The sequence below is a fragment of the Phalaenopsis equestris genome, unplaced genomic scaffold (assembly GCF_001263595.1).
Source record: "Phalaenopsis equestris unplaced genomic scaffold, ASM126359v1 Scaffold000814, whole genome shotgun sequence".
Classification (NCBI taxonomy): domain Eukaryota; kingdom Viridiplantae; phylum Streptophyta; class Magnoliopsida; order Asparagales; family Orchidaceae; genus Phalaenopsis; species Phalaenopsis equestris.
In genome coordinates, this window is record NW_018165254.1 from 314975 (window position 1) to 378017 (window position 63043).

At 34.6% G+C, this 63043-nt stretch overlaps 1 protein-coding gene across 3 annotated transcripts; it reads left to right on the top strand.

Annotated features, from left to right (window-relative positions):
• The first annotated feature begins 15965 nt into the window (after positions 1 to 15965).
• LOC110031430 (phosphatidylinositol/phosphatidylcholine transfer protein SFH9-like) lies at positions 15966 to 54323 on the top strand. Of its 3 annotated transcripts, none has more exons than XM_020734614.1 (13): positions 15966 to 16323; positions 16803 to 16902; positions 22962 to 23228; positions 23330 to 23416; positions 23497 to 23598; positions 23686 to 23735; positions 23843 to 23939; positions 24048 to 24137; positions 24226 to 24330; positions 37072 to 37132; positions 53172 to 53557; positions 53768 to 53842; positions 54017 to 54323. In XM_020734614.1, the coding sequence occupies exons 1-13, from the start codon at positions 16136 to 16138 to the stop codon at positions 54080 to 54082; spliced, it is 1674 nt and encodes a 557-aa protein (XP_020590273.1). In that variant the 5' UTR covers positions 15966 to 16135; the 3' UTR covers positions 54083 to 54323. The 3 variants fall into 3 exon arrangements, with proteins under 3 accessions (XP_020590273.1, XP_020590274.1, XP_020590275.1); XM_020734615.1 differs by having other exon boundaries at positions 24253 to 24330; positions 54017 to 54322; XM_020734616.1 differs by having other exon boundaries at positions 53768 to 53873; positions 54017 to 54089.
• The last annotated feature ends 8720 nt before the right edge of the window (positions 54324 to 63043 follow it).

Genomic DNA, 63043 nt, shown 5'->3' on the forward strand with positions numbered 1-63043 from the left:
TAATTTTGGAAATTTAGCCTTAATTAACACTTAGGCTTAATTCAATGAGGGAAATGGGTAACCTCTGATCCTAATTTGGATGTTTTAAACATAAGTAGTTAATTGATAGAAACCAACCTCACTTTCCTAATTGAAAAGACAGGTTAATAAATTTCTAATTTATTAAAATTTGGAAATTTATTAAAATAAAATGAACCCAAGACTTAGGGGTATGACTTTTAAAGTTAATAATTAATCAACTTAATAATTTAATACCCCTATTTTACCCCTATTTTGATATTCAAATAAAATTTAAATCATGAATCATGATCACCTAAAGCTTAACCCTTTCAAATCTAACTAAGACACTCACCTAGGACTTAAGGGCTTAGTAATGACCTAGGCTAAATCAAGTTTCATTTAAATGAGGATTAAAAAAGTAAACATCATTTAAAATTAAAACATCTTTCAAACACTTAAAGCCCAATTAGGACCAAAATTTGGCCAAGTGTCCCAATAACACTAACTTGCCTCTTTAAGGATCTTCACTCACATAATTTTCAAAAGTAAGTCAAGTGATAATTACTCTACACTCGTAGGGTGAGACATCAATGTTCATTGAGCATTAGGGTGTTTTATAGGATGAATTATTAAGCAACATAATAAGTTTAAAAGAACTCAAGATTTTCCACCAGGCAGCGAGAAAGTAGCATGGACCTGCTTCTTTCTCTAGATCTGTTGGATACCTCGGAGATCTACTAAACTTAATATATTTTTCTTGGCAACATCATCCTTAATTAAACTCCTAGGGACCCACCAAGATATGACCTAAGGTTAGTAGGTCATTAAAATTTTACTTCCCTGTCTCATATAAACTGCATTAACATACCTTTTGAGTTTCAGGTGGTGGAATGAGAAGACTCACCAGGTACGCTTTTACAGTTTTCAACATCGTCTTTCTTTTACCTTCATATTGTACTTTTATACCTGCAAATTTGCATGCTAAAAAATGACGTTACCCTGCATGAAAACTAAAACTAACAGGATAGCCATAAAACCAAAACCTAAATTAAAATTAAAATCAACCAAGATAAAATTCACCATCACAACATTCAAAATATAGAATAACTCTAAATTTAATCACAAACATCACACAAAACTACAATTGCAACTAAATTAAGACGTCACTATCGGATGATCGGGAATTCCTTGGAGAAGGTAACCTACGGTTTCTAACAAGGCTTCCCATGGTCTAAAAGAAATTATGGAACTCATTAAGTTGAGTTTAGTAAATTTATTTGGACTAGGTGAATTCAATAGAAAATAGTGGTGCCGGAACAAGGGAACCGTAGGATTCTAATTGGTGTTGCTCTAATCAACTTTAACATGCCCCCATAAATCTTAAAGAACTTCAACCATAGTGTCAGTTGATTTGACATCATAACTTAACACACTAGAAAACTCAAACTCATCGCGACAAGAAGCTTGGAGCTAGCATGGTGGGCAGCACGACCATCTTCAACAACAAAGCCTGTCTTCCCCAACTAAACCAATCTTCCTTCCTTAGACTTAACAACAAAGTCATAGAACTTTGAGGTTGCTTGCTTATGCAACGTAAATCCTCATCTTATCTTTAGGCCTTTGTATAGCCCTGTTATACAATATAAGCCCTAACTCGTCTTAGGATTCTGAGGTTATCGTCCGTTACGACCTAAATCCTCACATCTCCTAAGCTATTTGTGTGATCGTTTCACACAAATGTAAGCCCTAACTAATAAAATATGCAGGATAAAACACCTAAATATTTCTCCTCAAAACTGAAGCCAAATTTTAGGATAGCTTGAGAAGTCACCGAGCTTCCCCTCTAGATTCATGACATCCCCTAGTTCTTCCTCCTCTGAACTCTATAACAAAATGTTCTAAATTTGAACCAATCCCCTTTCACACCTCTACGTCTGATCTCATTGAAAAGTCCTATCCTTTGAAACTCATTTAAACTATGAAACATATGGGGTCAGTTTGATTTTATATTTTCCTAAAACTAAATATATATATGTTAATTAAAATGTCCTTTCAAAGCGGGCAACGGAATTTCGATTTCGGTGACCGGCAGCTTCTTACGGGCAACGCTCCAACCAAAAATAGCGTTGACAATCCCCTAAATAATAGGGTTTTAATATATGACCATTCACTTTTAATATTTTCTCAGTTTTAGGATTTTTGATATCTACAGCTCCATAGGGATAAACTTTTATCACAACAAATGGGCCCATCCCCTTGAACTTAAGTTTTCCTGGAAATGATCTTAATCTTGCATTATATAGCAAATTGTTGCCCTAGCTCAAAGTTTTAAGTAAGAATCCATAGGGATAAACTTTTATCACAACAAATGGGCCCATCCCCTTGAACTTAAGTTTTCCTGGAAATGATCTTAATCTTGCATTATATAGCAAATTGTTGCCCTAGCTCAAAGTTTTAAGTAAGAATCCATAGGGATAAACTTTTATCACAACAAATGGGCCCATCCACTTGAACTTAAGTTTTCCTGGAAATGATCTTAATCTTGCATTATATAGCAAATTGTTGCCCTAGCTCAAAGTTTTTAGTAAGAATCCTCCAGTCTTGCCACATCTTGATCTTTTCTTTATAAATCTTAGCACTCTCACAAGATTCATTCCTTATCTCTTCAAGCTCATTTAATTGTGATAGTTTTTCTCAACAACATCCTTTAAATTGTAATTAAATTCCTTAATAGCTGAATATGTTTTATGCTCAATTTCAACTAGAAAATGACAAGCTTTCCCAAATATTAGCCTATATGGGGACATTTTTATAGAAGTTTTATATGCTGTCCTATAAGCCCACAAAGCATAATTAAGTTTGACTGACCAATCCATTTTTATTGGATTCATAAATTTTTTCAATATTCTTTTAATTTCACGATTCGATAATTTAGCCAAATCACTTATCTGAGGATGATAAACAGTAGCAATTTGATGGTTGATATGATATTTCTTGAATAATTTATCCATTATTGCATTTTTGAAATGACATCCTCTGTCAGTTATGATCACTCGGCATCCCAAATCTACAAAATATATTTTTTCTTAAAAACTTTGCAACACTTTGAGCATCACATCAAGATAAAGAAACAGCTTTTATCCATTTGGAGACATAGTCTACTGCTATCAATATATATATATATAAATTTCTGAAAGATGGTCTAAATGGTCTCTTGAAATCTAATCCTAAAACATCAAAGATCTCAACTTCAAACACATAATTGAGGGGAATCTCATTTCTCCTAGAAATGTTGCCTACTAGTTGACATCGATCACAAGTTTTGATACAAGCATTAAGATTTTTAAAGATTGTAGGCCAATAAAATCCTGATTGCAAAATTTTGTATGTTGTTTTATCAACACCAATAAGTACCCCAAAATCAGAATCATAACATTTTTAATATTTTCATAAGTTTCTTCTAAAGGCACACATCTTCAAATAATTAAATAATTAATCTTCTAAAGGCACACATCTTCAAATAATTAAATCCTTTCCTTATTTATATAAAAATAGGTCATCCTAAATATAAGTCTTAGCTCTTGGTATGTCAGACCATATCTCTTGGTATGTCAGACCATATGGTATAATATCACAAATAATAAAGTTCACAATGTCGGCATACCATGGAACACACCGCTCATTAATACTGAACAATTCTTCTTCTAGAAAATGATCATTAATTTCTTTTTCAAAATAGAGTGATTTTTCTAATTCAAGTCAGAATAGATGATTAACAATTTGATTCTCAACTCCCTTCCTATCTACTATTTCAAAGTAAAATTCTTGCATAAGAAGAATTCATCTTATCAATCTTGGTTTTGCATCCTTCTTTTTCATTAAATATGTAATAACATAATGATTAGAATGCATAATACATATTGTTCAAATTGAATATGATCTGAATTTATCAAAAGCATATACTATTGCTAATAACTCTTTCTTAGTTATGGATAATTAATTTGAGCTTCATTAAGAGTTATACTAGCATAGTAAATTACTTTGAAAATCTTATCATGTTTTTATCCTAAAACAGCTCTAATAATATAATCACTTGTATCACAAATTAATTCAAAAGGTTTTTCCCAATCTTGTGAAACAATAATTGGAGTAGTGACTATTTTTTTTAATAGCTCAAAAGCTTTTAGGCACTCCTTATCAAAATTAAAAATTACATCTTTTTGAAGTAAATGGCATAGATGCTTAGGACAAGCAAATGGCATAGAGGCTTACCAATTTTTGAAAAGTCTTTAATATTTAGCTTGTATGTCCTAAAAAAACTCTTAATTTCCCTCACATTTATTAGGTGAGGTAAATTAGTGATCACTTGAATTTTTGCAGGATCTACTTCCATACCATTTTATGATATATGATGTCCTAAAATAATTCTTTCTGCTACTATAAATTGGCATTTTTCTCAATTAAAGACTAAATTTGTTTCTTCAGTGCTTAAAAACTCTTGATAAATGTTCTAAACATGATTCAAATGAAGTTCTAAACACTGAAAAATCATCCATAGAAACTTCAAATCCTTTTTCAATTAAATTCTAGAAAATAGCCATCATACATCTTTGAAATATAGCAGGGGCATTACATAAATCAAAGGACATTCTTCTAAAACCAAATATACCATAAGAACAACTAAAAGTTTTTTCCTCTTGATCCTCAGGAGCTATTTGTATTTGGTGATAACCAGTATATCCATCCAAAAAATAAAAGTATTTATGCTCAGCTAGTCTATCCAACATTTGATCTAAAAATGGTATTAGAAAATGATCTTTCATAGCTGCTAGATTTAATTTTCTATAATTAATGCATATTCACCACATTGTGACTTGTCATGTTGGTATTAACTCAATATGCTCATTCATAGTCACAGTCACTCATCCTTTCTTAGGAACACAGTGAATTGGACTGAACCATGCACAATCTAAAATAGAGTAGATAATTCCAACATCTAACCACTTTAAAATTTCTTTCTTTACAACTTCTTTCATAACAGGATTCAATCTCCTTTAACGATCAGCTATGAGTTTGCAGTTCTCTTCCATATGAATTCTATGCATACAAATTGGAGGATTGATTTCTTTAATATCAGCAATTGTCCATCCAAATGCTTTCTGATAATTCTTCAAGGTTTTCATTAAATTCTCTTCTTCTTCTAAAGTTAAATTTCAAGAAATTATAACCGGCAATGTTGAGAAATCACCCAAAAATATATATTTTAAATGTTCAGGAAGTACTTCAACTCAAGTTCAGGAGGTTTTTCAATCGATGGACAAAAAAGATTTATCTTTACTATCGTGTTTAAAACTTTAAAACTTTCTCGAACATAATTTGAATCTTCCTTATAAAAATCTTTAAATTGCTCTATTTTCTCTTCTTGCTCAAGTTCTAACTCTTTCATTTCAGATTTCTCTTCATAAGTTGTTTTGAAATGACACTCATTCAGATATCTTATTACATTTATTCTGTAAGATTCATCATCTTTACTTTTTACAGGATACTTCATTTATTTTGAAATATTAAAAGTAATTATTTTATCATTGATGCACATTGTTAATTCCAATTTCTACACATCTATCATTGCTCTTCCTATAGCTAGGAAAGTTCTTCCTAAAATGATAGGTATCTCCTTATCTTCCTCCAAATCTTGCAAAATGAAATCAACAGAAAAGATAAATCGATCCACTTTCACCGATCCACTTTCACGATCCACTTTCACTAAAACATCTTCTATAACTCCATTAGGATATGTTATTGAATGATCTGCTAACTACAAAGTTATAGTAGCAGGGGATATTTCTTCTAATCCCAACCTTTTAAATAATGGTAATGACATAAGGTTAATGCTTGCACCTAAATCACATAAAGAATTCCTATAAAATATGTCTCCTATTGCACATGGAATTTTGAATCTACTTGTATCTTTAAGCTTTTTAGGAAGTTTTTTCGGAATTACAGTACTTCAGTCATCACTAAGTGCAACAGTCTCATTATCTTCGAACTTCCTTTTTCTGTTAAGAATATCCTTCACGAACTTCACATAGCTTAGCAATTGTTCTATAGCTTTAGCAAATAGAATATTAATCGTAAACTTTTTAACGATTTCTAGAAATTTTTTTAAATTTTCAATAAGACTTTGTTGATGAAGACTTTGAGAAAATAGAGGTGGTGGTTTTTCTAAGTTAATTTTAAATGGAGAAATAGGTCTCTCTAAACCTTTCGGAGCGTTCTCTTTAGGCTCTTCAATTTCTTTTCTCTCTACTTCAATCTCTTTTTTAACTCTACCTTCCAACTCTCTTCCACTTCTAAGTTGAAAGATTTTTACTTACTCTTTATTCTGGTCTTTGGGATTTACTTCTATATTACTAGGAAATGTTCCTTGGGATCTATTACTTAATGAATTGGCTATTTATCCCCGTTGATTCTCAATATTTCTAATTGTAGCTCCTTTACTTTGTAACTAATTTCCCATTTGTAACACTACTTCTTCTATAAACAATCTTTTCTCCTTAAATTTTGGATTACTATTAAAATCTGGAGGATAAGTAGGTCTATAATTATTTTTACTTTGGTTGTTCCAGTTCCCCCATTGGGTTTACATGGTTGTTCCCCCATTGTTAGTTATTACCACCCAAAGTATTATTCCAATCAAAGTTAGGATGGTTCTTCTAACATATGTTATAATTGTTTGAATATGGGTTATTTTGCTTATTATTTATGGCATTCAAAGTTTCTAGCTTGAGAATCTACCATTTGGCCTAATGAATTCTCTTCAATCATTGAAATTGGTTAAGAAATTCATTCCAAATTTCTTTAACTTCCTTTAAATTGTAGCAACTTGATTTGCTAACATTACAAAAACATCAGATTCATGAATATTGGCTACTTTCTTAGGATTCTCCCTCTCAGAAGGCCATTAAAAATTATTAGTAATCATCTCTTCAATTAAAGCATAAGCATCATAAAATGGTTTTGACATCAATGAACCATCAACAACGACATCGATAATAGTTCTAAGAGATCCACCTAATCCATTATAAAATGTTGGAATTATTAACCAATATAGTATAGCATGGTGTAGACACTTTCTCAGTAGTTCTTTAAATCATTCCCACGCTTCATAAATAAATTCCCCTTTAATCTGACAAAAAGATGTAATATCATTTCTAAACTTTACAATTTTTTATGGTGAAAAATATTTAGCAAGGAATTTCTACACTAAATCACTTCAAGTTCGTATAGATCCAGGTGCTAACCAATTTAACCATAACTTAGCCTTATCCCTTGATGAGAATGGAAAAAGTCTAAGTCTTATAGCATCATCCAAAACACCATCACATTTAAATGTAGCACACAATTCTAGAAAATTGGCAAGATGTAAATTTGGTCCTTTAGTTGGTGCTCCCCCAAACTGACTATTTGATACAATTTATATAATAGTAGTTTTAAGTTCAAATGAATTAGCTTTTACAACAGGGTTTTGAATACTACAATGAAGTTCATCTACTATAGGGTTTGCATATTCTCTTAAAGGTCTAAATTCATAATTAATTTTAGCATTTTGATTATTTTGATTTGCAGTTTCTTGAAATTTTTTTCTTTATATATATATATATATATATATATATATATATTTCTCTAATAATTCTTTCTAATTCAGAATCATAGGGCACTAGTTCTTTAGAACCTGAACTACTAATATATTACTACAAAACAACATAAAATAAAATCACACAAACAAGAACTTATATAAAACAATAATATAATATTCATATAATAAATCTAAAAGCTTAAATAATACTTTCTAAAAATAGAAATTTGTTTTTTTAAATAATTCCTTTAAATTTTTTTTATTCTCCCCGACTACAGTAGCAAAAAAACTTGATCCCCAACAATGACACAAAACACTTGGTCACGATCTTTTATGACAGTACTACGAAGTATGTGGTTATATTCTCAATTTTCCTTATATTTCTTACTTTACAATGACGCCAAAAACTTGACTCTGAAGTAAATAAGAGTGTAATTATTATATTTAAATATTGGGATACTACACAAGTATAAGTATTGTTATCAAGTAATATAAGACTTTTTGATTAAGCCTCGAATATTGAACCCACAGGGAGAATTACAATCTTTTAAGTCTGAAGAAATTAGATAACAAATTCTACTTTACAAAATATTCTTTCTCAAACTATAGATACTATAATAGGAATGAAAGTTTGATTCTTTTTTGTAATTTTTGATAATTGAAAATAAAGTAAACAAACAACTAATTTTAACAAGATATCTATAAGATGAAGGCAATATAAATAAAATATATTTTTTCTTATCATGAACCAGTAACAAGTATAAGAATTTTGTTGTGAAAATATTCAAATTGTGTTGTGTCAAATAAGAGTAATAATACTGTTTACCCTTACTACATATGTTATAAATAACATTGGCTAATTTAATGTTTGAATAGTCTTGAAGATGGACTACGTAGGAAAGATACTAGCTCTCACTCTAGAGTTCCATCATCTCCCCCACTTGAGGGCTAACATCTCGTATCAAAACCTAAAACAATAAACCAAATTAGGGCTTTAGCTCGTCACTCTAAAGTCTTCTAAATCTATACCCTTCAAAGTTTATTTCCTTATTCCTTATTTATTTACACTCAACACACTCAACCATATGAATTACAGTCTCATCCATACAATCTCATGTGATTCTTACCATTCGTTGACTAATACAATATCATCTTGGATCTCACATGTTCTCACAGCAAATATTAAGATCTTAATTGACCAAATTAAGAAGTAAATGAAGTACAATATTTAAAATCATCTCAACTTATTTCAACATTAAATATTATTAATTCACACAACTTCTATCCAACACTTACTTACTTATCATTTTAAAGAAAAAGATAAAGACAACTACTTAGAATTCATGAAGAAAACACAACCACACTTAAGTTAAACACAGAAGAAGTCTAAATTAAAATAAAATGTAGTCACAAAGATAAAAACATATCTCAAATTCCTCTCCACCAGACTCTTGAATTTCTTTTGAATCTCTTCTCTTCCTTTCTCTTACAATACTCTCTACTAACACACTATAACTTCTCCATTTCTTCTATCTAAAAGTATCCTAATTAATCTATGAGAGAGAGGCATCAGTGGCTAATTGAGACTTCTCAATCATTCAATTCAAGTCTTCTTTTATAATTTTTCAAAAGGTGCTTTAGTGGCTCTTCAAAATATGTCCACATTCAATGAATCTTCCAAGAGTTGCCTCCTTTCAAAAGCCATTTGAATGTATTTTCATGTCCATTAACCATAAAACACATTTTTCACCAAGAGTTGCTTCAAATATTCCTTACAAAATTCATCTAAATTCATTGAATCAACAAATAGCTACCTCTGGCGCTTGAGCGAGAGGTATGCGACACTTAGGCACGACCTTCTCTGTTATCCTGATGCTTAAGCGTCAGTCCCAGGCGCTTAGGCACCACAGTTTTTTTGCACATCTTCTTCATTTTTTCTCAAAATTTGATCCTTTTTCACTCCTTTCACCATTTTCATCCATTTAACTTTACTTTAAAGAGAAGCACACAAATAACTTCCATTAAGGCACATGTTTTTAAAAATAAGTATAAAAATGTGTACATAAATGCTATATATTTTAGTTGTATTATGAGGCAACCTAAGTTTATGTTTGTTTTTAGTGTGCTGTGTTTGTTATTTTTTGTGGTGTGGATTGTTGGCAGTTGTTTGTTGATATTTAGATTTGTGAGGGTTTTGATTTGATTAAGATTGTGTGGAGTGAGGGAGTTCGGATCAGATTTACTGCTTCCAAGTTAAATGAGATATCTAAGGCTTGTCATTTTTTCATTTCAACTAAATGCTTTTCTTTTACCAATGCTAGTAAATTATCCATCGATCGAGCCTTATTGTATCCAAAATGACAATCTTATAGGTTCCATCATTCATCATTCTATTATAGAATCAATTGCTAGAGGCTCAACTCACAGTTTGGGGCATCAGTCTGTTATCTTTTCCTTTTGCTAGCATGTAGAAGTTGCTACTATTAGTGGTGAGGAGATTCTTCAACCATTAAAGCCAATCTCTGCATTAAAAATTGAGTTATATAGGGGGCATGTAGATTTTTGAAAAGGGTTAGATATAGGACAGTTTAGCTTTGCTACTTCTTATCTCCCACAACCTACTCCTTTAAGGGTTGTATTTGAACAAAAATTCAAAATAATAGAGAATGATATTAATATTTTAGATGACAAGGTGTATTGATTGGCTAAACATTGCTCATACTTGGATGGGCAATACAAAAATCAATTTGATCATAGTGCCAAGTTTCAAGCAGCTAAAGTAGAAATGTATAAGAAGAATCAATGTTTAGGTGAAGAAGATACAATATGATTTCTTATATAACCTTGTATCGGATATATGTTCATAGTTAGCAGATGGATGAGGACTCTGGTAATGATGAGGAGGAGGATGAATAGATTTAATTTTCTATTTGTAGATGTATTCATTTGCTTTGTGGATGCACTACACATATATTTATTTTTTTGTTTTGTGGTTGTACTGAAATTTATTTGCTATTTCTTGGTGTTGTTATTGGGTTTACCTTGGACAGTATATAATTATTGTCGTGGACCTTTCTTTATACCAATCTGTTGGAATAGTTTAACTTTTTCTGAGGTAGTTTAATGTTAAACATGCTGAGCTGTGATTTACACTTGCTACTCTATACTTGTCTTTTCTGTTTATACCTATAAATTTTTATGAAAGACATAGGTGATAGAAGGTATTTTAATTCTATATTCTCCCTGCTTATATGCTTGTTTACATTGCTATATATGTTAAAAATGGGTTGGGGGAGAGGGGGAGAAAAATCTTTTTAAAAGCTTAAATTTATTTGTCCTCAGTTACCTGTATTTTAAATTTTTATGTTTTAAAAAAATATGAGGTCTATGGGGTTAATTTGAAAATTGTAGCAATTTTTGGAGCACAAAAATATAATATCTTTAATTTAAATTCTATGTAAATAATGTTAGGCTTGTCTATAGTTAACTTGTAGCTTAACTTGTAGAGAATAATTTCACTATTTATTATTTCAAAGAGTTATATAATTGTTTAACTAGGTATACTAAGATATATACTTCATAAGAATTAAGCATCTATCTAAGTCATAATTTTAATTATTACATATTTAAGTAAAGAAATGTGATAGGCATCACTTTAGGAAGTTGATAGCGAAATTCAAAATTATTAAAAGTCTATCTAGATATAGTAATTCTCTTAAAAATAGTGCTAAGGATTGACATATACATCCTAAAGAAAGAAAAAAAAATGATTAAAAGAAAAGTATTGAGTGAGGAGAATCTTGAGGAGGAGCCTAATCAAATATTGGTTTCATAAGATTCTTTTTAAAGTTGAAGCATTATTACATTCCTAAGCTTATGTGTAATAAAAGTGTATTTGTAATTCTTTTTAAATTGAATTGCTTAAATTCTTTTCTTTTTCTAAAATTTAAGTTACTTTAGTTAACATTTATTAACTGCTTTGTGAATTGAATAGAAAATCAAGTTTTCATAGTTAAATGAAAAGTTTAGTTTTACCTTAGGATAGGACTTATTTGCTAGAGTAAATTTAAATTTATACTATAAGTTCTCTTGAGGAAAAAATGTTGATAATTTTAATTAGAACCACTTCCTTAAATTAATATATTTGATTTTAAAATTCTAGTGTTACTTGAGGACAAATACGTTTAAGTTTGGGGGATTTTGATGTGCACAAAAGCATGCTTAATTTCATTTTTATTTTGTACATTTTTATGGATGAAATTTCAATTTAAAGAAAGGTATTTTTTTTTCTTGCAGGTACAACAAGTAGTAGAAGTGGAACAAAGTGGAGAAGAAATGGAGCGAAGTGGAGCTGATATGGAGCATTTTGAACTCGAGTGATTGGTGCCTAGGTGTCAACCATTTGGTGCCAAAGTGCTCTTACCATGCGCCTTGGCGCCATCTACTTGGGAATCTAAGTGTCAATGCTTACCCGACCAGATAGATAGGTGCCTAGGCATCAGTCCATTGGCGCCAAGACGCCAGTAACTACTGGGCAATTTTCTGCAGTTTTTCTTCCACGACTTGGGGAGTTATGGAGACATTATAGGAGGTTACTTGGAGTATGAGGAGTACTTTTGAACACTTGGGAAGTCCATGAAAAGACTAGAGTCAAATTTTTGTTGTAGGGGAAGATAGTTTGCATTTTATTGAAAGTTTGGTGACAAATTTGAGGGAAAATTGTAGAGCATATTCAACAAAGTAGCAAGGATTGAGAGTTCATTCGAGGAGGAATTTCCAGCACTTTGTGAAAGGAAAAAGCTAAGTATTATGTACTCTTTTGTATTGTATTTTTTTTATAAACAAAATTCTAGTGGATTTGTCTTGTTTTAAAGAGGTTTTGTGGTAATTTTTCCAGGCTTTGTGAGTAGTTTTTTTTTTCTTACCTTTCCCGTTGTGATGAATAAGTAGGTTGTGTAGGGATATTAAAATGCTTTTAAAATGGATTTTTACTCTTTAATGTGATGGTTTTCCTTTTGCATTTCATTTACTTATCATTCTGGCCAACTTATATGTTAAAATTTATTGTGAACCCATAATGACTTGGGAGAACTATTATATGAACAACTAGAAAGATCACATCAAATTATGAAGCAAAAGAAAACTATTAGGCGATGCAAATGGATAGAGAAATCATCTTTGATGAGTTCAAATTGGGGTTTAATAAATTAAAACCAATTTAACCAAACTTCTTTATGCACTCGGGAGAGGGTAAAGAAGAAAATTACTCCTATTTGTCACTAGCCATAGTTACAATTTAACGTATTCATTTTCATACACACTACTTATATCATTGCAAGGAAGGGTAGCTTCTGTATCTTGAATTTTTCCAAATTCAAAAATATTTAGTAGGATTTCTGTAGGAGTAAACCTTCAATAGTAGTTTGCTAGAATTTAGTAAGACTAGTTAGAACAACCTAAACCGAACTTTATTTTCAAGCTAAGACCAATTTTATTAGGCTATAACTTCTCTTATGTTAATTAAGGCACTCCCTGTGGGATCGATTTTTTGAACTAAAATATTCGATATTACTTGAACGATATGTATACTTATGTAAAGACCTCTGCACTTAGAATTAGGGTGTACCAAAGTGTTAGGCACTGTAGCAGTCTCAGTCACCATCAAAATGCAACCCTACAATTTCAAGATCTCAAATCTTCAAGCTTCTAAATTTAAACCTCAAACCCAAAATTAAAAAACCTTAACCAAGTTTCATCAAACTTAATAATTTTTAATAAACCTTAAATGAACTACATCAACTTTAATAAATTTTAAATTAGTCTTAAACAAACTCTAATTAACTTTAACAAAGTTTTAACAAATCTTAACCAAATTTTAACAACTTTTAACCTTTTTTAATAAATTTTAATCAAACTTCATCAACTTTAACAATTTTTAATCAACCTTGACCAGGCTCTAATTAACTTTAATATTTAACTAACCTTAAAAAAACCGTAATAAACTTTAACAAACTTTAACAAATAACAACCAACTTTAACAAAATTCAAAAAACCTTAACCACTTTTAATAAACTTTAAACAAGCCCAATAACCTTTAAAACACATATCAAACAATTAGAAGATAAGCTTTAAGCACCTCAAATCAACCTTAAATAACATCTAAATGAATTGAAACAACCTTAAAAAGAACAAATAATTTTCAAGAATAATAAGAATAAATTTCAAATAACCTAATACACTTTGAACAAGTAAAACAAACAAACATACAATAAACAAACTTAAAAACTCTCAAACTAAGAAAAGTATCTTCAAATAAACTTCAAAAACTTTAAATGCACTTCAAACAAGCAATGTACATTTCTTAAATACAAACTCAAATCAATTTAAATCAAACCTTCAAATAAAATTAAAACTAATTCAAGTATTTAGCTCAAGTGAGTCAATGCAAATCAAACTTTACCAATCTTGTATATCCACTCAAATTATTTCTAAAATCCAGAGTTTATCAATCTGAGCCCTAAACACTAATGTCACTGACATTTGGGTACAATGCATGCCATACATTAATTAAGAATATTCTAGGGAACCACAAGTCCTAAGATGTAATTAACTATAAGATCTTCCCATTGTGAGGATATCGGCTCTGGAATCAAATAAATCCTACATTACACCCATTAGGTGGAGGAAAACTCTTGGTTCTATATATCAATAAATCTTGAAGATTTTGGCTCTTTGAGTGATTAGATCCATTTTAAGGTAACATATTTATCCTTCGTGGTAGCTTATTATTCTTCGAATAATGTATCTGATCATTTGGAATAATTTTGTGATATTTCAATTAAGCTTGAATTTGATCATGTTTTTGATGTACACTTCTAATTCAGGCTAGGTTTGGCTGAACTTGGTCATACAACATTGATTACTCATATATGAAAATAAAACATTGATTACTCATATATGAAAATAATGATCAACAATCAAATTTGCTCTCATCGACTGTAACATATATTTTAGTTCAAACGAATATTTAAGTTAAGTAGAATTTTAAAATTGATAATTTTATTAAAATATAAGGTATATACAATAAATGAAATATTTCACACATTTGAAATTAAATTAATTAATTTGAAAATATTATCAAAATTTACATTATAGAATTGTAATAAAATTTACATTATTTATAAAAAATAGAGGTTTTGACAATAGGATGCAATGGAGAAAAAAGATTCATGCAGTCGACCCCACTTAGTGGTATAAAGAAAAATAAATATTAGAAAAATATACAATATATATTTTTTATGTAAATCAATAGATAATATTAAAATTTTTTGATTCAGATTATTTCAAAAAAAAAAAAAATCTCAATTCGTTCTCACTGGTAAGCTTTTTTTCTCTTATATTTATCTATATATTGTTTTTCATTCTGTTTATGATGGTGAAAGAGTTAATTTAAATCAAATAAATATATAGTATTAAGTATTACATTTTAAAAAAGATACGAATTAAAAATTGATAAAGTAAACTCTTAAATTCTTCGAAATAAAGACTTATTTTTTCAAGCTCTCAATGATTCTAGAAGCCTCACAGGTCCAACTTCTTGTTTTTTCGCATTTAATAAACATTTCCAATCACATTTCAAACCCGGCGCAATTTTTTATTTGGATGCTCCACCGACGGGCAATGTAAACTGCGATGAGACAAATTCAGCTTGGAAATTCCGTTGGAATCAAGTCGATGCTTTCTTTAAAGGGAATGCACTTTAGAGGCTACCCGCCGTCTAAACCCACCTCTATTTTTGAAAAAAATATTATATCAGTAGTACTATGTACGTAGAAGTAACGGACGTAGTCAATAAAATCACGCCACGACACCTCACGCGAACACGGGGAACATTCTCTCCCGCGTTATTGATGTGTTATTCATGTGTTATTGTGTGTTATTGATGTGTTATTGACGTATTTTTGTGTTATTATAACACCAAGAATATTCTCAGAACAAAATAACACATGAATAACACACAATAACACCTAAATAACACAGGAAATATTCTCGACAGAGAAAAAACTGCACAGTAACACGGAAGAATATTTTTCCCCGTAAAGTGTATTAGATATGTTAATTCATGTGTTATTGTGTGTTATTGATGTGTTATTCATGTATTATTGATGTGTTATTGTGTTATTATAATATCAGAAATATTCTCATGACACAATAACACATGAATAATATATAAAACATATCTGGGAGAGAATATTATTGATGGAGTGATTTCATTGACTAATCACTTTACTCATCTAATATTTTTCGCCGTTTTTGGCCTTCGAGGGGATCGGAATTTGTAAGAACAAACGTACATAAATTGGAGGAATCAGTTCTCCGTACGCCACTTGGAAATCTCAGATTGATAGCTAAAACCATTGTCGTTTATCTCCCGTTTTGATTATAAGCTTCAGGCTATCCTCATATCGGTCATCTCGGGATCGATCAGAGTAGCTGACCATGCCGGCACCTTCGTCGACGATGAGGCAGCGAATGGTGAGGGTTCGAAGGCCGGATAATTTCCGGTCGCTGGCGGATCGAAGGTCGAGGGATTTGGAGGAGGAGAGATCGGTTAGGGAGTTTCGGCGGGCACTGATGGAAAGAGATCTGCTTCCACCGCAGTATGATGATTACTACACCATGAGGAGGTTACACATTTACTCCCGCTGCTATTTATATTACGGTTCGAGCATTTAGAGGATATTCACTGATGCTTTTTCTGAATCTAGGGGCTTAGCCTTTGAAATCGCAATATTGTTGAATTTGCCATGTTGTTGTTGTTGTAATTTTTGCGATTTATTCTCTCGTTCTCCTGAATACTTTGCTCTATTCATAATATCTTCTTTTGACTTGCGTATTTTGTTGCGTGTTGCCCGTTTCCTCGAGTGAACGGTATATAAAATTATTGTAAAAGCCACTAGCCTGACATGCTTTTTTGTGTTTATCCAATTATTTGCACATATGCGGTTTGGAGTGGATTCCGGTTCCTTAATTTTTATGAAAAACCATAAAGTTCAGCCTTGATCTTGCCAGGGGCTCATTGCTGTCGCCTAGCTTTTTCTTACTTGTTGAAAGTTTGCTTTCCAAAATCGAACTCTTTTAATGAACTTGTATTTTTTTTTTACAGGTTTTTGAAAGCTAGAGGTTTTAATTTAGAAAAAACAATCCATATGTGGACAGAAATGCTCCAGTGGAGGGCAGACTTTGGTGCAGATTCTATCTTGCGTGTAATATTTGATAACTCCCTTATCAAGTTTCCTTTTATTCTGTATAGCTTTTCATTCCTCTGATACACTCTTTATAATTCTCATGGTTTGTTGTAAATGCATGACTTATAAATGAATACTAAAATAAAAAAAAACTGGGTTTTTAAGATTATCAGTAGAAATAAAGCAATATATTCAATATGTTGCTAGTTTAGGTTTATTTGTTAACTGGTATTATTAATCCCTAACTGCACATACAAAAAGTTAGCTTCCCAGGGATGACGTCTTTGAGCGACCCAGGGGTCACCGCAAGAGACGCTAAAGGGTGATTGACAGGCATTAAGGAGCCAATGAAGAATGTGGGTCACTGGCACTTAAGTGCGACTGATCTATAACCGAGCGAACCACAAATCCGAGCGATTACGACCTATGCATGGATGGTTGATGTAGGTTGTACTTACCAAACTAGCTGATAGATCAAAAGGTCAAAAGAATTAGTCGGCCAGGGGGTGGCACCTGATATCAACACGGTTAGGACTAAGAATCATGATCGGGCAACTCAAAGTGGGGGTGGATGGCTCAAGTGTCTAGAATCTCGTGACAGAGGTAGAAAGGGACCCATTGCTTCACAAAGACATTGTTTCTCAAGTGTTACTACTACAAGAGAGTGTTTGAGTTGAAATTGTATAGTGTCCCACCCAAGACCTCTCAGTAGGATTTTTCATTTAAATGATATGAAGTGTCCTTTCGGGATGGTCAACTCCTATACATAGGAAGCATTGTGCAAAAAAAAGAGAAGATTCTCTAATTCTTATTCCTCAATTAATTAATCTTTGTCTGTCAACTCTCTGATATTCATTTTGCTTTTTCTCAAAAAAGGGCCCTTATTTTCTACTCTTTAGCATGTATATTATATTTTGGGCACGATTCAAGAATAAATCTGTGTTCAACATCCTAAAAGATATGGTGAGCGTGGGATCATGACACAAATGAGAAGATGAACAACACAAGAGGAAAAAAATAGTCGTGATAGTGCAAACAACATTGATTGCACTAGAGATTTCCAGAAATTTCATGATCAAACAGATCTAGGAACTTAAGGATTTGATGAGGGAGATGATCAATGAGACGCTTTAGCAAGGAGCGAATTTGATACCCTAGCCGGTTGTTTCCACACGTTGGATATTTGGCCTAAATGAAGAAAGATCATCTGCTCTGATTCCAAGCGTGAGCAATGAGACTTATCATCCAAACAGTGCCGGATCTGCACCTCAAAACTGAGACAGGCAAAGGTGCATAAACACACGATGACCGGCCCCTGATATTGCTTTCTCTTGACAAATCTCAATTGCTAAACTTTCTGAACGATTCATTATCCCAACTCTAGAATCTTACTGAGGGAAGACTGATCCAACCAGTCATGTCACCTCCTTTGAGTTGATGGTTTGCTTATTAAGGGTGAACAAAGCAATAAAGTGTGGACTCTTTTTATGACTCTAAAGGAGTTTGCGCTCGTGAGGTTCAATAGCCAGCCACCTATAGAATTCAAAAAGATGTTCATGACACAATTTGCTAGTGCACAAAAGTCTCAAAATATTCTAGACATTGTTAAAGTTGTGGCAGGAGCAAGGAGAATCGTTTCGCTCATTTATAACCCAATTTCAGAGGGAAATATTGGAAGTACGAGATTTGGAGCCTACTGTGCACATGCGACCCTCGCTCAACGGCTGAGATAAGGTCCTTTTCGATACGCTTTAGGACTACAATGACCGAAGACACTGGAGAGGCCACTAAAATTTGTTAACCATTGGCCAACACTACTATCAACATGTCCTTAGAACGAAGATGATCATCCCTAATCTTATCGGGAGACATACACCCTGGAAAGGCATCACGACAAAACCAGAGGAAGACACAGTATCGAAAATAGTGAGCGGAATACTAACTAGGAAGATCACCGCCACCGACTCATGCTTCCCTTATTCGACTTCGATAAGACTTTGGATGGCGGAAGTTGAGGTCATCCAAAATAAGGACAACTACCTAAAACTTGCCCCTTTGAAGGCCGAGGGATATGCCCGTAATCCAAACAAATATTCTGCCTACCATTGTGACTACGGGCACTACTCAAAAAAATTTCGACACCTTCAGACCCTAATTTATGAGTTGATTCGAGCCTGAAAGTTGAAGGAGTTCATTGCAATCGGTGTAGTCGACCAACAACCAAGAAAGGCTCCGACGACAGATGGGCAAGGTGGGCTGGTTCTGGCTCATGCGATCCTCATCGTAGGAGTCGTTCCACCCATCCTGAGAGGAGATGAGGTTGATGCCTCACGACAAAAAAGTCTAAAAAGACTGGTTGGACAAGATATATGTGGCTACCTTATCCTTATTACCAGTCGCACAACATTCACGTAACACGTTTACCGATGAAGACTTGCCTACTAAGGACGACCTCTATAACTATATGATGTCATTATGGCCTTCATTGGAAACATTCAAATAGGGAGCATTCTTGTTCACATCGGCACTCAGTAAACATCTTATTTAAATCAGTATTTGATAAAATGAGTTTTGGAACCACTTGTCTCACAACTACGCCCGGACCCTTATACGGTTTCTTTGTGAAACTATATATTTGTATTAATTAATAAAAAAATTACAACAACTATACAAGTATGCATCTGTGATGTACAAAAGAGAGACATACTATCTACAAGTATGGTAGAGAGTTCCTTATTATCATCTAACATCAAAATAAAAGAACCACAAAAAACATGCTCAACACAAAAAAGAAAAGCAGCCCTGTTACTATTTTTAGCAATGTGACAAAAACTGTCTTGCTTGAAGGATGTAAGAAAACAAAATTCATGATAATGTTGCGGCTCGCTCTGCCAAAGTTTCTTCCTTGAAGTCGATGGCCAAAACCTGTTGACATTAGTGTTGTCTTCTTGAATAATGAGGCCCTTACATTCAAACATCCAAGGTAGACAAGCATGTTGGGAGATCAGATGGCTTGTAACTCAACTTGGGTGCTATCCGAATGTTGCAATTGTTGATCGGTTGCTATGATAACTAAGCCTTGCTTGTCCCGAAAAATGGCTCCCATGGCCACGATCCTAGAAGGTAGGAGGGTTTCGTTGGCAGGATGCCAAAAGAGTGGACCGAATTGGCAATTTGACTAGCTTCCCACTGCTCCTAGAAATGATGCAGGCGAGTCTTTGTGAGTGCCTCGAGAATCATGGATGCGATAATGGTAGGTGTGCCTTGAGGTCTATTGTGCACTTTGGCATCGTGGGCCTGCCAACAGTGATGCACAATGTAACAAAAACAACACGACAGAGCTATGTTAGCCTTCGACACCTTGCAAGCTTCTTGGATGCCTTATTGCTGAAACTGGGTATGGTAATAACCTAGGACTCCATAATGGATTTAATCTTGCAAAACAGGAAACAATTAGAAAAAGATTGGTTTTTGTATTCAGCTTACGAGCATCCTCATGGTCAGTTGGTATACTCGGTTAAGCCCCTTCTAGCGAGCCACATACAGGTGGGAATGACATAATGGAGAAGTCCTCATGAAAAGAAATGCGCCCGCAGATGAAGCTGGAGCTTCTTAAGGCAAGCAAAATCATTGCCCGTAAGTTCAAAAAAGGCTTTATAAGCTAGAGTAACAACCGTTTTTTCGGAAGGCGTTTTGGTGAGTTCAATGTAGTCCTCTTCCATCTTAGAATGTATACGGTTTCTCCAGGGAGAGGAAAGAGACCCTCTAGTTCCTTGCACTTCCTATTACCTAAGGAGGGGTGACAAACAATTCAATGCCTTGGCTGATTTCATCGTTGTTGAGTCAACTGTGACATACATTCCTATCATTAGTTGGCCTTTACGGAACAACTTGAAGGCAATATTCTCAACATATCACGTCATGATACAGTCATGGTATGGGGAGACTTAGAGAAGTCACACACTTGCTACCTGCTGGTCGTTAGTAGCATACTTCGCGAACTGTTGGAGTTGGATACACAGCTAGGGAGTGGCTTAGAAATCTCCGCCGACCCCAATTATAAATTTAATTCTTTTTGACTTAGTGTAGCTTTTGATGCCGATTATAAAGAGGATTTCGCTTGGACCCCCGGGGAGTACTGTGACATCTTTGCCTGATCAGTCGAAGAAATGCCATGAGTTTTCATGGATTTGGCTTGCCATTGCCTCAACGTCGACCCTTCAGTTTGACCTATAAAGCAAAAAATGAGATCAAAGGCTCTATCCCTAGCCAAGCTGATCAACAAAGAAGTTCAGAAGCTTCCGAAAGAAGGATGCATTAAAGAGTTGTACTACCTAGATTGGAAGACGATGTCGTGGTGATTTGGAAGAGAATAGAAAATGACTAATGTGTGTCGATTTCACCAAACTGAATGTAACCTACTCGAAAGATAACTACCCTCTACCTTGAATTAATGCACTTGTGGACTCTACGGTTCGGCACTCCTTCATGAGTTTCCTTGATGTTTTCTTAGGTTACCATCGGATAAAGATGCATTTGGATGGCACTGAGAAGATTGTGTTCATCACAGGGGAGGTGTGTTTTGCTATAATGTAATGCTATTCGAGCTTAAAATTGCTGGTGCAACTTACCAGTGGTTGATGGATATAATTTTCTAGAGCAAAAAAAAAAAAATTAAAATTCTTGCCCCCCCCCCTACTTTTTTTTTTGCGTGGGGACAGTTTGGATGTTCCCATATTAGAATTGTAAATAACACCTTTTGATCAATATATTACCACCTTTTGCCAAATATATATATATATATATATATAAAATTAAGAAAACATAACCTAAGCGTATCTTAAACCCTTGTTCAGCCTAAATTCATGCAAGGGAGCAAAATTTGAAATCTTGGGCTGGTAGCAAGGAAAGCTTCCTCCCTCCCTCATTTCTGCCTTTCTCTTCTCGTACATTCAATTAATACCCAACTTCCTTTTTCCATTGTTGTTTGACTCTATTCGACACTCCAACATGCGACTCTATTGCTTCTTCCTTCGCACATGATGCGCACAACTACTTCTTTAGCTTAACACCACCGCCTCTGCTTCCTTGAAGTAGACAAACTAGCACTTACATCGTCAATAGCTCGTTCAATCCTTCTTTATAGCTTTGTCTCTCGCGCGAACCTTGGCTAACGTTTTGCCATCACCACTTCCTCTTCTTCCTCTTATTCTTCCTATTTTTGAGTCTCGTTGCTCTGCACCGAATATCTGGTAAGAGAAACGCACGACTGCTATTTCATGTTCTTCTCTTTTAGTTTCGCCTTTGGTTCGCTCGTCCGATTCATTTCTTTGCTTCTAGTGAGACACTCTGCTCCTTAAAATGAAAACGTCGAAACAGTTAATTCCTTCAAATTGAAACTAACCCATTAAATTTCCTTTTATTTTACTTTATTTTTCCGATTATTACATTTGGTTCATTAAAAGTTGCTATATTATAGTATTAGCAAATTTCTACTCGTTTGTGACGTTTAAGTTCTCTTGTGATACAATCTTGATACACCTTAAATTTGCTAGAATGTAGATGTTAGATTATCTTGAACCAAATGAATGAGAGATTATAATAACACTAATTTTTCTATATAATATAATATTGTTTCAGTAAGATAGCACTGAACTGAACAGCTGAGTTGCTAGATGGCAATGCTGTCTGAAACATTGAGAATTATTCATTTAAATTTTGCTATTCCTAGAACATTTAACCAAACAAACTCATAGTTCCATGATATTTTGGTTACAATTAGATTTCATTATATTTATTTTTTGCTTTTATACTCATTGGACATTTACTATTAGTTTGGGAGAGCTTATTATTGAATCATGAAGTATGACTATTGAATAGCGTAATAATTTAAACTTTTAGTGCTTATAGACTTCTTCCTTTAAGACTTGTACCTTTTCATGGACTTTGTAGGAGTGAAATGGTTGAACGAAAAGTTAAATTTGTACCAAAAACTGCATAAGTGATTTCGTTTTAGTTGGGTATTTTTTTCTGTTTTATTGCTTGCATTAAGAAGTAATTATTTAATGTAAATTTAGGACTTTGTGTTTACTGAATTAGAAGAGGTTCGCTCTTACTATCCGCATGGTTTTCATGGTGTGGACAAAGAGGGCAGGCCAGTATACATTGAAAAACTTGGAAAAGTCGATCTTAGTAAACTTTTGACGGTCACTACGGTAGAAAGGTTATTAAAATATCATGTCCAGAGTTTAGAGAAGATCTACCGGGACAAATGGCCAGCATGTTCAATTGCAGCAAGAAAACAAATTGATACTATGACAACAATTTTAGATGTTGAAGGTTTGGTATGTTGTGCTTTAATTAATTTTGTTATTTTGATATGATTCTTCATATAACTTCCATCCATGCTTATATTTTATCATTGAGTAGATAAATTGAAATGCAGAGCTGGATGTATGTTGGGAAATTGATTAACTTAGTTCAGGATATTGTCATACGGATCAATAAAATCGATAGCAATAACTATCCTGAGGTAACAAGTTTTCTGTATGCCTAAGAAGATCCTTGTCTAAACTGCTTCGCTTCCATGTTGATGTTAGTGCTTTTGTGCAGATATTGAATAAGATGTTCATTGTTAATGCTGGCCACGGTTTTAGATTGCTATGGAATGCCTTAAAAGGTTTTATTGATCCAAGGACATCAGCAAAAATCGAGGTGGGAATAATCTCTGCAATCTTTGCACCATTTCAAAATAATTATAGGTACATGGTAATGTTAACTTGTTAAATTTATCGTTTGCAGGTTTTAGGAAATGCATACCAACAAACACTGTGCGAGTTGATTGACATTAGGTTTTATTTTTGTTCATTATACAAACTTCAATTTATTTTCATTTGGAGTACGAAGTTTCCTTTTGCCCCTAATCATGGGTTCTTTCATACACTATATGTCACTATAGCCAACTTCCTAATTTCCTTGGTGGTTCGTGCACTTGTGAAATTGGAGGATGTCTGAGATCAGATAAAGGACCATGGAATGATCCAGAAATATTGAAAGTATTGCCATCTTATGTTTGTTTTTGATTCATTTTTATCAGGTGTTTACGTAGCTATGAATAATTTTTTTAATGCATTTTTTTTGTCTTCCTGTTATTAATTCTCCAGTTGATTCAAGTTAAGCAAGTGAAGTCATGGAATCGAAGTATTCAATCTGATGAAGAGGAGACAGATCTGGGAGTCAAATCATCCGACAAGGTGCATTCTGAAGTCTGTGAACGTCAGAATTAGTTGTATGCTATTAGAGCTACTATTACTTAATATATTCCTTTTACGATTTCTGTAGTATGATGAGTCTGATGATCATTCACAGCTTCTCGTTGAAGATGCACATTCTCCTACTAGATCAAGGTCTTGCTCAATCTCAGAGTTGGTTCCAGTTGATGAAGAGGTAAATTTTCTTTGGTGACCTTACCTCATTGGAAGAACATTTTTGTTTATTTTTTTTAATGTAGGTGAATCGAAACTTGATGATATAGGACAGTCAAGTGTCCTGGATTAAGTGATGAAACATAGGATGTAATGGAAAAAAAAAAGCATATAAAGATTCAAATTCATAGTTCCCCAACTTCTATTTTGATCGATATCTCTTTTTAGATGCAAAATAAGTAAGTGGCCGCATTTTTCCGTATGAGTAGACAATGGTATTCTAAATTCTGTGCTTCGATACATAATTTTGGTGTGGTAATATTTGCAGTCTTGGAATGATTGAAACTTACGTTATGAACATGAAATTTGATTACATATGAGACTTTACAAACTCTCATATGCATTAACATTCATCCACTAAACAAATTAAATAAGAACAAAATATATAAATCACTTATAGAATATTCTAATTTCAAGCTGATATATGGAAACTAGTCTCTCAAAAAATATCATCAAGACTTGTCACCACATGAAGAATACACTTACATCATACTCACAAAATTTTGAGAGAAGAAAGAACTGTATTAAGCTAATGAACTAATTTTCTTACTTGCCTCAGGATCCTAATTATAATCCCAAAATACCCAAAATAAGTAACATCTTAAATTCATCAACATGTGATAAAATACAGTAGATTTTAATACATTCAATATGAATTCCAGCATTATCATCAGATCATTCATAGAAAGTCTTAAACTTTTAATTTGTAAAATCCAATTCTCTGTTTGCTTCTGGGCATGCCGTGATGGGAAGTGAACAACTCTAAAAACTGGAGATGCACTGTCGTCTGAAGTGAGAAATATAGGTAGTGAGTTTGGTTGTGGGAACGGTTGGTAAATTGAGGTAGTAACAACAATAAGAAGAGGTAGTACATAATGTGAAGTGCAATAGAGAGAAAAAGGAAGTGGAGAAGTAATGACTGGCAATTAATTGCGGAAGATAACGTAAGGATAAATATTTGATAGGCTCTAACACTTCTACTGGTGTTGTCAGCCTGGTCTTATGTGAAGGAGCTCCTCCTGATGTCTGATCCTCAGTGGTCTTCTACCCAAGTGATGACAATATCTTGCTAGATGACCAGGCTGAAGACACTATAAGTGTTAGAGCCAAATATTTATTCTTATCTTGTTTTCTGTATTTGTCACATGTGAATACAGTACTCTGAGTCATACTAAATCCACCCAAATTGTACTTAAACTTTTTCCCATTGGATATTTTTGATTTGTCAACATGTTCTCCTTTATCAATGCTTTATCTTATGCGCCTCCTTACGCTTTTGAGTAAGCTAATAATTGATTTTCACTCTTCTAGCTCGTTCCACTAATATTGAACATTCATCGATCCCCAAAGGCGCCAACAACTTTCTAATCGAATTTTTTACTCCCGAAAGGAATTTATAACACTTTTCTTCTTTGGTAGCGATTAATTGTGGCGCATACTTTGATAGTACAGTGAATTCTTCTTCGCATTGCGCAACTGTCTTCACTCCCGACACCAACTTGATGAATCTGTTTTGCACCTTTCTTTTAGCGGATAGGGGTACAAACCATTCTCTGAATAGCTCCATGAATTCTCTCAACTGACCATCATATTTGGTATGCCTCCTAGCTTGTCTTGACGCTGCCCACATCACCACCTTTTGGCTTTTTCATCCAACATAAACGTAGTTAATGACACTTCTTTCACCCGGATAGACCATAATTTTTAATATCTTCTCAATTCACATCATCTAATTCTTTGCTTCAATTGAATCTTCAGCTCCCTTAAACAATGGTGATTGTGAATCTTGAAATATTTTCAATTATTTTTCTATAGCGATTGTATCGCTTTCGATTTTCTGCGATATGGGCTCTTGAATCAGCTGAGTCATTAACGTCATTATCTATGTCAAGACATTTGTGTTCACATTTATAGTAGGTTGTACTTCATCATTTTCTATCAGATTCCTTTTTATAATTTTGGGTTTATCACTGTATTCAAATGAATATAATTATTAATTTGAACTAACTTAAATTTTTTTATTATTATTAAAATTTTCCTATAATTATCCTATTAGCTCTTTCATCAAGATTATATTAATTAATCTTTAACATTTGCTCTGATATTACTTTTGTGACAACCCAACCCTAGTTGGGGCTTAGAATCAACTAAGATATGTACAGACAGTCAGATGATGAGAATTAAATTTATTTTTTTTCTATAACTAATTATTAACAAATGAAAGAACTGTTAAATAAAATAAATTAAAACAATATAATTAAATTTATTTTATTACAGGTTGTCTACTTCTTTCATAAACATTTTTATCTTTTTAATCATCTTTTAACAAATTATTTAGACATAAAAAGTTAGTTTAAAATAATTTCGAGTTAACCAAAATGATTGAATACTCACGCTCCCAAATTAGAGTAATACAAGGGAAATCAGTGAATACTAATGATTATATGCATGCAGTTAAGCATTTGAAAAATCAATATAAATATTTGATATCTTAAGGATATAATGTTCTTCAATGAATCTTATTATATTAATAACAGATTATATTTTTCATTAATATATTTGCAAGAGCACCATTTAAAATTTATATCAATTAAGGTACTTCAATATCAATATCATTTTCTATATACGTGCACGTGTACTTGGGTTCTCTCATTATCATGCACATACAAGCATATTATAAAAATATTACTTTATACTAATGAAATATACTAATGAATATTTCATTCTCATTTGCGTGTTAGTCCATATTATTGTACAAGATTTAATTTCTACGATAATTTAAACAAAGTTGAGCACACAAGTCATTCTGACAATATGAACAAAATTTAATAGAATCATAAATCATGGGTATGCAGTACTATAACAGTAAGCATAAATACATTTGGTCGTGAAAAAATAAATGTTACTATTATAAAAGAATATGAGTATTCACTTTGATGATAAACGACCTGCTTGCTCTTAATTTATATTATTTATATCAAATTATCACATTGAAAAATTAAAATATTCAGTTATCACTTTACTTATGTTTTAATTTAATGATCGATTATGTTTGTATTGCATATTTTAATTAACATTTCAATACTTTAAACTTTAAGTTTGATTATTGTAATAAAAATAATATTAAATATTATTAATTTATATAAAAAATACATTTAAAATTAAAATCCCAACCTTTCTTTAACACCTTAATCAATGCATTTAACTAACATTTAAATGTTAAAGTTTAAATATAATATATATATATAATTTATTTAATAACTTAAATAAATAACTTACCCTTAATCTCAGTTGAATGAACCCCCCTTTACCCGCATGCGAGCCATCTTCTTCTCTGTGTGTGATACTCGAATCGTCTTCTTCTGCACGCGAGAACCAGATCACATGAGAGCTCCTCTATAGGCAAAATATTTGCGTACATAAGATGTACACAGCGCTGCGTACGTCCATGAGTTATTCAGGGGGTATAGGGGGGTTATATCGGGGTTATACCCCTCTGTAACTGCCCTGCAACCTCTTTGTAAACTACCTGTAACCTACAAATGAGTTCCGCACTTCTGTAGTTTCATGGGTACAAATAAGTTGCACTGAGGTTACAAGGGAGTTACACGGATGTTACAGGGGGGTATAACCCGGATATAATCCCCCTGTACGCCCTGAATAACCCCTGTTGTACGCAGCGCTGCGTACATCTTATGTACACAAATATTTTCTTCTCTATAGAGCCACAATGTCTTCTTATTTAACTCCTTCAATCGTAGTTTGAAACCGACACCGACTCCTCTTCTGTTCGACACAGAAGCCTCCTCCACTTGACATTGACGTCGCCTCCTCCGCCATGCTCGAGTCTCACACGCTGCCGCTCTTCTCCTTATTTCTTCCTCTTCTCTTCTACAAAGGTCAGCTAGGGTATAATTGAGTGCCCTAATGCATAGAGCTTCCCTTCCCTCTTGCTTCCTTTTTTTGCATGCAAGCATTGCATTGCTGCCCTAACCTGCTTGACATAACAGGCAAGTCGACTACGACAATTTATTGAGTGAACGTCACCCCTTTGGCTTCTCACTTCTTTCGTTTCGCCTCCCCTCTGTTCGACTCTTTATTTCCTCTTCCGACTCATTGTTACCTCTTCTCGGGTAATTGAAACAGGACGCCACACACACACATAGCTCTATTGCTTGCTCAAAGACAAATTGCTTAGAGATTGTGCATGAAACAAAATAAACATAGATGATTTATGAAAGAAATGGTAGTTTGAATCAAAGGCAAAAAATAATTATCATTGAAGATTAAAGGTAGATGGTGGAGATTTGCATATTTATGAGAAATAGAGGAAGTAAAATGTCTTAGCAATGATATTTGATAGCTTTTGTCATCAGATTGATTGCACGGGAGACCTCATGTTATCACCACTTTAATGGCTTGTTGTGTGAGAAAAACTGTTAGTAAATTGACATATTTACATATATGGAGTCCAACATTTAAAATTAGCTTGAGTCTTAGACTGAAGTTTCAACTTGATTGGTAAGGGTCTATTTGTGGCAGCTGCAGCTTATTAATAAGCTGTTGATCCAGATAAATTTCTGCTCAGCAGCTGATTCAGATAAGCTGATTGGCTGTTTGGTTTGTGCTATTTGAAAATAGATATTTTGCAGCTGTTTCTAGATGAATGACCATTCTGCTCATGTGCAGGAATGTTGCTTGCAACAGAACTATCATATCATAATATCTGATATTTGAGAAGCAAAAATCTCTTCAGAACAGTATAAAAGATAAGATACACACCTCACATAACAGTGAGTATCAGGTGTACTAAAAAAACTATTAAAATTACAATTTATAATATGATAATATTAATTTTAAAATTTAGACGGTGTATGCCACAAACCACGTTTTTTCTCTAGGGATACCATCCAACCCTGATCAGTATTGGCAGTAGAATATGCTGGACTGTTTCCCCACCGTAAGAAGTCACACTTCTTCGAACTGTCTGTCCACCGCGGGCATCTGTAGAACTTTCTCTCGTAGCTATGTGCCCGACGTGACATCAGTAAGAAAGTCTGTAGTCCGCAGTGACAGAGCACTTATCGGGATGTCCCTAAAATTTTAGAGTTCATCTTTTCTGAATGATTCAAATGATAATCCATTAGTCATAACAAAAGTTGAAATTTCTAAAAGAAGCAATTATTTATAGTTTTTTGCAGACGTGAGGTTTCAGAGAACTCAGTATACCAACTAACGAATTTGTCACTATAAGAAGAAAATAGACTTTGTAAAATAAAGAATTTTTAGTTGTCTATAGCTCACTTAATATCGACCTCGTGTGTTATATATGCATATCACCAAAAAAAAGACCATCTAGAAATACCTAAAAAACTTGGCATCGAACAGAAGAGAGAAACTTGGTTATCTTTATTGGAATTTCACATGTGACACCGATCAAAAACAACTAATAGACTATCCAAGAGAACCCACAAGGTTGAAAGTCTCATCAGGGACCTCATAAACCTAAAAAAAGAAAAAAATGGAAATGAATCAAAAATAGAGAAAAAAATTACAAACAATATAAAACTTACAATATCTAAAATATCAATAATCGATGGAATAAAAAATAAACATACACTTTCAAAATTGATAAAAGCAGTAATCAATTCAAGTTTTGTGCGGGCGCGAGGAAAACTAAGTACACCAAACCCACTGAACCCGTCATAACAAGAAGACGGTAGACGTTCTAAAACCAGAGTTCTTGGTTGCCTTTAGCTCACTTAATACCAAGTTCGTATGCATATCACCAAAAAAATGCCATCCAGAAGTATCTGAAAAACCCAAGCATAAAAAAGAATAGAGGAGTTTGGTTGACTTTATCAGGATTTTACATATGACACCAACCAACATCAACTAAACAGACCAACCAAAAGTACCCCCAAAACTCAACCAAAAGAAAAGAGGAACTTGGTTGCTTTTATTAAGATTTCACATGTGACACCAACCAACAATAACTACTAGGCTATCCAGAAAGCCCATAAGTCGAATGTGTCATCGTGGACCTCAAAACCCAAAAAAAAGTACGAAAAGGAATTGAAAAAGTAGAAAAAACAATTACAAAGAGCATAAAACTTCAAATATCTAAAATATCAATAATACAAGTGACATAAAATGAATATAGACTTTATAAAATAAGCAATAGTCGTTCAATCAACATTCAACAATGATGTCTATAGTTCGCTCTCTCAAATCTGCCATTTTGGCAACACCTTTGCCATCTTGGGTGTAACCTTCTAGTGATTCCATTTCTGGCTATGGTATAAATTGCCTTACGTGATATTCAATAGCTTCCGGGGGGACCTGTAAGTTTTCATCGTCAGTCATGTTGAAGTTTACATCAACTTAAAAATGATGTCGTCAAATGTAGTTATGGAGTGGCATCGTGACCACTACAATCAACACCTATTTTGGAAATTGATACATCAACATATCATGTAGTATGTTCCATTTTTTCTTCTACACTCCAATTGTTCTTACAATTATGTCGCGTAACGAGTAGTGCCTTTTGTTAAATATTTTCTTCCTGACACGAGCAACAACGCTAGATCTTTCGAAATCAGGAATGTGATATTTCATATCTGAAAAGGACTTCAGATACCCAATCTATAGAGGATATTCAACATCGACCAAGTAAAATTTACCTGTCTAAAATACCATAATTAGTAATAAACTAAAGAAAAAACGAATGTTGTTGATATCTTTTCGAACCTATAGGTGGGTGCAGGAAGCTGTGCCTTTGTTTTCTTATCACAAAAGCAAAAATATGACTATCATGTTTAATGTCTTCCCAACTAGTCATCGCAAAAGTCCAGCACGTGTTGAAGTTACATACATCCATCATATTTTGTATGGGTGATCCACACTCCAATGTATGCATCTTCTTAGTCTTTGATATTCGTGCATTCATGTGAATTGTGTCAATCGCTTCAATACAGTTCTGTCAGATTAGTTAAAACTATGATTGCCACACAACTTATTTTGTCGTCTGAATGTAATGTGTTAAAAAGAATTACCTTAGTGAATGACATATACCGCGGGTCATTTGTAATATTTGTTTGGAGTCATCTCGAAGGTTGGATCACTTGACTTAATTTTGTTATTTGACTAACTGACAAGAGTTTTCAAACCCATTGAAAAATGCCTGCTAATTGTCTTTGATGAATGTTGGAATCGCTCCACGCTATTCTCATTTATTCATTCTGTGAACACCTCTCTTGTTGTCATTTCTGAGGAGCCGTGGAGTCCATGATGGCTATGTAGTTCATCGAAAAATCTAAAAATATGACTTTTGTCATACGGAACATTTTACCGAACCTTGCTAGGTGTCCTTGTAGCTCACCTATGCATTTATCACCAATATAAGTCAATGTCATGCAAGAAGTTCGATCGACGTGAGAGTAATAGTATTCGTACAATAAAACCATAGACACCGCAATTTTTTTTATAGGACTTAGTCGCTGTCCTATAGAAGTGCTCTGTTTAGGTAATAAGCGCGAATCGAACAATGTTAACAAGAATATGTAAATTGAATACAGATATATAATGACCAAAAATAATTACAAAACAATATATTGATTGTTTGTGCTAGATAGAAAAACATCCGAATCAAATAACCCATGAAACAAATGAAAAAAAAAAACAAAAAAACCACTAAACAATAATTCCACAAAATCAATTGTCCATAAAAAAAACAATTAGTTGACCCGAAGTTCAAGGGGCATTTACATAAATAGCTGTTTGAGGGTCGGGTCCTCTAGCAACTTCAAGATGTTCAATTAAAACGTGTTATCCAAACTAACTTCAGGATATGTTTACAAAACTCGAAGAAAGTGTCTATAGAGGCGTCCTTTGAAGTACTAGCCTGAATTGTGCACGCTTCCACCAGTTTTGTTATTGTGTTTCTGATGAAAATAACTTTTTTTTCTTTTCTCTACCGTATTTCACTTTGACCGTCATGTTGACTCCAGCTTCTTCGGGTTTTCGGTGGGGCCTTCACTTGACCCACTTACTTGCTTGTCTCCAAGCCCTCTAGTATGCTTGTAAACCCATGCTCACTTAGGGTGAACGCATGCGTGCCCGTCACAACAACCCCACTAAACATACGGTTTGGGTTGTCAAAAAAGCTCGATGTTTGCGAACACTTCGTGTTCGGCTCGCCACGGAATTCGTGTTCGATTCGTTCGATAAGCAAATGAGACGAACACGAATAATTTTTTTCATTCAGTTTATGAACAAACCAAACACGAACAATCATGTGTTGGATCGTGTTCGAATAGTTATTGTTCGAAAAATAAAATAGTTTAAAATATTATACATAAAAAGTTATCATATTTTAAAAATAATTTTATATTCTAAAAATTTATAATATTTTAAAAAATTAAATTCTATAAATAATATTAGTTGTATAAATATTATATATTTTTATAATATAAGTTACATAAATAATATAATATATTAATATACTATATATATATAAACAACAACAACAAAAAGAAAGCCTTAATCCCACTACGTGGGGTCGGCTACATGAATACTTTTTCTCTGTTGCATTTTATTTAGTGTCATTTTTTCATTTAGTTCTAAAAAGTTAAGATCATGCTTTATACAATAAGCCTAAGCCTTCCTAGGTCTACCTCTGCCTTTCTTGATTCTTAACAATGCCTTTCTTAACAAAAGTTGAATCTAAAGCATCTACTCTCCTAATCGGATCATCAGATGGTCGACATTTACTGTGACCAAGCCATCTATGACAACTTTCTCTAATTTTATTTGTCACAGGAGCTACACCAACCCTATCACGGATATATTCATTTCGCATTTTGTCTCTAAGTGTAAAGCCACTCATCCACCTAATCATTCTCATCTCGGCAACACTTAACTTAGTATTATGCTTCTCTTTTAAAGAAACATTCAACGCCATAGAGCATTGCAGGACTCACCACCGTCTTATAAGATTTTCATTTCAGTTTAAGCGGTACTTTTCTATCACACAAAAGGCTCGAAGCATTACTCCACTTCAACCAACCGACTTGAATTCTACAATTAACATTCTCACTTATATCACCATCGCTTTGAACAACAAACCCAATATATCTAAATGGTTCACACCTTTTAATAATGTGATCACCCAAAGTTACACTTCTGTCACTAGAGCTATTACTACTAAAATTACATTCCATGTATTCAATTTTAGTTCTACTCAAATGAAGGCCTTTAGACTCCAATGTAGATCTCCATAATTCAAGTTTTTCTTGGGTTTTTTCTCTCGTCTTATCCACGAGAAGGATATCATCAGCAAAAAGCATACATCAAGGTACATTCTTTTGTAATTGTCCAGTAAGACCATCCATAAATAAAGCAAAAAGATATGGGCTTAAAGCCAATTCTTGATTTAATCCAACATAAATAGGAAAATATTTGGTCAATCCTCCTTCAGTTCGAACACAAGTAACAGCTCTTGTATACATATCTATAATGACTTGAATAGAAGTCATATCAACACCTTTCTTTTCAAGAACTCTCCAAAGGATATCTCTTGGAACCTTATCGTAAGCTTTTTCTAAATCAATAAAAATCAAATGTAGATTTTCCTTATTATCTCTGAACTTCTCCATCAGACCTCTCAATAAATGTATAGCTTCCATAGTAGACTTGCCCGACATAAATCCAAATTGATTATGAGAAATCTTTGTAAAACGTCTTAACCTATATTCAATTACCCTCTCCCATAATTTTAAAGTATGACACATCAACTTAATTCATCTATAATTTGCATACTCTTGTGCATCCCCTTTATTCTTAAAAATGGGGATCAAATACTCTTCCTCCACTTCTTAGACATCTTTTTAGTTTTTAAAATAATATTAAAGAGTTTAGTAAGCCAAGAAAATCCCAAATCTCCTAAATATTTCCACACTTTAATTGTGATATCATTAGGTCTTACAGACTTTCCATCCTTGATTTTCTTTAAAATCTCCACAACTTCTTTTTTACTAATGCGACAGTAAAAATAAAATGTTTTATTATTATTAACGATATTAAAATCACAAAGGTCGATCATAATTTCAGAAACTTCATTAAAAAGTTTATCAAAAAAACTTACCCACCTAGGTTGAATATCATTTTCTATGAAAAATGCTTCTTGATTTTTATCTTTTATACACTTTACTTGAGTTAAATCTTTACTTTTCTTTTCTCTTTGTTTGGCTAGTTTATTTGTTTGGCTAGTTTATGTTGGCTAGTTTATGCATATATTTTTCACCCTTCTTAGTATCTAATCTATTACAAAGATCATTAAATGTAGAATTTTTAGCGTCTTCCCTTCCCTAAGCCACTTTACCCCAACTTGCCTCCCCTTCTCTTCTCGAAAGCTTTAGGTTTTGGCGGCCTACCCTTCTTCTGATTCTTTTCCTTGTCCTCTGAAAATTGTGCAAAGCTTTCGGCCATGAGAAGTTAGGGCTTGTCGTTTGTGTCATTCTCTAATCTCTACTTATGTTTGTCTTTGATAAAGTTTATTTGTTCTCGACGTGTCGGCGACTCGGCATTGGATCGACTGCTCGGTATTCTTGCTTGGTTGCTCGATATCCATGCTTGGTTGCTCGATATCTTTGCTTGTTTTCTTGTAAGGCTACCGAGGTGTCATCTTTCAGTATCTTTGCTTTAATATTTCATATTTATCTTTTGGTTCACCTCTTAGCTTAATTTTTCTTATATTTCTTTTAGGTTTATTTAGTTTTTTGAGTGAAACCTTGTTTTTGAAGTTTTTGGGAGTAAAATCTCGCATATTGCCTTTAGATCTGAATTTTTTATGGATGAGATATGATATTATGGTTTTATTGTGAGCTGTGCTTCGACTATTCTGCATTTGTGATGTAATTCATACATGTTTATGTATTAATTTCATACAGGTTTAAGCTTTTAAAAGATTTCGAACAATTCAAACAATTCGAACAATACAAATGAATTTATAAGATTTCAAATAATTCAAACAGTTTGAACAATTTGAACATTTTAAACATTTCAAACTTTTGAAATTTATTTCAAATAAATCAAACCGAACACGAACAGTAACTTCACGAACAATTTCGAACATGAGCCCATTTTAGACACACTTAATTTCAAATGACCCAAACACGAACACAAGCCCATTTCAGACACTTAATTTCAAGCGACCCAAACACGAACACGAGCTCTGTTTGTTAGTGTTCGATTCGTTTACACCCCTAATCCAATTTCTTCAGGTCCGACTCCATGCTACTTAATTTTAATTTCTTGGCGGCTGACACTGCCTGTAATATGTGGGAAAGTTTATTACTTAAAACAGATTGGAGGAATAAAGAATGGAAAAACAAGTATTTAGTGCTTTGGTTATTACCTCAAATTTCTCAGTCCACCAATTCTCTGAGGCATCAATAGTCCGTTTGATTGAATCTCAACCCAAGCCCGTGAATCCCCATTTTAGTTCCTTCCATAACTTCCAGTCCTTTTCAACTGATCCTACTTGTTCTTAAATTGTAATCTATCGTAGTCCCTTTGTGTTATTTCCTTGTACTTTTTCGTAATATTTTGCTACTCTTTTTTATTAAAGTAGGTGGTGAGTCTATTTCCAAGCTCGACCTCCTTAAGATAGAGGTTTGCAAAATATGATTGTGACTTACCTATCCCACAAGGCTGATGAACCCGCTTCTTTAGTCTTAACCATTGCTTGCTAAACAAATAAATGGATCAAGAAAGAAACTGTAAAGCTAGTAAAACAAAAGCAGTATAAAAATGAAAGCCCCAAGAAAAACAAACTTCTAAACTAAAAAAATAAAAAACAAAACAAGAAAACACAAAGAGAAACAAATTGAAAAAAAAAAACTGACACACAACAAAAGAAATCCTCAAATAAAACAACCAAGCCCCACACAACACACGACCAACACACCCCCACAGCTCTACCTCCACCACCAGCCACACCAACACACATTCTCCCCCTGCAACACACACTCACAGTCACACGCCCACAGCCACCACCTCCACTACCAACCCACACCCACCGTCACACACCAACAACCACCACTTCTCCCACCGCACACGCCCACAGTCACACACCAACAACCACCACCTCTACCACCGGCACACGCCCACAGTCACTACATTTTATTCAATTCGTGTTATCACCATTTTGGCAATCTTTTTGTTTATTTCTCTGGAATCCTTAGTTCATTTTAAATTCTTAACGATACTATATATTTAACAACTCTCTCAGCTACTAGAGTGAACTTTGGTTAACTCTTCCTTTTTAATGTATATTAAACACAGTTTAACTTTGAGAATCATAGAGGTTCGTTTCTAGTAATTAGCATCAAATTGAGCATGTTTCTTGTTCAATTGGCTGTCAAATTATAAGTATTCGACAACATCAAGTAATTTGAGTTTTATCACTTTATGTGTGACAGAATTTCAGAAGTTGTTTTCAGTAGTTTTACAATTAATATTTTTCCTGGGCTTAATCTTTATGCTCATGAAACATAAGAATGCTTGATGAGCACATTTTTGGAATATTAATTCACCACCTAGAACACCATTTGAAAGCAAGTTTTTTTTCCTGCAAGTCAGCCTGATAAATACAGAAAATTGTTAAACCTTATAGCATTTTTTTTCTTGTTTCTCACACTAGGATGGAGATATGGTTTCCGGCAATGTGGATGCTCGACCTGAATTTACTTGTGAATTGGGAAGTAAGTCTATATATTTTCATGGTTTTTTAATAATTTTTCTTTTCATTTTTGATTTGGTGTATTTTAGTGCAAAATAAACAAAATATAGGGTTTTCAAAATTTTTTGCGTTTGGTTGGATGAAACAGAAATGCATTGTAAAATTTTTATGAATTTGGAATGCACGATGCAGTTCAAAACTAGTGTATTTAGAATTGATTAGATTTGGATGATTTTCAGTTACACTGTAAATTGCAGCCCTTCCCGCCCTTCCCGCTCTCTACCATGCTCCATTGGGTGCCTCCCTCTGCCATGCTCATTGGGTGCCACCTTGCTGCCAACATCTCTCGGTGCTGACCGCCCCTGCTTACCATAGCCTACAATTGCCATTCACTGCTGGTAGACACCATCGGTTGGAGACCCCAGCCCTAGCTACTGCCAGCCTTCTGCCATGGCCATTGACCATGTATTACATTGATTTTATTTTTTTTCAAACGAAACTCAAATAAAAACTCCTTCATTCTTTCTACACCAAAACAAACATTCTAAAATATTCCAATTATGCTACATTTCAATGTCGCCGCATTCTTTGTATGCTACAATTTTTTTTTTCCAGCAAACCTAACGGCCGCTTAGTGAGCTCTCTGGATTTATATGCTATTATAGATTCTTTGTTCAAGTATTTAGAATGTTTATGGGTACATAATTTTATAAACATTTGGAGTAATCAGTTGTTTGAAACATAGCTGTGAAAAAAATTGGAGTAATCAATTATTCCTTTTTTTATATAGTAATTGAAAGAAACACATAAGCTCACATGCACAAATCAGATGCACCTAATGGTCATCAACTAGCTTTTCTCCTGGATATGTAAATTTCACACTTGCATTTATATAAATATCTATACCGGTATAAAAAATAGTGAAATGATCCTTTGGTTTTGTCGGGAGCTAAGATGCACAAGTATTGGAACGAGACAAAAACACATCCTATTGACTGTTTTTTAACAAATTAATGATATGGAACGTGCAAATCAAAATATCAATTATCTGTATTCTTATGGAAAGAATAAAAATTATACTTTACTTACAATTATAGTCTAATATGCTATGAAATTAATTTTATATTTAGACACTAATTAGGACGCAATGGAGAAAAAGGATTCATGTAGCCGACCCCACGTAGTGGGATTAAGGCTTTGTTGTTGTTGTTGTTGTTGTAAAGTTTACTTAATTATCAACAACCGACCAATATTATCATTAATTCTTAGACATGATATTGTCCACATCAAATGTCAAAATAATGAGTATATAACCTTCAAAATGCAATAAAAAAATAAAAAACACTGCTGTACTGCTAATTGACCTACACACTTGACATTGCAGTCATTATCACCACTAGCATCAATTTACTTTTTGATAGAATCTATCAATATAAAAAAAAGATAGGATTTGGTAAGCTTACCCATAAAAAATTCACTTTTTCTTGTTACTTGGTCATGTTGGGGTGTGCCCTAACTATCGCCTATCTAGTTTTGTCAAAACAACATATTAAACATTAATTTGTGTGTTGGTAATGTGTCCTAACAAATCAGAGGAATATTTCTGTTTGACACATTTGATAAGGATTTGTGTTTATGTTAAAATTTTGTAGTTCCAACATTCTGATCATTCAACTTCATCCAATCTACATGGTTAGGAGCATAAAAGTTTTGCTTGGCATCCTAATTGTTTATATCCATTGGCACTCTCATTTTCAATTGCCTGCCTAAGGGTGAAAAATATGCTGTGATAGATCTTTGCTAATAGGATGCTTTGTGCTCCTATCGGATTCTCCGAATATGTCTTAAACTTATAAATAAAGCCATTAGAGAATAAATTGTGATTTGAATTTGACTATTTAACTGGCTCAACAACACATTCTAGGCATAACTTTTCAATTTTTTGATCTTTTTTTGTTAAGTGGTCCAATGACACATTTTAGCCATGATTTGTCTTACCTGAAATTTATTTTCACATTTTTATTAGCCCAATTATTTTGTTGTGATTGTTTTGACTATATTAATATGATATAAGCTTCTTTGTGAGTTCTGACTTTGATTGTCTCTCTAGAAAAGTCTTATGTGAAAGGTTGAATGGTGTCAATTCGGAGCATTGAGCAATCATTTACTTGTTTTGAGAGGAGAGCATTGGCACTTTTTATTTCCTAAAATTATTGTTTTTGGTCTTTGTAATTTAGTGGCTCAAATCTTGAACTTCGTATGGCAGATCTTATTAAGGATCCTTCAAGTTTCAATTATCATTTTATCATGGCCATCACCTAGAAGCGAAACCCTTGATTTGAGAGACCCATGATAAGTGATTAACGAATGCATTTAGCTCTTAAGCCTTGTTTCATCTTCTTATTTTCCATCCAAGTCATGCCGGGTATTAGTTCTTGTGAACTGAGGATGCTGATAAGACTCCTATGAATATCTTAGGTGCTTTTCAAACTTAAATAATCCATCTGAATAACTATTTAATGGGCTATTTGTTGTGCAAAAGACTTTTCAATTCTCACTTAAAATAATCGTAGTTACCAATTACCAATAATGATTATTACACCCTCCCATGATCAAAATATATTTGAATGAAGCTACCCATGGATTGGATATCTTTCTTGGACCTTGGAAGCCTTCGGTGGATGTTGGATGCTGCTGGCAAGATCTTTGATTGAATGTATGAATATTTGGTGCCATAGATCATGATCCCATGATATTTCAATGGTGAAAACTTGAACTTTTGTTGATCATATCGGCAAAATTAAATTTGAGAAGAATAGTCATCTCTGAATTGGACCCCATTTAGTGGGTTAAAGGTTTTGTTGTTGTTGTTGAGTCATCTCTGAATTGGGTCAGCCAAAAAAATTGGAACATCATTCCACCATTTAGTGAAGTCCTTTTAAGGACTTTTATTGAGGACACTGTTTATCATATGTTAAGTTCTGAGCTTCTTTATTAGTATTCACGGAATTTCTCTATGGGTAGTGCCTGTGTTTTCTCCTAATCCTTCATAGGGATTTGACAACTCTGGGAAATGAGACAGATTGAATCTTTATATGGGCATCTAGTGGTCAAATCTTCTTTGAGTGACTTGAAATCCTTTAGAATCAACTTAACATTCCTTTGTTTAGTTGTGATTTCTAAGGTCAGGTTGCTTGTTGATGAAATCTAATCAATATTGACTAATATAATAGATTCGATGATATGACTAATGGAGAAGTGTATACTAATACTCCTTGGATCTTTAACCTCGAGGTTAATGGTTGAGCAGTCTCAAGCAGATAAATTCTCACTAGAAGTAAAGGATGAGGTACTCTGAAACTATGCCATCACAATTGTCTTTGAAGTACAATACATTGACTGGGATTAACACTATGCTATTTTATATTTTTTGGATGGCATGCTTTCTCTTGGAATAGGAAGTGATGCAGGAGCTCACCATGAATACGTGTCATGTAGTATTGCAATCACACGATACCGTGATTGTGGGATTCAGGTCACATAATTGATCCGACGGAGCAATAATGGCAAATTCTGATTGAATCTCAATAAATAAGATTCCACGGGATCGAAATGCTATTGCAGCATTTCGGGATTTTGGGAGCTGCAATTTTTGCACAGAATACATCGCGTTCTCAATTGTTGCTTGTTTCTTTTCCTTTTTTGAGCTTTTTATTATTTTGTTATTTCTATTTAGGTTGATTTCTACATATTAGATTATTTTTTGTGTTTTCTTTTTCTGTTTTGATGGATTTTTGGCTATTATTAGTGTGTTTGGAGATTTTAGTTTCTATTTGATGATCTCTAGAGTATTGTATCCTCCACCTTTTGTAATTAATGTATCTATATCTTGCTCCGGAATAGGTGTTGGATTCCCCATGCCATCGGCACCTCGCCGATTCGCTGTTTGCGCATTGCTTTTCATCCAGGTAGTCATCAAAATTGCGTCAACCTGCTGTCCTACAGCAGCTTTCAGTCGCCAAACACATCCTCTTCCATGCGTCGCTAACTGCCCATAGTTTTATTCCCTTGCTATTCGAAAATCGCTGCCCTATTAAACCCCCTTCCTAAATACCTTTTAGGAGCCCTAGAATAATATTATCTGGTACAAGAGCCCAATAAATTCTAAATTTTTAGGGATATAACTTTCCTATACCTAAACAAGAATTTATAGAACATAATCGGACACTCCCACCAAAAAAAATCTCATTGCTTCATCTGCCTAGCCCTAAACCTATCCTTAACTTTAAATCATACTTTTCTTGTCCGCCAAAACTTTCATTGGAAGAAAAAGACATCATGCTGCAAAGGAGAAACTTTGAACAAGGTGTTCACGAGATCACCATAAAGGATATGCAATGAATCACCATAGAGGATATACAATGAAAAATCCTGCAAATTTAAGTAAGGTGTGCCTCCTATGAGAGGAGATAATCTGTTTATATCACCTATAACCACAACAATGACTTGTCAGATGGAGAGGAGAAAGCGAACCCCCTCCATCAGACATTTTCCTGTGATAAAGAACTAATATCCTGAAGATTTAACCTTGAATATTAGAGAAGTTATGATTTTGGAGTAAAGATGGATATATCGAATTTTGACAGGCGTATGAACCTGGATGAATTGACAATGCGGGTTCTGAAAATTTGATGCCCAAAAATCTTTCTTGTTGAGAGATTTGTTATGTCAATTTTTCAGAAGGAAAATTGGGTTATAGATAAGACATTATCTAGAGATTTCGCCCTCATTTTTGTGAAAACTTTTTGATCAAAGGTTCGATGTTTTCCATTGGCACAAGGACCAATGGTTATTTACCTCCCTCGATAACGCGAGTGTACTTTCGATTAAGTATGGTCATTGAACTCTGAATATTCAACATGTTGTGGCAACACACATATAAATTAGATTATAAAATTTATCACCACGAATTAAAAGAAAATAGTGGGGAAATAATGATGAACTTGATCAATCCCATAGTTTTGTCATCTTGAGTTGTTGTGATCCCTGATCTACTTAGTCAGAGGAGGTAATCGATCCACCGTGATTGAAAGATCCATATTAGTAATCATGTTTTGCGTCGTCCAAGAGACCCTTATAAATCCGGGGTAGATATTTGTCTAAAGGAAAAAATTTAAGTCGATCATAGATGATATAAGGTTTTATTTTATTCAAATGTGCCTTATGGTTTACAACGCAAGTGTAAGAAGCCGTTGGGGAACATACAACCTGCAACCATGACTATAACATAATGGTGTTATTTGACGACAATCATTCAGTGAGAGGACTCTGGTCATAACCATAACTTTTTGTAGAGCCTTTGGGCTATATCATGCTGATAGATGACTCGGACTATGTCCTTACTGCCATGAGATTACATTGAGTGTAAATATAAATATTTAATGTGACATTTTCTCTTTATAAGCTAAAGTTAATTAGAAACTGATCACCCTTTGATAAATTGTTACAGAGGATGAATATCTTTTACTTTAAACTTTTAAGTAATTAGTTTTCACTTGAATATTTTTATTTGTTTGTTTGAAGCTTTATGTGACGAATTTTAATTTCAGTATTTTGGTTTGTTATTTTGAGAACTTTACTTGAAATTTGATTTAAAAATTGACACCCATTCTATTGAGCTTTTCAGTCAACACGATCATCATTGAGGGCTTGATTGCTTGATTTGAATCATGTCAACTTTACATCTTGATTGTAAAGGATAGAGTTTAAGATTGACATATGGTTGTATTCGAACATTGCCCACTCTGCTTGTTTATAGAGGATTGTGTTCATAGTTTATATCATTTGAACTTATTCAATATTATTTTTAACTTAATTTTGAAATTAGTCTCCAACAGTTGAATCTTCTATCAACAACCTGGCCATCACTAGAGATTTGATTGATTGATTTTAACTTTTTTGAATTTTACTTTTTTCTTGTAAAGGATCAGGCATAGTGTGAACATATGTTTGTATATGAACCTTGTCAATTCTATTATGCTTACAAAGAATTGAGTTCGTGAATTTTATTATTTAAATTTATTTAATTTCACTTTGAAATTAAATTTTTTGAAAATTGATATTTTTGATTGAAATTTTCTATCAACTAGCCATCATCAAGGTTTTAGATATTTAAAAACACTTATTTTTGTAATTTATTTGAAGTTTATCAACTTAAGATTTTTAAAATATTAGTCTTGTCAAATTCAATATTAATGGGAAAGAGAATTAGACCATGTGATTTAAATTTGCATTGGGGCGCCTAGCCTGCCCAACTGTATATAAGATGAGTTGATCAGTGTTGTAAGACACTGTGACCATAAAGGTGTCCTAATCCACTGGTCTATAAGACACGTGTAGATCTTTGATTAACCTGGGAGAAAATAATGTGAGCACAATCTCTTTGCATTTGTACCTTTGCTTGTGAAGTAGTTACCATAAAAATAAAATAAAATTCGACGAGCCATGAATTACCACATAATTCTCTCTATTTTATATTTTTCTTTGATCCTTACGTTTATTTTGGGAGGGGCTATTTGGTAAAGTGGAGATAGACAAGCACAATAAAATGTGGAAATCGGGTTTGCGTGTACATAGGGATTTCTGGCTGGTGCAATACAGGTTTATTTGGGTTGGGCTTGACGTTGCAGAGAAGGTAGGATTGGTTCAAGCAATGGAAGGAGAGGTGAACAACATATTTGGAAGTCTTTGTATGAAATGATCGTGTCATTGCTTTTTTTTGCTAGCCCTAGCCACGGTTTCCCATTGGTTTGCATTTTGTGCATGAAGGATTAAAAAATGAGAGATAGAAGCATACTCAAAATTTGTGATCAACAAAAGGATATTAAAAGTTTTGGAGGTCTCTGTATTCAATGATTCCTTCGTGGCCTTCACAAGTGACCCCAACCATACCTATTTTGTGAGAAATTTGATCATGAGAGGAAACAGATGGACATAAGAGGCTTTCATACATAATGATTTCGTCGTTGCTTTCCTTATTAGTGATGAGTTGGGGTGATGCGTGGGTCTCTTGATTCAGATCGACGAAAGTCACGGACGCGACAAAAGTCACGGCAGGATCGGTTCCATCCAGGCCAGGGAGAGACCAATCATCCCTTCCAAGTATGGAGTTCCCTCGTAATTAGATAGGGGCCCACTGATCTTTACTCTGAATATATTTTTTTATAAAATGCCCAAGGCAATTTTATTAAACAGAAAAGGGTACAGATAGGTTGTTTGAGTGGACCCAAATAGACACCCAACCCATACGGTACAACACACACAACAAGAAAAGATCTTTACCCTGAATATATATATATATATATACATATACATACATATGATATTCCCCTCATGCTATAAGGATTGTCGCGATGATATCGGTGATTGGCCTTTTGTTAAGAAGAGAAGTAGGAAAGGTGGAAAAACAATCTATTCCTCTAACTCAGAAATTTCTACCATGACGGAAAAATTCAAATTTGCTCTTATTGAAAAATTTCATTGGGGGCACCCACCTATGGAAGTTTTCAGAAATTGTTGATGATCTTAAACTAGCAGAGAAGTGGAAAGTGAGACTCATGGACGTGAGACATATGTTGATTCAACTAACATTGGCTGAAGACTACACCCAGATTTTCTTTAAGAAATATCTTAATTTCGCAGGCAAATCAATGAAGTTACTCAAGTAGTCTCTTGATTTTGACCCAAATCATGAATCTCCCACTGTATCGGTATGGTTCAGTCTACCTGGTCTCAAGCTCCATATTTTTTTTCATCAAATTCTCTATTCCATTGGGGTCATCCTTGGGGACCCTTTGAAGCTATGTCTGCCTATTTCGCCTATTCCCAACCTAACCAGACCTTCTGTGGCCAGAATACTTGTCGAAAGGGATATTACTTTACCTGATGTTACTAAAGTCTGGCTGGGCACAACCCATAATGGTTATTGGCCACAAATCGTCATGGAACATAGACCCCCATATTGTACCCAATGTAAGATGTTTGGGCATATCCTTGATAAATGCCACAAGCTCTATCCTAATTTGAAATCTAAGGTTCAAGTGAATAAGGATGGGTCTAACTTCACTGCTCTGGACATTTAAGTTCCACCTGGGGAGGATACTATCAGACATGAGGTGTTTGTTGCCCTTGTGGACCCCCCCAAATGACACTGCTGTTACTATTACTGCGAGTTATGTGATGCTGACACCTTCAAACCCTATAGAAAACAATACTGATGGAATATTACTTGCATAGGATAGTGTCTAAACTGATAATCAGAAGAACCTCGTAGCTCCCCTTCTTCAGGAAGTATACGGTGTAGAGGCAACTCATACTTCACATATACTAGAACCTATTGTGGGTACTACAATTGATAATCTTTCTGTTTCAACTCTATCATCTCATCAGACTGATTCTTCGGATGAAGAATGACAGGTTTACACTTTCAGGAAGAAGAAGAAGAATGAAGATCTACTTGAGCTCACGTGTCTTATGGATGATACTTTAGTTATTTCGGGTAGTTACTTCGGGTAATGGTACGCATCTTACCAATCTGTTAGCTGGATCCCTTCCGAGAACTAGAGTCAGAGGAAAGACTAAATTGGGATGATTCTCACTTTTTCAGCGCCTTGATGGTTTTTTTTTTATTTTTATATGTACCCCATTTTTGTATGTGTTGTACTGTGTGGGTTGGGTGTCTATTCTTAGGCCCACTCGTACAACCTATCTGTATCTTTTCTGAATATATTAGCCCTTAAGCTTTTTTCAAAAAAAAAGTATATATATATAATATGTATATTATTGTTATGTTTTAGGGAAGTTTTTTTGTGTTTTTGTGTAAGACAACTGTTGGCATCCTCTTTCACCCTGTTCAAGATTGTGTCCAAAGGTGGGCGGTGCATCAGCTATAGCTCGTCTGAGGTAGTGATCTGCTTCTTAAAGATTGAGTAATGCTTCGGCTATAGTTCGTTTTTACCGGGATATTTATCTCGGGCTTTTTCATCTTTCGCATTCCTCACTTTCGTCGCCGTCATTCCTCACTACCAGAACCACCGAAGAATATTCCGACCATCTTCCTACAGCTCCCCACCATCAACCACCACCACCTCCATTTGCAATTGTCCCTTCCAGTCGCTGACTCTCTGCTACTATCCAAAAAACAACAAATTTTCTATTTTCCTGCGGTCCAACTTTCATTCCATGTTGATTCCACCTAGACTGCATCCTATCTTGTTGTCCTTACTGTCTTTGCTTGCTTCCTCCGCACCTGCAGTCCACAACCCTTTCCCTTTGTTGCCCCTCGTTGTCCCAACCCTAAGCTTTACTGACAATGCAATTCCAGCCCCTTCTTTTGCTGTCCCAACCACCCACAATTCATTTGTCATCTACCTTGGTTCCCTGTCAACCTAGATAATTTCCATCACCCATGAATCGAGCCATAATGTGAGTTTTTGTCATTTTTTATTTTAATCTCTCATTGAAGTGTATTTGATTGCTACAGTCTATATGCTTTCAGTAATAATATTCATTTTCTCTATTGTGGTTTGGTTTAATTCTAATCTCATTTGGTATCAGAGCTAGCCTAACCCTAATTCTATTTTGGGGGTCTTAGCATCCCCATATCTCTCTCTCCCCCCTTGCCCCCCAAAAAAATTTTGTTTTCCTTCAACCCTACACACCTTTCACCTACCTACACCCACAATCTTAACCAGGCCCCTGAGGAGACAATTACCATAATCTGATAAAGAGTTTACCATGGATGACATATAACGACTACTCCATTAAGTGTTACATCGGCTCGATTCCACTGAGGAAAAAGCCCAAGGCGGGGTCACCGTCAACCATATTAATGAAATATATGAAAGTGAGCAAGAAGAATGCCTAAATCCCTTTGTAGGAACGATTCTAGTGGAGAAATAAACATACCACAATACTTTGGGGTATTGTATTAGCAGAGGCCTCGAGATGAGGTCTCCGCTGGAGGATACAGTGATGAGGTGCCTGTTAGATTATATAGAGATGATGCACTTATTAGAGGATACATAGATGTGGTGCCTTCCAGATGATAAAGAGATGATATGCCTATTTGAGGTTATAAAGTCTGGGGATGAAGATGGACCTATCGGACATTAAGGAAAGAATGAATTCAAATGATTTCTTCAAGTGGATGTAAATTGTTGAGCAGATCTTTGAATATAAGGAGGTGCTCCATGACAGAAGAGTGAATTTCTTTACCATCAAGCAGAAGAAAAATGCTTTTTTGTTGTGGGAGAACATGAAGAGAAAGAGACAGAGAGAAGGATGTGATATAATCACTTCTTGGGAAAAAATGAAGAAGGTGATGCTGTGATAGTACCTACCCATGCAGTACTGAAAGGATATTCTTTGTAGCTCGACTACCTTCAACAAGAGCTATAGATGGATGGTTACACAATGGAGTTTATGCAGCTCAAGTTGAAATGTGATCTAATAGAGCCAAAGGATCACACCATAGCCAATATTTGGGATACCTAAAGCTCGCCATCAATAATGTGGTTTACTTGCAATCCTATTGGACACTGAGGGATGTGTAGACTTCAGCAATGAAAGTGGACAACAAAAGTATAATAGGCAACCACCGTCCTTCAGACAACCACTCATAGTTGGAGACATCAGCAATAGCACGCCTCATGGAGTTGAGATTGGTCAGGATAATGACAAAACCGCTCAAAGTGGGAAGTCTCGAAAGAGTAGCACACGCACTATAATCCTAACTAGAAAATGCTTCAGATGTCATTGATTTGGGCACATCGCCTCTAGTTGCCCGACGAGCTGAGTCGTGTCTTACACTAAGTAGGGTGCAGCGGAGGAAGTTTGTGACGAGGAAACAGCTAAAGAAAGGGAGTACCAGCTTTTACTAAATGATGGAGATATACTTGTGGAGTCCTTAAGTCTGAGGCGTCTTTGCGAGTAATAGTGGCTTTGCCACAATATTTTTAATACTCATTGTTACACCCCAACTAACCCCTCTGATAGGGTCAATCGTGTTGCAATAGAGGTTGACAATTTAGTCTGATCAATTCTCACCAACACTCGTCCTAACTTTTATAATCAGAACTCAGTTAGTGATGAATTAGCCTAACAAGATAGCCACAATATATGTGATAAATTGCATTTCATCTGCATGCTCAGAAGCATGAAAATCATATCATTCAAAGCATGAAAACTACACTGAGCTGTTAAATCCAATATAATAAAAATACGTAACCAAAACATAAGCATAAGCTCCTAAAACTATCATGCAAAAGCTGTACAAAGACACATCTGGCTACTCGCTCTGATGCTCATTGCCCCTATCTGGAATGCAACAATGACAAATGAGCAACAACAAGCTTAGAGAAATAATTAGGGCTAAAATAAGATCTTATACATGAAAACAAAATGTGCATGCTCGTATGAAACAATATATGTTTGCACATAAATCATAATATACTAGCATAACAGAGAACATGAAAAATGAACATGTATGTGTAGTATAAAAATAAAAACTACAGTGTAAGATGTAGGTCCTAAGCATGAAATCATACATATAATAAAAATCATGTTCATAATATATTATCGTAGCAATGTCATTCCATAGAGATCATTATAATAATGTCACTTGTTTAATGTATATGGTTTAATTATTTTCATGTTCTTTTATAATGGGTTGTCATCATGCTACAAATGCTATATAAACTATTGATAAAAGTTGAACTTCCTCTAACATAGCAGTTATAAATAGCTCCCCTGATACCCAAAATTTTATGATGTTTTGTTACCTCCTAATCCCAACAATTCCCAATGTTTTGTTCACATATAAATATTAGTAGCCGGGAATACTAGTTCTCTGCATATTGTACTTGCAAATACTCATGTTATAGTCTACCGTTAACATTTCTTGTGACATTTAAATGATTATTTCTATGTCAAGCATTTATAAGACATTACCTGTATCATAGACATGAAACATAATAAATGCTTGCAGGGAATTCATTTCTGTGTCAAGTATTTATAAGACATTACATGTATCAAAAGTAACGTGCATTAATATATTTAATTGCAGGTATCTATTCACAATATGCAGAAAATTCTACACGCATGTGTCAAAATAAAAATAATATGAAAACTTATAAAAGATTATTTTTTTAAATTAAAACATGGTTATTTCACTTGACTTGATGGAGCAGCCTTATGATGAGTTCCGACATGCTCTTCTCCAGTCCGCTCCCTCGTAAACACAACTTAGGAAACATAGATATCTAAAAAATTCATGAAATTTGGGCTTATAACATGTTTTAATTCAAAAATACACTTGTCGAAACATAACTCAGAAGGGTTTTTTCAGCATAAATTTGTATTTCGAAAATCACTAATTTCACTTTTTGTCCTTCATATCACATCAAACCTTACTTTTCATTTGTTTCATGCTAAGATATTATTAGAAGCTCGCAAAATCAATTACAACACTTTCGACATAAAATCAAGGCCTCTGACAGCTACCAAAAATGAGAAAAATACAAAAAATGAGATAAATATCCTGTGCGGCTAACCTCTGACAGCTACCAAAAACGAGGAAGGAAATAAAATTCTCAAAGGACATAAGCAAGGGATTCACACTTAGAAATTGCCCTGGAGCTTTGAAACACGATCCGCGGCTAACCTGTGCGCCGCTCGGTTTGCCTGCTCGTGCCTTGACATTGTAGCAAATGTCGTTGGTTGCTTGCCAAGCCACTTTAGCTGCGAGGGAGGGGCAAAATCATGAGAGAGAAGAGGAATTCAGAAGATGGGAAGGAATTCAAAGCTCGATGCTCTATTCGACTGAAAGAAATGAATAAAAGACGTGGATGTCAGTTGTCATCAGTGGAGCTGCGGGATTAAGTGAGGGATTAAGGATAATCAAAGTTTAATTAATTAAATAAAACTTATACTTTCACATTTTATTTTTCCTTTCTTTAACAATTTATGCATGGTGCTTTATATCGAATTGATTGATTTCATGCATAGAATTTAATAAAATTATTTCGACTGAATTTCGAGAGATGTAAAATTTGAGATACTTTTCAAAAATTTGTTGAACTTTATCTGATTTCTTAACTTTTGGGTGTTACAGCTCTGCAACAACAACAACAAAGCCTTAATCTTACTACGTCGGCTACATGAATCATTTTTCTCCATTGTATCCTATTTAGTGTTACAACTCTCCCCTCATAAAAAATTTGCCATAAAAAATTCTGACTTTACTGGAATAGGAAGGGATATTTTTGTAGCATTTCTTCTTTTTCCCGCATTGCTTCTTTTTAGACCTATGCTTTTAACTTCACAAAAGGAATCTATTTGTTTCAAAGCTTTTTAATATCAGTTGCTAAAATCTTTCATTTCCTTAACATTGAAATGTGAAACATATCGTGTATATCTGATATATCCGCAAGTAATGCTAATTTGTAGGCGACTGGACCAATCATTTCTATAATTTTAAAGGGATCGATGCACCTGGGACTCGGTTTGCTTCCATGACCAAATTTAGTTGTACCTTTCATTTGTCCTGACTTTCAAAAGTATAAGATCTGCAACTTCAAATTGGATTGCTTTGTGCTATGGGCCGTATTATTTTTGTTGTCGATCCTAAGCAACTTTTAATCTATCTTTAATTAATCTGATTTTCTCTATGGCTTTGTCAACTAGTTTAGGACCTAACATATGACGTTCATCCACTTCAACCCAACTGAGTGGAGTTCTGCACTTTCTGTCATACAGTGCTTCATAAGGAGTCATTTTGATACTAGATAGATAACTATTGTTGTTAGCAAATTCTATTATTGGAATGTTATCTTCCCACTGCCTCCAAAGTCAAGAACACAGTTTTAAAAATCTTGTTGACTGCTTTTCCACAACTTGGACATGAATCTTCCGTCTCTATTAGAAATAATAACTTTTGGAATTCCATTCAAACTGATAATTTCCTTGAAATATAATATGACCAACTATTTCACTGAAATTATCTGTCTGATAAGCAAAAAATAAGTTTACTTGGTTAACCTGTCGATAATGACCTAAATACTATCTTGACCCCGTTTGGATCGAGGAAATCCCATAACAAAATTCATAGCAATTTTTTTCCTATTTCCATTCAAGTATTGACAATGATTGTAACAATCGACTGGGTCTCTGATTCTCAGCATTTACAATCTGACATGCTTGATATTGAGATACATGTTCAGTAACATTCTTCTTCATACCTGGCCACCCGAATGTCAACTTTAAATCCTTGTACTTTTTTGTGTTGCCTGGATGAACTGTGTAGCCTGAATGATGAGCTTCATGTAAAATTTCTCGTCTCAAATCAGAATCAACAGGTACTCATAGCTACAGTTTATATGATAATGTCGTCTTCATCAACCATTATATTAGTCCTCTTTTTTTATTCACATTGCTTTAGGAGTTTTGAATATTCGCTGCTAATTTTCTGAACTGCCTTGATTCTATTCATTAAAGTTGGTTGCACCATGGGTTGATGTAAATTATTGATATATGATCTTCTAACTTCCAATTGTAAAACATCAATTTTTTTAATAACTCTGGCCTCTGAGTACGAATCTAGTTTGTACTATTTGTGGATTTACGGCTCAATGCATCGATAACTACTTTTGCTCGACCTAAACAATATTGTATATTCGGTAATCTTTGATCAACTTTAACCATCTTCGCTGTCTCAAATTTAGCTCTTTTTTTGTGAAAATGTTTTTCAGACTTTGATAATTAGTAAAGACTTTGCATTTCACACCATACAAATAATGTTGTCTTGAGAGCAAATATCACAACAGCTAACTCCAGATCATTTGTCCGATAGTTCCTTTCATGTGGCTTCAACTGTTTGGATGCATAAGTTATCGCCCTTTTATTTTGAATTAGAATGCAACCAGAGCGTCTTAATGATGCGTCACTGTAAATCTGGAATCCTTCTATACCTGATGGAAGAGTTAACACTGGTGCAGTGGTAAAATGTTTCTTCAACTCTTGAAAACTATACTCACATTTTGCAGTCCACTCAAGCTGAACCTCATCAGCTTGCATAACGACATAACTATCTGTGAAAAACCTTTGACGATCCTCCAAAGTACATACCTCCGTAACATTCTTTGGAGTTGGTCATTCCCTAATTGCTTTTACCTTTTGTGGATCTATTGAAATTCCATAACCAGTAATAATGTGTCTCAAAAATCTAATACTTCGCAGCCAAAATTCAAATTTAAAAAATTTTGCATATAGCTGATTCTACCTCAGTAGCTCCAAAACTATTCTCAAATGCTTGACATGATCTCCATCAGTTCTTGAATGAATCAAAATATCGCCAATGAAAATAATAACAAACCGATCCACATACAACTTGAAAATTTAATTCTTCAGGTCCATGAAAATTGCACGAGCATTAGTTAAAAAAAAGACAACTAAGAATTTAATAATCATACCTGGTCTCAAAAGCCGTCTTAGTTATATCTGTATCCTTGACTCTGATTTGATGATATTCCGATCACGAATCAATTTGGGAAAATATAGTTGCACCCTCTAATTGATAAAAAAAAAATCATCGATCCTGGGCAAATGATATTTGTTCTTGGTTTTCTCCCTATTTAACTCTCTGTAATCAATACACATCCGCATAGATCCATTCTAGATCTCTAAATATGGGTATGTACATGATGTGGACTTCTATTAAATATGAGTATAATTTGCCTTTATCTGTTTTCTTTGCTAGAGAAATTTCTAGAAAGTTCAATTTTAGTGAATGACTGAATGTATGTAAGAAATCATCATAGATCTTTCCAGATCTCAGTTTCCGTTTTTGCTAATTATGTTTGAGCTGTCGTATTGGTTCCCTTAAATTGCTGTATTGCATCTTTGATTATCAAACACATTTACTATGAACATGTGTACTATTTATTGTGGTTAAATTTTTTCCATTCATATGATTTCTGCTATTAGACATTTTGATTTTTTTACAGGTGATTTATATAAACATTTTGCTCCAATATTTTCATGTGGGACATTGCTTAAGCATGCGGCTAAATCAGTGGCTAACATCATCCTGTGTCTGATATCTATTTTACATCGGTTCATTTTTGGAAATGTAATAGTCCATGATGTCAATTCAGTGCTACATCATCGGCAATGTTTATCTCCTACAATGGTAAGCTGCACGGTGCAAGGTCCTTCACACGTTTGTCAAGATGGAATCTCTCCATACTTGGAGAGGTTGCAGAAATTGGAAGACAGAGTAAATGACTTGAATGGAAAATCAACAAAGATTCCTCCTGAGAAAGATCACATGATCCAGGAGTCACTGAGTCGGATCAGAACTATAGAGCATGATCTAAGGAAGACAAAAGATGTCAGTGCCCTCCCATGCCTATCTACCATATCATTAATCTGCAACTGTGCCATTCATGTCTTTTTCTCATCATAACCATATGTCTTAACTGCCTAAGTAATTATGCCCGATACTTATGTGAAAAATCATTTCTCATATGCATAAAAAAAAAAAAAAAAAAAACTTATTCAAGGTACAGGATCTTTGTCCTTATCAGGCTGTTTTGTGTAGGCTCTGACTGCTACCTCTATGAAGCAAGTCGAGCTAGCAGAATCACTGGAGAATATCCAAGTAATTGGTTTTGAAGTAAGTTTTGCCATTATTGCTTCTTTCTAAGGTTTGTTCTGTAATTGGGATTGTAGAAAGAATTTCACTTTCAAATGCCTGTTTTGTTGGGTAAAAATAATTAATTTCTTTGTTGTTATTTATATGGCTGACTACTTATATTGTACCCTACATTTCGTTTGTTTTTATGGTCAGAGGAAATCATGCTGGGCGGGTTGCAAGTATCCACAACTTGGAAGTTTTGAAGACTTGAAGAGATGAATTTACTCCAGTTGTAGAGGATTAATACGTTAATAATGTGGAGTATCCCGGTATATTTGCTATTATATTCTTTTTATATGAGGCCATTTCCAATTTTCTCCTAATAGTTTTGGTTGTTCCTATCATTGATTTTATTTTTTCATATGGAGTTTAGTATACATTACCGGGCCATGTTTTTTGAAAGTATGATTTGGAAGGGAAAAAGTCAAATAGTTATTGTATATTTTAAAGAAATATCATTTATCTAATTTAATGTATTATACATATTCAAGAATTGTCCTTCAGGTTATACTTATTTAAATAATTATTTGTAATCAGAAAAAAAGTTTCAATATACAAACATAGTTCCAATTTTACATTTTTTTCACTATAACTGCATGTACATTGATTCTAATGTTGTCTGATTGATGTGTTTGTTTTTCATGGGATTTTTGAATGAAGTATGCATTTTTAAAGTTTGGATGGGAGTTCTATATAGGTTTAAAGCTTGGAGCGGGGATACAGTAATTTGACAATGGTTTACAAATTTTCAGGAAAAATATTATTTTACTTGAACTGGTAGAATGAGGGAGATTGACAACTTCGAAATATTAAGGAATCAGTCTTTTTTAATGTGCTAAGATCGAATGTATTCTGAAAGGAAAATGAAGCAGAAGACTAATGATTGGATTTTGAGGTGGTGTGCTAATGTAGGTTATGAACTGATAGTTGGAATTATGAAGTAAAACAAAGACTAAAATATTCTGAATTATGGTTTGGTTTCAGGGCACTTGGTCACTTGGGCAAGTTCTCCTCGGCCGGGCATCAATGTTTGCCTTTTAATCACTAGTGTGGTCATAAAAAATTATGTACGTTAATCGAACGTTGCTTGTCTTTAACAGATCTCTCTTGGAATGAAACTCCAAGGTATCAATTCTAAAGAATTAGGTGTACACTCAGGATATACTTTACTAATAATTCTAGTATTAGAATGGAAGAAGAAATTATTCTTTTTAAATCCACCATTATTAAGTCATTTAGCCTATCAGCTGCCCTTATTCATATGAATTTCTCAGGAGATACTGTACTAATAATTCTAGTATTAGAATGACGGGAGGAAGAAATTATTCTTTTTAAATCCACCATTAGTAAGTCATTTAGCTCCTCAGCTCCCCTTAATTCACATGAATTTCATTCATATTGTTATGTATGGTGTGGTGGTTCACATGTTTGAGTGGCTGGAAATGCCACTTTCGAAGCCACATCTTGCACCTAACTATTAGCAACGAGAGAATTTCTTATGATCGAGTTGTGTGTTCTAAACTTCAGTCTGCGTAGTTGACGAGTGTCTTTAAAGGATCTGCTTAATTTCTGTCTTAACCATCTGTATAGATAAGTAATAAATTAGATTTAAAAATCCTAAGGTAATGGGGTGAATGCATGATAATGTATTGCTTGAGCAGCGTTTACGAACTCTTTTTGATTTATAGTGGTCGTTTCACTGAAGTAATTTTTGTCAAATCCCTTTGACAACGGCCCACTATTGCGCTGCATACAGATGTGCTCAAGCACGTAATATGGGAGGTATTTTTTATGAGAGAGAGAGAGAGAGAGAGAGAGAGAGAGAGAGAGAGAGAGAGAGAGAGAGAGAGAGAGAGAGAGAGAGAGAGAGAGAGAGAGAGAGATATTATCACATGTATAACCTGAATACTTAAATGCAACTCCTTAAGTATGGCATTAACACCAATCATTGCTCTTTCATGGCTCACCTTCTTAAGTGGTTATTAGAACATGGTTAACCAACAACCTAATGTAGTTCCATATGAGCTAGTATGTGAGAAAAGCTTGGTTGGTTAGACTCCCATATCTTTGCAGGCCCAAGTGAGTCACCTCCTCAAAGTCAATCTTGAGATCCTCTTTACGTTAATGAGTAATAACATTTGATGCCCTAGGGTTGTTTGGCCTAACGCTTTCTTCCATGCACACAACGAGAGAGGACAACCTCGGTCCAATTTGGTGATAGATGTTAATAATAGGGCTACTATGTTTTGCTTACATCTGTTCTGACATGCCAATTTAAGCTAGTAAGTCTTGCCAACCTTCTTTCAAGATCATCTCATGAGATAGTTGCCGAACCGTACTTCTTTCAAGATCATCTCATAATTTCTTACTTGATGCATTGATGTAAAAATGATGGAACCATATTATGTCGTGAATCCATGGTCGTCCAAGTAGAGCATTGAAAGAAGTCTCAACATCGATGATGTGGAATTTTGCGGTTGTTATTAATTCTCCAGCCTTCATTAATAGTGAAATCAATCCAAGAGCTCTTTCTCTCTTTTGATTGGATCCTCTTAACATCATTTTATCGGTTGTAAGCTCTTGAGCCTCGATGTCCAAATATGCCAATGTCCGTAGACTCATTAAGTTTAGTGATACTCCCGGGTCTACTAGGACTCTGGACAATACAAATCTGTCGATGTTGATGGAGATGTAGACCGGTCGGTTATGGTCGGTGGTACCGAGCAACAAGTATTCATCCGTAAATGTTATCCCAGGCTATTCTTTTAATGAACAAACTTCATTCGGGGATGCGCTGGCCAACTGAGCCAAGCAAATCTCTGGGTCAAGCAAGGCTATAACCAGAGATTCTCTCATCTCCTTTGACAGGATTAGAGCGTCATAAATGCTTAGTTTGGCCGACAATCTCTTAAGATGACCTAGCGCATTATAATTAACTTTGTATAATCCTTCGATTTTCACTTGGCTATGTGGCTCTTCCATTGGCGGAGGTGGAGGTATCTCTTCTTGAGTGACTATTTGTTTTCCTTTATCCACTAGAGCTGACCTCGAGGGTAGTACTTTCCCACTTCTTAGATTTACTTCTATAATTTCTTCTTCCTGAGGTGTTGTAGGCAAAATTTCTGATATTCCTTCTTCATCGTCGGAGAGATCCAAATTGATAGCAAGTGGTACACCGTCGCACTTGAGGACTGGTTCTTCACTTCTAGTGCTATCGTAACCGGTATTGTTGATGTCTTCTTCATTCCCACTAATGATTTTATCAGACAAGTACGATTTGAGGATCAGTTTGGGAATCAAGATCAGAGTTAGATCGAACAAAGTCTGTTACGTTATCATTAAAAACAACCAAAACATAACCGAAATCATAATCATTACATTCATAATACCTCGTTGGGGCAAAAAGATAATCATACATGGTCAGGGGTTTGAGGATTTTCTTCCCTGAATTTGAGATAACCAATCTAACAGAGGCAACCACTATCCTACCCCCAACGCTATCCAGAGGTTGCCCTCCTAAACTTGTTATTCGATCAATTGTTTGATATCCTTCTCAGGCATGGTATTTGGTGAAGAATATTTATTTTGCTGATCCTCTCCATTAGCGGAAGCAACTTCTCTTCTTTCATTGGTAATATGGATTATTTCAAGCTGGTTAACCCCTGAAGAGGCTATCTACTGTGACTGGGATTTCCCATTGACTAGAGCCATGGCGGCCATGGTGGCAGCCATCTCATCCATTCACTTTTCCAATTGACTGATCTGTTCATCCCTCAAGAAAATAGCCCTACACAAATCATCCACGCGTTCCCTTCAATGAGAGGTTGGGCATCACATGCTGACGAGGCGACTCTAGTCTCCATGACATGAATATCCATGAAGTCTTCATCCAGATAATCATTTAAATCAAAACCTTCTCATCATCATTAATGGTTACGCCATGTTCTTTAGCTAGCTCAGAAATCTCAGCTCTAAGCTTTTTGACTTTTCCTTCAATTGTTGCCTCCTAAATTGTCTTAAGATATGGAGGATTTTACTGAACATCCTTCACTTGTTCATCAAATTTTGTGGTAGATATTTCTAACTTTTGCTTTATTCCACTATTCTACCCTACGAGCTCAGCAGATCGTATTGGTATGGCGACTTTGGGTACCCACCCACACTTTCTTTCTCGATTTCTCGATGATGATGTCTTGAGATGGGGTATCTCAACAGAGGCATCGACACCCCCCGCAATGCTAACCAAACACAATATCGGGTAATTTCTTCATCTTTTCCCTCTTTGAGGCATTCTTATAGGTAATAATTGGTTGAATCCTTGGACCCAGACATGACTTAGCCGGTCGACATTCTGCAGATCTTGGAGCGATAGAGGTAACAAAATTTGTAGTAGTAACGGTAGTATCAATTCGGCTTCCCATACAGAATCTGAAGGGAATCCGAGCCGGCAAAGCTTCAGCTGACTTGTGGGACCATTGGGCAGCCTTAGCATCTTTCATAATTTCTTTCTTCATTCTTCATTTAGGAGGATACCACACTTCTCATTTGCTTAAGTAATTCAACTATCGAACATCCTTCCTTAGTGGCCAACCTCTGAAACACTGTGCGAACTTTAGTGATAGCGGTGGGCTTCTCCCTCTCTTCACTATAACTATGAAATTTTGGTAAAGTAGCGACAATTTCTTGAATACTTTCATATTCATTAGTATTTATCAACGGGTGGAACCTACTCCCTTGTAGAAGTGGAGAGGTCTCCTGTAATCCAAATTCCTCTTCTTGAGGAAACTCGTCATCTGGTACTCTTTCTGAGATTTGGGCCTTAGCTGCCTTCCGAGCTTTCTAACTATGTTTCTTTCTCTGTGATCAAGTCAACGGTGCAGACTTTGAACTCGAACCAATTTCAAACATTGGCGGCGAGACAGTGAATTCCTCAGTTTCATCTTCTACGATCTAATTTCCTTTCCTTTAGCAGACTTGACAGGTACCGGAGGAGTAGCAGTATTCATCTTCTTGCAAGAAGAGAAATCCTTAGGACAGATTGGGCCAAATTTAATAGAGAGCTCCTGAAATTCCAAAGCGGTGACTTTCATTAAGACGAATGGGGCGTTTCTGAGTATGACTTCAAGTTAGTCAAATCCAGTTTCAAACTTGATGGTGGGGTCAATATTGCAAGCATTGTGGCTGGTTGGCAAATTGCAGGAAAAGGCGAGCGTTGGGAACGCCATTGCAGCAGCTTCAAAAAGAAAGCTCTGGGGTTTGTTATTTGGCTAATACCTTGTAATTCTAGTGCTAACACTAAAAAATTACCAAAGTCGATCTGTGGACTGGGCAAATTTTTATTTTATTTTTAATTAGTTTGAAAGTAGAAGGATTTACTTAATTAAATTAGAAAGGTTAAAGAGCAAGCGCAACATGACACCATTCAATTAAATTTGTAATAGAGAAAATCAGGCTCGAAGAGGAAGGTGAAGTTTAGGACCCAGTGCGAGACTGATTTTACGACACACAATACCCGGGTGGAATTAGCCCACCAACACACCTATTGGGGGTCCGACCCCGCACAAACATAAAAAAGTCATTAATGGCCTCCTGAACCTCTCTATTCGAAGGTGATTGGACAGACGGTCCTGAAGTCCAAAAGAGTTGACCGTACTTACCTAAGAAAGAAATGGGTGAAGCATGCCAACAGAAGAAGGGCAATTTGGTTCATGAGGGACATGAACACATTACCAATGTATGAAGATAATATTCCCTGATTTAAATGGAGAGAGAAGCAATTCACCAAAAGAGTCTCCAGAAGTTGTCGACACTAAAAGTTGAAGAGATATTAAGTTGTCGGCTGCTAGGGTGGATATCCTAACACCCTTTTTAATTTAATTTAATATATATATATATATAATTTGAAAAAAATAGTATTTTGGATTTTGAAAAGTACAAGACTGAACCGATCTCATATCCCCAGTAGTTTAAATAGACGTGCCTAATACATCAAGTAGTGCACCTATCCCAAGGGATAGACACATTACTTACTGATGAAGGCTTGATTAAATAAATTAAAGATCATATGACATCCATTTAAGTCTGCGAAAACTATTTTATTTATAAGCCGATAATTTCTCCTATTTAATACAAAAAAATTAAATAGGGTTTATATAAAGCTGGGTTCAGAAAAACTCCTTATAAGGGCAAGCCCCTATAGTTAATTACATTCTAGATAACCGAAGTCACCTAAGAAAACTCTAAATAAAAATCAGGGGATATTATCTTCAAAGAGGTCAAAGGATTATGACTTTTCAACGGGATCAGAAAAAGAGGTTTGAAAATGGAATGAGTCAAGTTTGGAGCATTTTATTTTGTAATCCAAATGAAGAAAAACCAAGGGATGCCATAGATTCAGAGGAGAACCTCGTTGACTTCCCAAGTTGTCATATGGTTTGACTTCAATTTTGGAGATTAGAATTATTGAATGTTTCATCCCGCTAATTTTATTAATTAGGACTTATATTCTTGAGAAACTGTTGACCTAAATTTTGGTTGAGGTTTAGTTTTCCTCTTTAGTAGCCTAAGGTCTAGCCATCGGACTTTCATGTTGACTATTCCTAGAAAACTAAAAAAGGAGCCCTCACCATCAGAAATTCTACACTCCTCTTTGCTCAACTTGAAGTTCCACATATTGGTCCTAACCTCTAGCACTTATGGGGGAGCTCAAGATGAGTCCCCATAGGACTGCTTTCCCTTAAGGTTGACTCTAAGTGTTTTTTCTAGAGCTAAGGTACTCACTTGCACTCACTCTCACTCACAATCACTCACAACCCTAAACCTAAATTAAACCTAAACCTAAATTTTCCTAACTTTGGTCCCTTGATCCTTTGGGAGACTCATGTAGATGGTCCCCTAAACTCCCTAGCCCTAGGCTAGGGTTGAGCTAAGACCAGCACGTAGAGGACCCAAAAGGGGATTCCATTGGTTCATAGCTCATTTATGGCAAGCTCATATAGGGTGGTTGACACCCCAATTATACCAAAAATATCCAACTTGGCCTTTTGCCCCAAAATCCCCCAAATTACCTAGATACTATTGGACCCCTAAATTTGGCCAAAATTCCCAAAATTCCTAAATTCACCAAAAATATCCAAATTTGTTCAAAAATCATTTCAAACCATTTGAAAATACTAAGTTACCCAAAAATGCCAAATTTACCAAAATACCCCCCAAAATTGCCAAAATTACAAAAATACCCTTGACACCCCAAACTTTTCCAAAACCTCAAAAATCACTCCAAATGTTTCCAAAACCCATTTGGATCCCCAATTGGACCCAATTTGACCAATTTGATTATTTTGACCAAAACCCCCAAATTGCCTTAAACCCCCAAATTGCATTTTGACCAAAACCCCCAAATTGCCTTTAAAGGCCCAATTCCCCCAAATTTACCTCAAATGTCCATCAATTTTGTCTCAGTTTCCTTCAATTTCAATCCTAAACTCAAATTCACCTTCCATATGACCAATGTAAACTAAATTCAAGCTCAATTGGCCAATGCTTTGAGCCCAATTTTGATCTAGGTGAAACCCCCAATTTTGGCTACATGACTTAATCTCACCCAATTGAACCTCTGGCCTACTTCATTGGCCTCAATTTGAATCCTAAACTTTTTATAATATTCCTACACATCAAAATTGACCTTAAATTAGCCTTGGTAAAGCCTCAATTTCATTTAATTTTGAACTAACTCCAAAAAACCCCAATTTTGCCCCAAATTGGCCAAACATACATCCAAATTCCACCAAATTGATTGCCCTAACCCCAAAATTGACACCCAATCTATGTTAAAAACTATTCATGATTTTCTTATAGACAATTATCAATAATCAATTTGGACTTAGCCCAATCTTAGCCGAACCTATACCCAAGTTTAGCCCAACATGCCCAAATTGACCAAAATTCCAAAATCCTTCAAATTGAACCCCCAATTGGACTCAAAATTATTTCAATCCTTCACCAAATCTCTTCATTACAATCATCTACACAATGTTAAGCAATTATTTTGGCTCAAAGTCATGGCTAGCCTAACCCAAACCCAACCTTTAGTCATTTGGACCTAAATTGAACCCATATACCAAAATTGGCCTAACCACCCTAAAGTCACCAAATTTGTGACTCCTAAAACACTAAGCTCTTCCTTTGGAACAGGATAAACAACACTAAACCCACCCAAGCAAGCTATGGACCAATGGATCCCTAAGGGATTCATTCCCTTTTTTAGGCCTTAACCACAAAATCTCCTCCATCATTGAATCAACCATTAAATCTCCTCCATCATTTTTTGTCATAGGGAGTTAATCATCAGTAGCCACCCCCTGACCTTCCTGAGCCAAAAGGTGACCACTCCCTGGCCAGCCAGCCAACTTGGTGGCCAGAAAATGGCCAAACCAAGAGCCACCACAGTTAAATCAAACCCAATCTTAACCATAGAGGCCACCTCATCCCAATCGCTCTTGAGGGCTCCTCAGCCCTCCACCTAAGCACCATTTTACTCCCATGACTAGACCCTGAGTTCCCCTCTCTGACCATGGCTATAAATGGCTATAAAATGGCCCCTGAGAGAAGTGCTGAAATTTTCTCAAGGAGAACCCTCTAAATTACTCCCCAGGGAGCACCCTCTAAATTCCCCCCATAGCCTCTTTGAGACCTCCTTAGTGCAACCTGATCCCGAATTAATGCTTATGCATAGTATAACAATAGTTCTGATGGTACTTTTCACTTATATTTTCTTATTTTGCAACAAAATGAAAAACTTGATCGTGAAAAAAAATAAAAATTGAACTTTTAAATTTATATATATTTATATTGGGATACTACGCAAGTATACATATCGTTATCAAGTAATATAAGACTTTTTGATTAAGACCTGAATATCGAACCCCCAGGGAAGATTATGCACTATGCACTTTTTAGAAAGTTTTTCTATTTTTAAAAAGATAATTACTTAAACTAAAAATGATTTTTGCAGGAATTTAAAATTTAAATATTTTTGGTATTTTTGATATTTTAACGAAACAGTAACAACTTAAAAAGATAACTAAAGTTCTTGTAGAAGAAAAGTAATTAATATGGAAATATCTTTCTTCTTATCAAGAATTAGTAATAAGTATAAATTATGCAAGTATGCAAATTGTG

What these genes read in the sequence shown, in the direction of transcription:
- LOC110031430 (XM_020734614.1), top strand. Translation starts at nt 16,136, where the DNA reads ATGCCGGCACCTTCGTCGACGATGAGGCAGCGAATGGTGAGGGTTCGA. An exon ending in ATCTAAGGAAGACAAAAGAT is followed by an intron (nt 53,558 to 53,767) that starts GTCAGTGCCCTC and finishes TGTTTTGTGTAG; the next exon opens with GCTCTGACTGCTACCTCTAT. An exon ending in TCCAAGTAATTGGTTTTGAA is followed by an intron (nt 53,843 to 54,016) that starts GTAAGTTTTGCC and finishes TTTTATGGTCAG; the next exon opens with AGGAAATCATGCTGGGCGGG.